Source organism: Myotis myotis, unplaced genomic scaffold, assembly GCF_014108235.1.
Source record: "Myotis myotis isolate mMyoMyo1 unplaced genomic scaffold, mMyoMyo1.p scaffold_m19_p_12, whole genome shotgun sequence".
NCBI lineage: Eukaryota > Metazoa > Chordata > Mammalia > Chiroptera > Vespertilionidae > Myotis > Myotis myotis.
Window position 1 is genome coordinate 28,342,812 of NW_023416316.1, and position 51,465 is coordinate 28,394,276.

Here is a 51,465-nt window from a genome sequence, read left to right on the forward strand (position 1 = left end):
AGGGCTGCTGGGGAAGGGTTGGATCCCAGGCCCAACGTGCGTAGCAGCCCAGCCTCTCAGCTCGCTAGTTCTCTGTTTTCCCTCGGTGCTCTGGGAATGGGGACCCCCACCCTTCTGTGCCCCATTCCTATAATGCTAATTTGCCTCTGCCCCTATCCTACCTCACTGAATCCATTCCTTTCTCTGTCTCTCTCTCTCCCATCCCTACCTCTGAATATGTCTTTTTCCGGTCCCTATGGTTGCGTTTCTCTCCTTATCTCTCTATCCCATCTCTATCTCTATGTCTCCATCTCCTATCTCAGCTGCCCTCTTTGTCTCTCTCTAGCCATCTCCATCCCTGTCTTTGCCTGTTTCTCCTCTTTGTCTCTCAGTCTTCCCTTTTTCTGCCTTTCTCCCTGCCTCTGTGTCCATCACCATCTCAGAGTCTCTGTGTCTCTGTCTCTTGCTGTATCTCCATCTCCATCTCTGTATCTCTGTAACTCTGTCAGTCCCTCCCTCCGTCTTTGCCTTCCTCTGTGGGTTCCTGCGCTGGTCCAGACCCCAGCCTGTGGCCACTGTGCCTCTCTGACCTGAACTGGGGGCTGTACTGGCTTCTGCTGCCCCCTCTCGGCCACCTGCCTGCCCTTCATTCCTGCTCCTGGACAGGCGTCTATCCGCACCCCCCCCCCCCCCACACACACACATCTGCCTCCCAGCAGCAGCCGGGAGGGAGGGAGAGGGAGGGAGGTGGTCGGGAGACACTAGGCAGGAATCCCTCCTGAGTAGCCTCCGGCCCTGAGAACACCCCAGAGCTGTTGAGCTCACTAACTCCCTGGGCTGGGACTCGGAGGAAGTTCTCTCTCACACGGAGAGATGGAATGTTTGGCTCCAGTCCCCAGCTCTGCGCCCTGCACCTGTGTCTCTCCGTTTTGAGGCCCACATGTTCACTGTGCCCACAGCCCAGAGCTACTGAACCTGACCCTCGGATGGTAGCACCTGTTTGGGGGTGCGGGGCTAAAGCTCTGGGGGCAGAAACGGGGGGGGGTGATCTTTACAAGCTTCCCGCTCCTGGAGGAGGGCAGAGGCGGGGAGGAAGCTGGGGAGGGGGGAGAGAGCCAGTCTGAGGAGAGAGGCCGGAGGGGACCCTCTCGGACAGGGTCACTGATGAGGAAGGCTAATGTGAAGGTGAGCGGGTCTGAGAGGGCCTGTGTGACACGACACTCTGAAGCGAGGCTGGTCTGGGACGTGCTGCTGAAGGGCTCTTGTTCGGGAGGGTCAGGCTGAGGGGCAGGCCAATCTGGGGAGGGTCTGAAGGCTCCAGTCTGAGGAGAGTCTAATCTGGAGAGGGTCTGAAGGCTCCAGTCTGAGGAGAGGCCAATCTGGAGAGGGTCTGAAGGCTCCAGTCTGAGGAGAGGCCAATCTGGAGAGGGTCTGAAGGCTCCAGTCTGAGGAGAGTCTAATCTGGAGAGGGTCTGAAGGCTCCAGTCTGAGGGGCAGGCCAATCTGGAGAGGGTCTGAAGGCTCCAGTCTGAGGAGAGGCCAATCTGGAGAGGGTCTGAAGGCTCCAGTCTGAGGAGAGTCTAATCTGGAGAGGGTCTGAAGGCTCCAGTCTGAGGAGAGGCCAATCTGGAGAGGGTCTGAAGGCTCCAGTCTGAGGAGAGTCTAATCTGGAGAGGGTCTGAAGGCTCCAGTCTGAGGGGCAGGCCAATCTGGAGAGGGTCTGAAGGCTCCAGTCTGAGGAGAGGCCAATCTGGAGAGGGTCTGAAGGCTCCAGTCTGAGGAGAGTCTAATCTGGAGAGGGTCTGAAGGCTCCAGTCTGAGGAGAGGCCAATCTGGAGAGGGTCTGAAGGCTCCAGTCTGAGGAGAGGCTAATCTGGAGAGGGTCTGAAGGCTCCAGTCTGAGGGGCAGGCCAATCTGGAGAGGGTCTGAAGGCTCCAGTCTGAGGAGAGTCTAATCTGGAGAGGGTCTGAAGGCTCCAGTCTGAGGAGAGTCTAATCTGGAGAGGGTCTGAAGGCTCCAGTCTGAGGAGAGGCCACTCTGAAGGCACGTGGGTCTGAGAATAGGATCACCAACTAGCCCTAGGTTGCCTGGACTTTCTCGGTTTTAGCACTGAATTCTCAAGTCTTGGAAAGCCCCTCAGTCTCAAGCAAACCGGGAGAGCTGGCCACCCTATTTGAGGAGGCCTGGCCTCACAGCGCCGTCTGATGGGGGAGGCCGGTCTACTCCATTCAAGGGGGCCTGGTCTGACAATGCCAGTCGGAGGGAAGAGGCTGTTAAAAGGTAGAAGTTCCTTTGGGCAGAATCAGGCCCAGAAGCGGGTGGATAGTTAGGGTCCTTTCAGAAGGGCAGTGGCCTGGGGAGTGGCCACCAGGGGGCAGGGCAAGCTCTCAGGAGAATCAGAGGCCACGGCCCCAGAGCAGGAGCCCGACAGTGTGCCACGTGCGCCTGCAATCCCGTGTGTCACTGTGCTGTCGCGTGCTAGTGTGTGGTGATGGTATACAACTGTGTAATTACGTTTTTTGCGTGACTGGGTGGCCAGGGGCACATCTGTGGTGTGTTAGTATGTAGCCTCTGATGGAGAGTATACCTAGTGTGGTCACGGCAGAGGCCTTACCTGTGGTTCTTTTTTGTTGTTAATCCTTACCCAAGAATATTTTTCCATTGATTTTTAGAGAGAGTGGAAGGGAAGGGGAGAGACAGAGAAAGAGACTTCGATGAGAGAGACACATCAACTGGTTGCCTCCTGCATGTGCCCCAATCAGGCCGGGTATCGAGCCTGCAACTGGGGTACATACCATTGACCGGAATCAAACCCAAGACCCTTCCATCTATGGGCCACTGAGCCAAACCAGCCAGTGCTTCTTTTTTAAAAAATTTTTTAAAAAATTGATTTCTGAGAGGGAGGGAGAGAGAGATAGAAACATCAATGATAAGAGAGAATCATTGATTGGCTGCCTCCTGCACACCCCACACCGGGGATGGAACCCACGACCTGCGCATGTGTCCTGACCAGGAATCGAACCGTGGCCTTCTGTTCATAGATCGACGCTCAACCACTGAGCATCTTGGGAAACCAGGACAGGGAGGCAGTGGGAGTGAGGCAGTCAGAGAAGGTTCCCTAGGAGAGGGGCTGAGATGGAGAGGAGACAGGATTCAGGCTTCCCTACCTGTGCTGGCCCCTGCACTCTCCCTGAGAGTCCAGACACAAGAGCTAAGTGCTTTGCTCACACAAAGGGCAGCCCCAGGCCAGTCTCCATGCCTAGGCCCGGCTTCCTTCCTCTCCAGCTTCTCTCCTCCCTTCAGCTGGCGCTCTGCCAGCTGAACTTCCTCCTCCCCGCCTTGTTCCTGTCTCTCCTACTTCCACACCTCGGTGCCCTGCCCTCCCTGTGAAGCGTTTGAGGTCCCTCTGATATTGCCTTCATGAAACACTCCCTGCGCATTCCCGCTTTGCCACGGACTGAACACCCGCCATGTGCTGGGGCCTAGTCCTGTGGGCCTCTCTCCCCGCAGGGACGTGAAAGGGCTGGGGGCTGGGAGCTGCTAAGCTCCTGCCCATTGGAGGGCCAGAGAGGAGAGGTGTGGGCCAGCCCAGGCCAGGGATCTTCGGGTTAGGACAGCAAAGTGAGCCAACACAGGATCACTCCACCCCAACCTACCCCCACTAACAAAATGAACAAGAGCCAAACAAAACAAAACAAAAATGTCCACCCAAACAAGAAAGTTCTTTCTATAAGCCTTAGAAATGTGATAGCCAACCCTGGTCAGGCGGCTCAGTTGGTTGGAGCATCGTCCCGTATACCAAAAAGTTGTGGGTTTAATTCCAGTCAGGGGACATACCTAGGTTTTGGGTTTGATCCCTGGAAAGGACCTCTCTCTCTCTCTCTCTCTCTCTCTCTCTCTCTCTCTCGCTCTCTCTCTCTCTCTCTCTCCCTCTCTAAACATATTCAGGTGAGGATTTAAAAAAAAAGCCCGGCTGGCATGGCTCAGTGGCTGAGCATCAACCTATGAACCAGGAGATCATGGTTCGATTCCCGGTCAGGGCATGTGCCTGGATTGTGGGCTTGATCCCCAGTGGGGAGCATGCAGGAAGCAGCCAATCAATGATTCTTTCTCATCATTGCTGTTTCTATCTCTCTCTCCATTTTCCTTCCTCTCTGAAATCAATAAAAAAATATATATATATATTTTAAAAGACACACTGCCCTAACCGGTTTGGCTCAGTGGATAGAACATTGACCCGGCGGACTGAAGGGTCCTGGGTTCTCTTCTGGTCCAGGGCATGTACCTTGGTTGTGGGCTCGATCCCCAGTAGGGGGCGTGCAGGAGGCAGCTGGTCAATGTTTCTCATGGATGTTTTTAACTCTCCCTTCCTCTCTGTAAAATCAATAAAAATATATTTTAAAAAATAAAAAAGACACACTGATTTCATTACCAAACTTTGAGGATAAAATAAGAATTTGTTTTTATGCCTAGGTTTAGGAACCTAGGCATAAAATGCAAGTCACATACAGGGGGAAATTCAGTCTGATCTCAAGATTTCTCCAAGGTAACATTCAACAAAGATAATGAAGAAGATCTATCTATCTGTCTTTCTATCTATCTATCTATCTATCTATCTATCAATCATCTATCTATCTATCTATCTATCTATCTATCTATCTATCTATCTATCTATTCATCCATCTATTTCTTTTGGTTTAAGGCAAGATCACTTTACCTCCACAAGCCTCAGATTCCTAATCTTCATTCTGGGGGTAACAAGATTTACTTTAGAGGATGATTTGAAGATGGGGAGATAATATACCATCCCTCCTTGTGGTAGGCTAAGTAATGGCCCCCAAATATGTCAGCGTACTAATTCCCAGAACTTGTGAATGTTAATTTACATGGCAAAGGGATTTTGCAGCTGGGATTAAGTTAAGGATCTTGACATAGGAAGATTAGTCTGGATTATCAGGTGATCCCAATGTAATCACAACCAATCTAATAGAAAAGAGGCTGGAGGAGATGATGAGATGATGGAAGCAGAAACTGGAAGATGGAAGGAGGGTCCACAAGCCAAGTGCTAGAAGCTGAAAAGGCAAGGAAATTGACTCTCTGCTCAGAGCCTCCAGAAGGAACCAGCCCCGCCCACACCTTGACTCTGGAACCCAATGAAACTGGGCTTCAGACTGTAAGAGAAGAAATCTGTGTTGTCTGAAGCCAATAAATGTATGGTAACTTGTTAAAACAGCAATGGGAAACTAATACTTACACCTTCCTAGGAGCTGTTCCCTTGGCCCAAGTTGACCTCCCCATGCACCTCTTTCATTCCAACTCCTACTTGTTCAACATTTGATTCAAGTTTCCCTGACACCACCTCCCTTCCAAGGCTGCCCAGGGGTGGGTCCCCCAACACAGCGCTCACCACCCTGTGTTAGAGTTGCTGATGGATAGGTCTCTTCCTCTCCATCTACCTAGCCCAGCAGAGGACCCAGCTTGTTGACTATTAAATGAACAGATGGGCCGAAACCGGTTTGGCTCAGTGGATAGAGTGTCGGCCTGCGGACTGAAAGGTCCCAGGTTCAATTCCGGTCAAGGGCATGTGCCTGGGTTGCGGGCACATCCCCGGTGGGGGATGTGCAGGAGGCGGCTGATCAATGTTTCTCTCTCATCGATGTTTCTGACTCTCTGTCTCTCTCCCTTCCTCTCTGTAAAAAATCAATAAAAATATATTTAAAATAAAATAAATGAACAGATGAGTAAATGAGGGCTGGGTAAGTAGTTGCTACAGTATAAAAAACTATTACTCTCTCCTTGCCATCAGGATCTCTCCCTTCTCTCTCTCTCTCTCTCTCTCTCTCTCTCTCTCTCTCTCTCTCTCTCTCTCTCTCTCTCCAGCCTGTCTTCCACATATACACACTCCCCTATCTCAGAAAACTGACCTGTGTTTTTATCTCTGACTTCTTTCTTCAGTCATTGGTCCAAAATATTCACTGTTGTGTAAGTCTGCCAGTAGGTTCCCGTGTGTGTGTGTGTGTGTGTGTGTGTGTGTGTGTGTGCTATGGAGACCTATGAACTCCTGTATGTGTATTTTCCTGGATATGTGACATGGGTGTAGTGAGTGTTAGACATGTGTATCTCTATGTGTGTCTTTTCATTTGCATGCCTGTGTCTGTGGGCAGACTTGTTGTTCCTGTATACATGTATCTTTGCTTGTGTGTATGTGGGTCCTTGCCTTGTGGCTTGTGTGTATGAAGGGTAGTTTGTGTCTATATATTCAGTGAAGGATACCTTTTGATTTCTGCCCCCAGAGATTTGACCGCCTGAGGCAGGAGTTGGTGTGCTGGGATAACTTCTTGCCTGTCTTCCCTTTCCTGTCTCAGTTAGAAGGCTGGGCCTTTTTGTCCCTCTTGGGATGAGGGTCTCAGGCCCAAGGCAGAATCAGCTACAGACATCTTTCTGATTCTGGCCCCTAGAAGCCTAAGCTTCTTGAGGGGATTATGCTACGGATAGGGGACATGTGGCAAAGCAACCAACAGAGTCCCCCCAAATGAAGAGGGGGTGTGTTTGCATGGACAGGTGGGATCCACAAGCATTCCCTAATGGTGTCCTAGGAGTGGGGGCAGGGTGGGCTTGGTAGGGAGGATCCTGGACATTGAACTCCCAATCCGGGCATCTGAGCAGGGATCACGTGAATCACAGCATAAAATATCCAGGACTTCTGCACATCTGGGGAAGATGGGGTGAGGAGGAGCCCACAGAAATGACCTTCCTGCTGGCTCCGGGAACTGGGGCGTGGGAGAGGAATTATACCTAGTTTTGTTTTACTATTTTAACCATTTTTAAGTGTACAATTCTATGGTATTAAGTATATTTATATTGTTGTGCAATATATATTTATCTAGCATATATATTTTTTATAAAACAGAGAAGCCTGAGCACACCCACCACTGGGCTCAGTGTCACTGGAAAAACACATACCAGTGGGTGAGGGGGGCGCTGTGGAGAGGCAGAAGACACCTGCCCGCTGGGGGAAGAGCAGGGAAAGGATGGGAGGGAAAGCAGGAAGGTGAGGGCTTTCCTGTGGCCGGTCCTACAGAGTGGCTGCAGAGGAGGTGGGGCCAGGCAGTCTGGGCTTTGCAAATCAAGGGCTTCTGCCCAGTGCCAGGGGGCCCTGGGGGCTGGGGACACCTGGTCAGATTTGTGTTTGGAAAGATGGTTCTGGGGGCTGTGCAGAGGAGGGTAAGGAGGGAAAAGAATGTGGAACGCTTGGTGGCTGAGAGCACGAGCAGGCCTGAATGAGGTGCTTTTAATGAGCAATGTGGGAGGCCTGAGAACTAGGGCCCGGGCAGTGAAAATAATGCTTTTTCAAGCACACAGTCACCAAGTCTTGATGAATGTGGGGTTGGGAGAGAAGAGAATTGTACAGCCCTGTTGACTGAGAGGTGGTAGGACTGTTTATTGATCTCGTTAGCACAGGAGGACGACAGGTTTTGCAGAAGTTTATAATGACCATGGCTCAGACATTCAGTCACTGGCCTACAATCACAGAGCAAATAAGGCGCAGATGATCTCAGAGGTAGATGTCTCAAGTGTACCTCTTGGGACGCCTCTTGGTGGAAGTCTTCTGGTCAGTAGTTAAAGGAATGGATGCTGAGGTCAGACAAACCTGGGCTCCTGTTGACTTTGGATAAGTTAATTAATCTAAGGTTTAGTTTCCTTAAGTGAAAAATTGGAAGACAGTACCTACCTCATAGAGTCATTGCAAGGATTAATGAAATGATATATATAAAGAAATTAGAGTGGTGCCTGCCATGTTGAAAACACTCCATAAATCTTAGCTCTTCCAATAACCATAGTAGCAGCAGCAGCAGCAGCAGCAGCAAATACCAGCCTGGGACTTGGGAGTGAGGTCTGGGTTGGTGTTAAAGCGTTGTCAGCACAAAAATGGGCACTGCAGCCACAATGCAGAGGAGATCACTTAAGGAGATGAGAGAAGAAGGTGGGTGCAGAGAGCACAGCCACCAAAGAAGCTGAGGAGGAACCAGAGAGGCAGAGACAGACAGCGTGCTTGAGTTAAGGGCAATGCAGCAAATTTGGGTTTTAATCCAGATTCTATTGTGGCCGCTCTGGGCACCTTAGAAAAACGCCTTGAGCCCAGCTTGTGTGGCTCAGTGGTTGAGCATCGACCCATGATCCAGGAGGTCACAGCTCAATTCCAGTCAGGGCACATGCCCAGATTGAGGGCTTGATCCTCATTAGGGGGCGTGCAGAAGGCAGCCAATCAATGATTCTCTCTCATTATTGATGTTCCTATCACTCTCTCCCTTTCCCATCCTCTGAAATGAATAAAAACCTTTTCTTTCTTTCTTTCTTTCTTTCTTTCTTTCTTTCTTTCTTTCTTTCTTTCTTTCTTTCTTTTTTTAAGAAAAACGCCTTGATTGCCTTGAGCCCAGATTCCTTCATCTGTTCCATGGACCTGTCTTACATGCAGATGAGAAATATCTATGGTGATGTAAAACTCTGACAGGCAGCTAATAAACAATAGTTGTTTTAGAAGGAGAAATAAATGTTCCCAGAGAGGGTGGAAAGCAAGGGAAGATAGAATTTCAAAAAGAGATCAGCAGCCTCAATGCTACCAAGACGTCAACAAAGATAAGGCTTAAGAAGTATTCATTGGATGTGACACGGAGGTGAAAGTGACCTTGGTTATCCAGCTTCAGGAATGGTGAGAGCAGAAGGCGGGGGCAATGGTTGAGGAGCGATGGGAGGTGAAGAAGTAGAAAAAGGAGGTGACAGTTTTGCAGGGATGATGAGGAGTGAGCACGTGGGCTGGGGCAGGGATAGGCACAGTTTTGAGATGGGGAAACTGACATGGCAAGTTTGCCTGTGCCAGAGTGTAGCTGCTTTGTGTCCACCCTGGCCCCATCTGCCGAAGATTGGCTCCAGCCCTGGGACTCTCTGTTCTCCACACAAGGCCTTTCTGTCTAGGGATAGACCACGGTGCAGTCCCAGAGCCCTGGGTCACCCAATGCCGAGGCTGGCACCTCCTCTCTCTGCCCTATTTTCTAGTGTGGCCTGGGAAAAGTTGAAACGTTTCACACCTTCTGCTGAGACCTTAGCTTCTGTCCCTCTCCTTGCCTGCCTATGTCTGCACAGCTCAGGAGAGATGGGCAGTCATAATAAAAGGAGCTATCAATTATATTCTTTCTCCTGGTTCCTTCCCGCCAGTACTTAAACATGGCTACATAAGAAACATATAAGAATTTTTAGAAATGAAAAAACTTCCTCTGACTCCACATTCTTCCAATCCTTCCATATTTATTCTCCTTCCTCCTAATAAAAAATATTTTTATTGATTTCAGAGAGGAAGGGAGAGGGAGAGAGACAGAAACATCAATGATGAGAGAGAATCATTGATCGGATGCCTCCTGCACACCCCTATTGGGAACCGAGTCCACAACCTGGCATGTGCCCTTGACCGGAATGGAGCCCGGGACCCTTCAGTCTGCAGGTCAACACTCTATCCACTGAGCCAAATCAGCTAGGGCGGTATATTACATCTACTTTTTACTTGCTCTTGAAACTACTAAAATCTGGCATCTACCACAATCCCACCTCCACTGCCCACTGGAACTACTACTTGCCAAGACAATCAAGAAGCTCCTTGTTCTTAAGTCCGGTGGTCCCTTTTATATGAAACCACTGGACCTCTCTTTGACATCTTGGATTGCTGACTCCTCCCTCCTTGAACCCCTGTCCTTTCTTGGCTTCCCTGAAACTATGTTCCCTCCCGGTTTTCCTTCTGCCTCTCTGACAGCTCCTTCCTTATTTACCTCGCAGATTTATCTTTTCCCCTGTGTCCATGAGGTTAGTATGGTAGACTACTATATGTCTGGTTTGAATTGCCCTCCCTTCTGGTGGGAACTACTTTTCATGCATATGATTATCATGGGAACCACCATCTTATGATCCTCCCCTCCCAACAGGGATCATTGGTGCAGGGAATGGCATCTGACCAAAGTCAGGCTGCTGAGAGCAAGTCCCTAGGAATTTTGGAACTGGAACTGAGAAGGATGAGCTGGAACTAGAACTGAAAGAGATGAGCCAACACCTTGTTGGGTATCTGGTTTAAGCTGTAAAGTTAAGGATCATCAGAAACTGGGTTAATTAGTGGAGGGACTGGAGAAGCTTAGGAAGCTTGTCTGGAGAGAAGAAAAGCAGAGAGAGGAGGCAGGGTGGGGACAACAAGCAGGGCTTCCTCATCAGGCCATCAACAGAGAGCAGCCAATAAACTCAGCTTCTGCCAGTCAGCAAGGCACCTATCAGGACTGAAACACATTTCCTTGTTCAAGTTAAATATTTACTCTGTTGTCACCATGCTTACAGACCACCCATTTGGATGTCCTACCCTGCCAGGCGAATGTGATGGTGTCTCCCACCGTAAAGCGAGCTGACTGGAACGTGAGTGAGGCAAGGGCACCATTCCAGGGCAGGTTGAAGAAGAGCTACCAGCCCTGTCACTCCAGCCAATGATTCCCTATGAAGCCAGAAGGCATCGTCAGAGGGATTGGAAGAGCCCCTAGACATAGCGCTTGAAAAGAAAAATCACTCCTCTGAGAGCTTGGGCAGCCCTGTATCTTCTTGGCAAATCTGGAAATTCAGAGAGCATGGCTCTACAAAATTCTAGTATTGATTACGGTCATAGAAATATACTGTATTCATGGATGTCCTTCACCTTTTAAATAGTTTTCCTATAAGGGGAAATTCTCATTTTAAAATACAGCCTCCTCAAGCCTGGCTGGTGTGGCTCAGTTGGTTGAAGTGTAGTCCCAGACACCGAAGGATCATGGGTTCCATTCCCGGTCAGGGCACAAACCCAGCTTGTGGGTTTGATCCCCGATTGGGGTGTGCACAGCAGACAAATGATTGATGTTTCCTTTCCTGTCTCTCTAAAATCAATAAAAACATATCCTTGGGTATAGATTTTTTTTTAAAAAAAATTAAGAAAAAATAATCCAGCCTCCTCAGTACAGAAGTCAGAACTAAAGTTCCCAGCATCCCTTGCAGCTCGTTTACAGGCATACTACTTCCCCCATGTGAAACTTGGATGCAGAAGTGAGGAATATGAGTGAAGTAAACATCGCCAAAGTTCTCTAGTAAGGTCTGTAACTGCTGTCACCTAGCTAATCCTGACTGATATAGGAAGGAAGCAGGTTGGGCATAGGGCTTTGATTTCTGCTCTTGCTGGTAGTACCACAAGTGTCCTGCTGTTGGGCGTGGTAGAGGTAACAGCGGTAGTTTCCCAGTGGTTGCAATATTGAGTTCCTACCACAGACGTGCCATAGAGCTTGTAAAGTTGGCAAATTGAACTCTTGGTGCTTATTTGGAATGTCAGTGGTGTGGTTTCCTCATCAGGTTGTGTGGTATGGTTTGGGTATTGTTCCTAGAAATTTAGCCTCAAGTCCATTTTCCCAGCCCTCCTAAAAATTCTGAGCTAAGTAATATCTTTTAACAAATCCCTTTTAAGCTTCAACTACCCAGAGTTGATTCTATTATTTGTGAAAAAGAACTCTGACGGGTAAAATTACTATATTTAAAAAAATCTCATGTTCCATCAATTATAAGAGTCAAGTTATTTTATGAACTACTAAGAAAAAAACAGGCTAAAAAACCATTATATGCCATTCATTGAAAGACATATTCTGATTTCAGAGTTGTTTAAACTAGGGAAAAAATGTGCTTTAGGGCCAATGAAATATGTTATTAGCAAAAGGAATTCTCCCCCAGATGAAACTGACAGCTGATTATGGTTTCTTTCTTTTCTTTTTTCTTTTTTTTTTTACTATGGTTTTAAAAGAACTGTATCATCTGGGAGGAAAAATAAAACCACACCCAATCCTCATAAATGCAGAGATCTATGTTTGCTCAACCCCAGAACAATCTCTAAAACACCATCAGGAAGTGTAGTACTAATCAGTACAGTGCTCCACAGAGAACTCCTCCACAATGGAGCTCTCAGAACACTGGAGAGGGGATCTCATCCTTGCGGGCAAGACCTTGGGGTAGCCAATCAGACCCTCCATCGCCAAAGAAGTATGTCAACAAACAGATGCCAGGAGAGTTCCTAGTCCCACCATTTTCATTGTTATTTGTGGCCAAAAGAATATACATGCTGCTTGGGATCAGTGACCACTGTACAGTGCTTTCTTTTTACTCCATTTTATTCTGTTTCTTCCATCTCTAAAAATTAGGAGGTTTGGGGTTTTTTGGGGGGTGTGGTTTAAAGGTAGTTCAAAGACAGTTTAAACAAAGGTAATAGGGTTATTAGAAGCCATGTTCTCCCCTTGTAGAGATTAATTTATAACTAGAGCACAAAGGGACATTACCCAGAGAACCTATATTTGAAGAACAGTGTCCTATGAGATAACTTCCAGAAGCAATAGCTGGATGTGTCACTGAGCTGCCCTCGTTAGGAGAGGAGGTGAATTTACTGGCATATGTATGTAGGATAGTTGGATCATGTATGTAGGTGAAGGCATTTTTGGAGAATATATATATATATATATAACAATATTTGTGTTGGGCAAAGGGTGAACACCTGGCATTCTGCTTTTTGAGGATCTCTCTTCTCCTGGGAACCCCACCACCATCCCAATGTTCCATGGGGTTATCTTGTGGGCCCTGTTAGGCAATTTGACCTTTATTCATTCCTTAACCACAGTTGTTTGGTCCCAAGTTGGCCTAATTAAGCTGAGCCAATCAGAGGAATTTGCAAACTGCAACCAAGAAAAAGTAGTGAGTGAGTGTCTGGTTGGATACCTCAACAATAAAATTTTAAGCTTTGGGATTGTTTGAAGTCAAGACTTTCAGAAGAGCATTGGAAACCAGTCTGCGGGTAGGGATGACAGGGGCTGGGGTGGGGGCAGGGGAGGGAAATGAAGGCGACAAAAAATAGTAGAGATGACAGGTGGAGAGAAAACCTCGTGCTCCTGAGGCATACCTGTCTTTAGGTTTCAGTATGTGATCATAAATGCATCATTTTTGCTTAAACCAGTTCTTAATTTTCCTGGGTGAGCTCATCCACTTTTCTGGTTTGACTACTACCCTTTGCTGTTAACTCACAAAATGTTAACTTCAGCCTGGATCTCTCTCCTGAATCTCAGACCTGTTTATCCAAATATCGAATGAACATCTAAACTTGGGTGTCCAATCGGTACCGCAAATGCATCATATCTAAAACCGAACTCATCTTCCCTCCTCCCCCAGCCCCTGCTGAAACTCACCCCTTCTCATGTGTTCCCTGTCTCAATAAATGGCATCACAGGACCTCTAGTCATCAACCTGGGAGTTATCCCACATTTTCCCATCCTCTTGCCCCCATATCCTATAGGTGTAGGTCTCTAAGTTCTGCCAATTGTTTTTTTTTGTTTGTTTGTTTGTTTGTTTTTAGTCCTGCCAATTGTAACTCCCAAATCTCCACAATGCTCTCCTGTTCTCTCCATTCCTACTCCCCTGCATCATTTCAGTCCCTGTCATTACTCATTGCCTTCACTCTCAAGCGCTTTCAATCCTTCCTTCCACAGAGCGGCTCAAATCATCCTTCTAATTTCTGTATATGATCACATTACTTCTCTGCTCAAAATTCTTCAGTGCTTCCCCACTGTTTTCAGTATAAAATCTGAACTCCTGCAGCTGGGTCGCAGTTTCACTCACATTACACTCAGATGTACAATGATATAAGTCCCCTGTTTCCTAGAACTGATTTGATCTTGCTCACAATGCCCCCACCCTGCTGGGTAACAGGGGCAGCAAAACTAAAATTAATCCACTCTAGTGAACTCAGTAGGGTAAAAAAAAAATTTTTTTTTAGACAGCCTCTAAGTAATTCAGGTTTGGATGACTCCATATTTCAGATCAGTTCACCCTTCCCATTCTCATTTTCAAGGTAGCATTTGGATTTATAGGAATCTCATGGCATTTGGGGAAGGGGTTCCTTAGCCATGTAGTCCTTGGGGTTGTGTCAGTTGGCATTTACTGAAATGTGGTTGGTCTGGTGAATATGAATTAGTGAATTACAACCCTGATAGGAGCTATTATTACAACCGTTTTACAGATGAGGAAGCTGAGTCTGAAAGAGGTTAACAGCCCTGGCCAGGTACCTGTTGGGTAGAGCATAGTCCCCATGCGCCAAGGTTGCAGGTTCCATTCCTGGTCAGGAAGCAACCAATGAATGCATTAATAAGCGGAATAACAATTCAATGTCTCTCTCTCTCTCTCCCTCCCTCCTTCCTCTTTCTAAAATTATTATTATTTTTAAAAGGTTAATAACTTGTCCAAAGTCACAAAGTTGGGCAAGCGGCAGAACCAGGAATCAGTGCCCCCGAGTCTGGCAGGCACTTGCATCTGAGCTGGATCTGAGAGCACTATCTTCATGGTAGCTCAGGGGTTTGCTCATCCAGGAAGAACATGCAGAATGGGGTGAGAAGAGGGTCCAGTTCACAACACTTAGGATTGTAGGCAGGGGAGGCAGGCATGCCTGGTAGCGCCTAAGCTGATCTCTCGCTCAGGACGGCTTCTAGGATGCAGTCATGCCTGCCCCAGCCGGCGCTGAGCCGCCGCTCAGGGTACTCCATCCCTCTCTGTGCCCGGCTCCCCCACGGCAGCGCAAAGCACAGACCTCAGCGGGTACTGGGTGGGAATTCAGTAAATGTGTCCAAGAACTTTGGTTGGACTTGAGCTGCTCACCTCTCCTGGGCACAGACCCTCTGGAGTGGGGAAGCGGACCCCACGCCCAGGTGGGAGTGGACGTGAGGGACCATAGGGAGCCGTGGGGAGGGGAGGCAGAGACCTCTACCGAACGTGGAGGGCGGTCTCCTCGGATCCGGGGCCGCAGAAGCTTTGGCCTTTTCCCGATGCTGGGCGTGGAAGGTGCAAGAAGCCCTGGCAAACCGGTGGGCCTCGCCGCCCCGCCCCCTGGGGAGAGGATGGGGGGGGGGCAGAATCGCCCTCGGCACCCCCTCCCTCCCGCCCCCGTCCCCGCCCCCCCACGCGCCCCCCGCCCGCACCAGGCCAGTCCCGCCCCAGCGCAGGGCCAATGGCACGTGGGCCTGGCGCCGCCAGCCAATTGAATGGCGGCAGCGGCTGGGGATGGCGGCGTCCCCCGCAGGCCGCCGGCCGCCAGCCTCCCGGGAGGCGGGGCTCTCGCGGCTTTCGCCGTCCGCCGAGCCGGGCCGAGCCCGTCCGAGCGCCGCGGAGCCCGGCCGGACCGCGTGCCCGAGTCGCCGCCGCCGTCGCCCCGCGAGCGAGCGGCCCCGCGGAGGAGGCGGCGCCCCGGGGGAGGAGGCGCCCGCTCGCCGCAGACCGCCCGCGGCAGAGGCCACCGGGTCGCGCCGCGGCGGGAGCGGCCGGCGGAGGCGGCGTGGCCGAGGGGGAGGGTCGGGGGAGGGAAACGTCGCCCCGACCCGCCTCCCCCACCGCCCGCCCGCGGGCTCTGAGCCCCGGTCGGCGCCCAGCATCTCGCTGCCCCGGACCCTGCGGCGGGCGCGCACCGGGCTCCGCTCAGGTAAGGGGGCCCCTCTCCCGCGGCCGCGGGGGCCCAGACCGGAGACCCAGGGACGGAGATCGAAAGACAGACCCTCGCAGAGCGCGGACGCACGACCCGGGGAGACAGACACAAAGACGCACAAGAGACGCACGGAACCACAGAGACGGACCCCGCAGAGAAAGGGAGAGAGACACGTCTGCAGGGGCAGAGGGACACACAGCCATACAGGAGACCCACACACACAGAGACAGGGAGAAAGACACACAGAGTCTGGTGCAGAGACACACAGAGAGACAGAGACAGCCGGGAGAGAACCGAGACATGCAACAGACACTCACAGATGAGCACACAGACACACACAGATAGAGGTGGGTCTGCAGAGGCCGAGACACTCAGACACGCACACCTGACCTCAGAGACAGCCCCACACAGAGGTCACACCTCGGTGCACAGCCCTGGATGCACAGACCCACGCACGCCTGCCAGGGCCTCCCTCCACCAAGTTCCCTCTGTGTGAGCCGGCGCCTCCGCAGGTCTCCTGGGCGGGCGGGCTGGCGGGCTGGCTGGGGTCCGGGGAGTGGGAAGGTGGCTAGGCCCCACTGAAGCTGGTCACCATCCCCATCCTCCCAGGCCTGGGCTACCTGGGCACACCCATTCACCCAGTGCTTTAGAGGGTCGGTCGCTGGGTGGGCAGGGCCGGAACATGCCCACCTGTTCTAAGGGGAATGATGCAGGCTGCCTGCTCCAGCTGCCCCGCTGCGGCTACACCCCCCCACTCCACGTGCCCAGAGCCAGGCCTGAGCATGGGGTATCGGCTCTGTGGAGTACTGGGGCCTACTGGGACCCAGTCCTCTGCCAGGGAGCTGGAGATGTGGGAGGGGGCTCTTTTGTCTCCTCTCTTAGGCATCACCCTGTCCCTTCTCACCACCCTTTCTTTTACTCTGCACCCCCCACAGGCTCGGGACTGTAGGTGGACATCTCTACTGCCCAGGAATCACTGAGAGTGTGGACAGGATAGCCTCCCCAGAAGACCGGCTCTACCAGAGTCCCACCTCGGCATGGGCCTTGCCATTGAGTCAACCCCGCTTCTGGCTCCGCTGTCTGTGCTGGTCTGAGGGTGCTGCCCATCATGGGGGCAGCCATATCCCAGGGCGCCCTCATCGCCATCGTCTGCAACGGCCTGGTAGGCTTCTTGCTACTGCTCCTCTGGGTCATTCTCTGCTGGGCCTGCCACTCCCGCTCTGCCGACATCGACTCGCTCTCTGAATCCAGTCCCAACTCCAGCCCTGGTCCCTGCCCTGAGAAGGCACCCCCGCCCCAGAAACCCAGCCATGAAGGCAGCTACCTACTGCAGCCCTGAAGGCCCCTGGCCTAGCCTGGAGTCTGGGACCTAAGTCCACCTCACCCAGAGCCTGGAATCAGGATCCCAGGATCCAGCCAGCCTGGGGTCCAGAACTCAGAGTCCAGCCTGTCCGGAGCTGGACCTAGCAACTCAGAGTCTAGCCAGCCTGGCTCTAAGAGGGGCTCTGGTGGCCGTGGGTAAACAGGCCCAGGGTGGGGGTTCATGAGTTGGTGCTAGGGCCTGGGCCATCTGGACTCTGCTCCATCTCAAGGGCCAGGGGCTGGGTCCACTCTCTCCTTAGGCCTAGCGCCTCTAGGCCCTCTCGGTTGGGAAAGCAAACTGGAATCCTTGGCAATAATGGGAGGGCGTCCAGGCTGGGCCCCTCCTCTGGTCCTCCCACTGTTTGCTGGATAATAAACGGAACCATGGTTCTACCCTGAGATTTTTCTCCTCTTCCTGAGGGCCCTGCAGCAGCAAAATTAAAGGTGGGGGTGGGTTTCCAGACAGGTTTATTTGTGCAAAGTAGGAGTCGATATTGGTGATTGAGGGCCAAGTCATGGGATGAGGTGCTGGAACCAGGGCTGAAGTGGGGACCTGATCCGGGGTGGGGTCACATATTAGGAGCCAAGGCTGGACTTGATACCAGGGTCAGGGGCTACAAGCACTGGGTTCAAGAAATAGGACAAGGACCTCAGGTTTTGGGTTTCACTTCCCTCACCAGGTTCAGCAATTTGTCCAATTTTGCGATCTCCACAGCTGGACCCTTCTGCACTTCCTGCCCTTTCTTTTCCTGGAGAGAAGGGAAGTACATGGGGAGGAACGGTGAGGGATGGGCCACCTCTGTCTGGGTCCTAGCAGTGCCTTGCCCCTCCCCTGCCCAGTTAGGTTCCAGATCCTGCCTTCCCCACCCCTACCTGATCCCCACCCCTACCTGATCCTTCCCCAACTCAAGATAGGTGACACAATGGCTGGCTGAGGCTTGCAAGAAGCATCCAGATCTGGCTCTGAGCCTCACATGGACATAGGGTCTCAATGTCGGGGGCAGTGGGGGAGGGTGTCCACCCACTGGCCCTCAGAGGAACAAGCCTTTAAGTCAGGGGGAGCTGAAAACCTGGGAAGAGGTAGAGCTTCTGACTCTTGGGACCACCCTTCCCATAGGAAGGTCCCTGACTGAGTTCTGACAAGGAGCTAAGCGGTGTGTGTTTTTGAGGGAGAGGGGTGTGAGAAAACCACAGGCGCCCTTCACCTAGTACCCTAAGCCAATGCTTTAGGTCAGGTTGGGAGTGGGGTGCTATTTGGAGCCAGGCCTGCTGTGTCAGACATACCCAGGGTGGGGGGAAGGGGTCAGGAGACCCAGGAGGGCAGTTGGGATATGCCATATTGAATCTAGATGTCCTTCAGCTGCAACTGTTCCCCAGAGAAGCAGACCCGGGCTTATGACCCCTCGCCCCTCCTACAGAGCACTCTAATGCTTTCGCTGGTAAGCTGAGCCCCGAGAAAAGAGTGGGACACTGGGGTGTGTGTCACTCACAGGCCTCGAGAGGTCCTTGGCAGACCAGCACCAGTCCTGTCCTCCTTTCTGTCCAGAAAGTGGGGTGTGGGCTAGGCTGGGGCTGCCATTTCCTGCCTTCCCTCTGCTCCAAGCCCCTGCCCTCAGCCACCTGTGCTCACTGGCACCTGCCCCGGCCTTGCCTGCTGAGAGCCCGCCTGGATCTGGCCTGGGCTGTGAGGTGGGAGAGAGTGCAAGGCCAGCAGCCCCCTTCCTGGCCCCATCCTGGCTGCTGACACCATTTGGAGCTCTGATTTCCTCCTGGTGTGACCCCTGCACCTGCTCCCAAACCTGTCTCCCCTCCCCTGGCGGGCCCCTGCCTTTGGTACGACCCAGCTTACCTCTGTACTCTCAAGGCAGAGGACAAAGATGTCTTTCTCTCTCCTTCCCACACTCCCAAATTAAGTTCATGTTCTCTTCTTGGCCTCATCCCATCCCCTGGGAGGTAGGGGACCTGGCTTTAGTTCCAGCTTTGTCATTAACCCCCTGTATGACTTGGGCAAGTCCCTTGCCTTTCTAAACTTCAATTTCCCACCTATATACACAGTAGTTAGGGCAAGGTGGTCCTTGGCCTTTGACACGCTTCCCATGGGAAGCTCCCTGGGCCAGGAGTTGGGCCTGTGTGGCCAGTCCTGCTTGGGAAGGCAGGGGGCTGCAGCCCCAGAGGAGAGTCAGGAACGACGACCAGGACACTTCTGTCTGCACCAATCACTTGGCTGCTGATAGGATGGCCATTTCACAGGACCCTCCAGCCCGCCCAAGTATCAGCTCTCAGGTGGCACACACTCAGGCCCTCCAGTCCCAAGGTGCCCATGTTCTCCGTCACCAGATACACAGAGCCCAGCTCCCCCAGGCATGGCGCCCTTGCTCTGAGAGGAGTTGGATCTGACTGGGAGATCCTGGCCTCTCTGGGTCAGAGTGGGCAGAGCAGGTCCCACCCAGATCTACCACCCTCATCGCATGAGGGCTGTCCCCCACCCCAAGAGATGACCATCATCTCTCTCACAGGCTGTCCAGCTCTGCCAGCTCAAGCCTGGGTCTCTCTCCTCACTAAATTAAGAGCAGATTTTATCTGTTCCACTAATTGTGCTGCCTCCTTCCCCCTCCTTGAGGCCAACTAGCTTGGGCTCAGCAGAGAACTTGGCCACACCCGACCACCCCACCCCCAGCCCCAGCCCACCACAGCCTCTGGGCCACAGCTGCAGGCGCTTAGCAGCCTTCTGAGTATTTATAGCCAAGTCCAGCCCCTCCCCCAGCTGGCTACAATTACAGGCCTGGCCAAACTTCCAGCCCTTGCCTCCCTGGCCTTGGAAGGGAAGAGAACAGGCCAGCACCAGAGAGATGGCGCAGTGGCCTCTGCCTTGGTAGGGGTGCAGAGGGGCCGGTGTCAGTTGTTAAAAATGACAGGCCCCTGCTCTTGCCTCAAACTGCAGTAAATGCCTCAAATTGCAACTACAAAGTATAGTCATCAGGGCAACTTGGCCCAGCCCTGGCTCACCTCTGATCCTGGCCCAGAAAACACGTTCCATTTCCTCTCTTAGCAACCAAGTGGGCAGGACTGAACTCTGAGCTCCCGATCTTTGGTTTTTAAGTTGGGCCCTTGAGCTCTGGATTCTAAGCCTGGGTTCTTCAGTCTGAATCTGGACTTTTGAGATCTACCGTTGACTTTGAGATCAGGGCTCTGGGCAGCGTGGCTTGTATTTGGGGCCCTTGGGCTCTGAGGAGGGTCTCCAGGTCATTAGACATCTCGGAAAAGAACCAGCGCTCAAAAGGAGGACTGTCTGGCTACTGACCTAGTTCTCCTCCTCATGGCTCATTTCCTTCTTCCCTGTGTGGTCCCACAGTTCCCAGCACAGGGACCGCTGGAGCTGAAGCCTGCGTAAGCCCAGCCAATGACTAAGCCCCAAGCACCCTGGTCTACACCAGATAAGCCAGTGGTGCCCATGTGCTTCCTCCAGGCTTCAGACCCATATGGTCACCTACTCACTGGATATGCACCTGGGGGCCCCGCAGGAAACTCAAGTTCAGCATGTCCATTCATTGTCTCCCCACAACCCTGTTTCTCTTATGCTCCTCATTTGGGCCGTGGCATCACCCTTACCCTGGGTCTCTCAAGCCACAAACCTGGGGGTCACCCCCTGGCTCCTCCCATTTCTCCCATCCCCCACTGCCCTGGAGACTATTTCCTTTGGTAGCCCACACTTCCCAAGCATACCTTTGGCATCTTGCGCAGGTTGGGTGAGAGTTTGAGGCAGGTGACGTGCCCACGGTCATCGCCCACAATGATGATGGGGTGGACAGGATTGAACTGAACGTGGGTGATCTTGTTCTTCTTTTTGGCCACCACGGGCTGATTGCAGATGGCCTCGTACTTGTTGATGGATAAGTCAAACACGTGGGTCTGTGGAGAGGTGGGTGTCAGCACACTTGGGGCTAATGGGGCTTCAGGAGCTAATGGGCCTGTGTGGCCAATCCTGCTTGGGGAGGGCAGGGGAGCCACCCCTGGCCTTTCTGGGGAAACAGGATAGAAGCCTAGCACACTGGAGCTAGAAGCTGTAGAGAGGGGATTTGTGTCTCTATTTATGTTTTTTCCTGTGGTTGAGGAAGTGGAAATAAAAAGTTTAGGAGAAAATGTAAGTCTATGCAGAATTAACAATAACAGCAGCTACCATTTATTGAACACTTACTATGTACTAGACTCTGGGTAAGCATGGTACATGGTTTGTATTATCTAATAATCCTCACAGCCACTCTGTAAGGCAGATTCTGATATCTCCATTTTATAAATGAGTGGATAGAGGCTCTTAAGGCTAACTTGCTAGTAAGTAGCAGAGTCAGGGTTCATACCAGTTAATATGTGTAGGTATTCAGATAGTGCTTGTCAGGTAAGTGCTCAACAAATGTTTGCTCTTGTGTTTTCCAGGCCCTATGTCCAAACCATTAGCACCTTTTGCCTGGACAGCTGTGGCAGTGTCCTGACTGGACTCCCTGCTTGCACTCTTGCCCTCCTACTACCATCCCCTCCTCCCTGCAGCTGCCAGGCTTACCTTTATAAACAATCTAAAACCCTCCAATAGTCTCCCTTGGCACCAACATAACATCCAGATTCCTTACTCGAGATTCTCCACGCTCATCTCATACTCTTTCCCCTTTGTTCCCGAGACCCCAGCCACACTTGCCTGCCTATTCCTTAAACCCCTCAAACTCCTTCTCGCCTCAGGGCATTTGCACTAGCTCTTCCCACGTGTGGAATACGCTGCTCCTCCCTTCCCGCATCTGCATGTGGCTGGCGCTTTCTTGTTATTCACCTCTCAGCTTGAATATCGCCTCTTGGGAGAAGCTTTCCCCGACCACTCTATTTAAGAGACCACCCGGTCCTTTCCTTTTGCATCACTCTCTTTCGAAAACGTAACGGCTTTATTGAGATATAATTCACCCATTTAAAGTACAGAATTCTTGGTTTTTAGTATATTCAGTTATGCAACCATCACCACAACCAATGTTAGAACATATTCATCACCCCAGAAGGAACCCTTGTGCCCATTAGCAGTCATTCCCCATTTTCTCCCATCACCATCCCAGCCCTAGGCTACCACAAATCTACTTCCTGTCTCTATAGATTTGCCTATTTAGACAAATATAAATAAAGTCATATAATGTGTGGTCTTTTGTGACTGGATTCTTACATTAAGCATATTTTTAAGGTTCACCCAATGTTGTAGCCTGTCTTGCTATTGCTGAATAATCATCCTTTTGGATATACATTTTGTTTATCCAGTCATCCGCTGATGGACATCTGGGTTCTTTCCACCTTTGACCATTAGGAATAATGCTGCTGTGAACATCTGCATGCACATCATCCTCTTTAATTTCTGCCTAGCACTTAGGGCCATGGGAGTTCAGTGTTGCTTTTTGTCTCTTTCCTTTTTTAGAATATATGCTCCCTGAGAGCAGGGACCTGATTCACCAGGCCCTGGCCTGGAGTGGGACGACAGGTTGACCCTTGGTAAACATCTGTTCAGCAAATAGATGACCAACAGACTTCAACAGGATGCCTTAATCACTATATTCTTTCCTTGGGCGGGTGCCTCTCAGTTTCAGTCCACAGGAAAATGGGTTTGCATCTCAGAATTTTCTTACACAATATTTTTTTGCTGAGCTCTTACCAGTTCTCATGTTGAACTCCCATCTCCCCTTCTCAGACTCAACTTGCACACTTTCAGGGATGGGGACTTACCACCTTTTAGACACTATTTTAATCACAGGTCAACTCTGACTCAAGTTTTTCCTTACGTCAAGCTGGTACTTGCCATCTGTAGCTCCCACCCAGGGGCCCCAGAGAAGATAACTGCTCCTCATGGCATCGCAGTCCCCAGAGTGCTCTCGCCTTCAGGATGAACAGACCCATTTCCTGCTCGAGGCCTCGGGGGATGAAGTTTCCCTTCTGACAGGGCCCTGGGTAGCCTGGCCCTTGAGAATACACAGACAGTCCTTCCATCCCGTCTTCCCCGACCTGGGCTGGGCACAGAGTGTGCTCCCGGGAGGAAAGGCTCAGGATACTTCATCCGATCTCCAGGCGCAGCTCAGCAAGGTCGGAAAGACGACACTCACCTTCCCATTGGTGCTGACTGCTGCAAACACAGTAGAAGAGTATGGTGCCCAGGCCACATCACCCACGGCTGAATTTAGGTCATAGATGAACATTGGGGTCCTGCAGTGGTGGAGGGGTGGAAAGTCCATGACACAGAAGGTTCCCAGTGCCGGAACCCATAGGCCCCAGCCTGCCCAGGGTGGAGCCTGAGGACGGGCAGGGCCAGGGGCAGGCCCCTCACTTGACGGTGTGGTCCCAGATCTTCACTGTCCAGTCGGAGCTGCAGGATATGAAGACCTTGCTGTGGTATGGGTTCCAGGACACAGCATCCACTGCCATGTTGTGGGCATCATAGGTATCCAGGAACTGGCTGGAGTAGGATTTAGAGCACTGGGGGTTGAGTAAGGAAGGGGTCAGGGGTCAGGTATGAAAGAGAGGTCAGCAGCCATACTTCCTTAGGGTCCCTGAAACTCCTCTCCTGTCTTTACCCCACATCACTGTCATAGAGAAGCTGGGGCTAAGCTCTAGCTGCTCTTCTCACCCACAACACATCCCAGAGAAAGAAGGGGCTTAGCGGCCTGGGGGTTGGGGGCGGGGGGGGGGGGAGGGGCTGGGGGAGAGCCTTCCTGGAGGGTGTGGGAAAGTGCTGTAGTCTGCCCAGCGGATTCCAGACCAGGTGGAAAAAAGGCCTTTTTCTCTGAGCCAAGGCAGAGTAGGTCTGGGGGTCCTGTGTCCAGGCCAAGGCCTGTGGACAGAGCCCTGGGTTCATCCGCAGCCCACAGACAGAATCCTTGCAACAGTGACAAACCTCCCACCTTGCCCAGGTAAGAGCAGGTGCAGAGACAGAAACAAATCCCAATTTTGTGATTTCCTATTCTGTTTCTTGCCCTGACCCTCCCTCCTGGACTTGGTGACTGACTAGTCATTCCCTCCTGAGCCGCCGCTGGGAGGGGTGGAGAGGGGGTGGGGACCTCTTTTGCATTCAGACCAACTCTGGCTGGGCCTCAGGGACTCCTGGGAGGCTGCCTGTAATTAACATTCTGGTCTCTAAGCCTAAGAAAAGCTTGCAGTAGAGCTATTTCTGGATGGATGGAGAGGTTCAAAGGATGTTCACCTACTAACACAGACCTTGTGGAAACTGGCCATGAAGTTTCATCCTGCCGACTGGGACGCACCCGATATTCAGAGATAAATTTTCTCGTTACTTGGCCTTCAAAGCTCAGCTCAAGTTCAGATCTACGCCAGGAAATCTTCCCAGAATGTTCCTACTCCCACTCCCACCTCTACCCCTCCAGGAAGGGAGGGCGGGCCCTGAGGGAAAGACGCTGAGCTGGGCTACAGTCACCCTCTAGGACCTAGAGTCTAGGTTCTTCCTCCCCTTTCCTGCAGCCAGTCCTTCCTGCCACCCAATCAGCTCAAGAAATACATTCTCGTCCCCCAAGAAGCCTCTAGAACTGATGAGCACTAAGATCTGTCAGAACAGGGTCTGTTGAGAATGCTAAGCTCCTGGAGTATTCAGGTTTAAGCCACCCTGTAAGGAGCTGGCACAGGGGCCAGAATGCCTCACCTTGTAGATTTTTCCCTCCTCTGTGCCCACTAGGAACATGTAGTCGATCTCTCTGTGGAAGTCAAAAGCGGTGCCACAGCCTTGGGAGAAGAGGAGCGACTTTAGCCGGGGCCTGGGCAGGAGGCTCCCAGCACCTCCCTCCCACAGCAGGCTCCCAGGACAGCCTGAACCAGCCCCTGTGAGGCTGTGGCCAGCACGGCAAACAGAAACCGGCCCTCTGGCCTGCTGCTGGTCCCAGGCAGTTGGGACTCTGCAAACGGCCAGGGTTTCTGCAGACAGGAATGGGGCCTGGGTAAACAAGGCAGGGATTGAGTTTAACAGGGTCAGGGTCAGGGTAAACAGGGACAGGGTCTGCAAACAAGGACGTTGTCTGTGCAAACAGGGATGTAGTCTGCATAAACAGGGTGGGGATTGAGTAAACAGAGACAGAATCTGGGAAAACAGGGGCCTGATCTGCATAAACAGGGTTGGATCTGCATAACAGCACCTGATCTGCATAAACAGGAACAGGGGCTGCAAGCAGGGATGGGACCTGCGTGAACAGGGACGGTCTGCAAACAGCCCAGGCCAGGCTTTCCCATTACCTCCAGTCCTACCTCCAGCACAAGTGGAGGAGGGAGTACTCAGTACTGGGGAGGGCCCCCATCACTGACCGGCATGGGCCTGAGTGCTGTGGCCAGGCCTGGATGTGAGTGAGCTGAGGCTCCTACCCACTGTGTATAGCTGTAGCCCCTCTGGACCTTCCAGGGTGCTGCCCTCCACCTTCAGCTTGATGACATCTGTGTGAACCAGCTCACTCTGCAGTCACAGAGCGGATGGGGAGGGCACATGGACAGGAATGGATCAGCAGGGTTGGGGGGTATCCCTTTTTCAATCAGCTCCCCCACCCCCACTTCCCATCCACCCCCGCGTTACCCCTCTGGGAAACAGGCACCTTCACGAGCGTCCAAGACACGATCCTGCCATCAGATGACACAGAGAAGAAGTTAAGGTTGTTGTCCATGTCGTCCTTCTGCCACTTGACCTGAAACATCCAGACTGTGAGCCCTGGGACTCCGAGTGAGTGTTGTGTTAGGCCTGTGAGCTGAGCAGGGCTCCCTCAAGAACCTGTCTGAGCTTCAGAAGCAAGTTCTGGAAGCCCATTTCCCAGCGCCCCATGATTGGCCCAGCGCCCCACAATTGGCCCACCCTCCCTCCTACCCATCCCTGCCTCTCTTATCCCTCTTGCCCTGACTATCCTGGGGCAACAGTGCCAAGTGGGGGCACTGGCTTGTCGGTGGAGGTGCCGGGCTCCTCCCTGGGTTGGTTCAACCTCCTCCCGCAGACAGGGCCGGAAAGGACAGGGCCCACCACCAGTTTCTTCATTTACGAAACAGGAACCGTAACCGCACAGGTTTGTTGTGAGGAAACGTGAGATAATAAATGTGAAGCCCTTAGGTCAGAACATGGCATATATTAAGTGTTCGACAAATGTTAGCTGATGTCCTCATTATCATTATCATCCTAGGAATTGGGGTGCAAATGTTCTGCAGCTGGCTTTCCCTGTGTGCCCCCTCCCCGATCTCCTCTTCCAGGCTCAGCCTTTCTCTAGGCAGTCTTTCCCCTCTTCTCGCCTTCACTTCACCACTCGCTCCTGCTCCCGGAATCTTTCTCTCAGAGCTCAATTTGAGCTGCATTTCTCCATCTGCAAATTGGGGTTAATAATCCTGCCCCACCCATCTTCTCAGGGCCAGCAGCAAACATATGGGAAAGTGTTTTGGAGACAGAGCTGTTGTCTTATGAAGATGACACGCTTGAGGCTCAAGTTTCTGTTGCCAGATGTGGAGGCTGGGCTAAGCCATGTCCCAGAGGGCTGGGGAGGGGCCGGGTGCCTGGAGCTTTCCATCCTCCTGCTCCCTCCAGACCTCCCATGCGGGGACCATGGTCCCTTCCCTTGTCTCAAGCAGAGGCCCAGTGAGGGAGGGCAGGAACCCAGTGCCATGCTTGTAACCACAGCTGTCACCATGACTGCGGAGGGGCACTGACAGGGGAGAAGGAAGGGACTGCGCCTCCACAGCCACTACCCAGGCCTGCCTGATCGGAGCTGCAGAAGGGCAGCCCTCTTTTGCGCTTTCACTGGGCGGGGTTGGGGGGGGGGGGGGCTAGAACACCGCAGAGCCTGTGAGACACAAGTCAGAGATAGCCCTGACACTGAGACCACTTCCCCTCTGTGTAAAGGTAGTCCCTTTAAAGAGGGGAGGGGATGGGGGTGTCAAAGGCCAGGCTGTAATAGGCGCTAGGGAGCTGCAAAAGGAAGTGTTTAATGAGCAGCCGCCAGCATGCATGGAAATTGTATTTCACACCCCACTTAGCAGCCTGATGCCCAATGAGGGGTGGTGTGTGCATTTGCCAGTGAGTGTGTATGTGTGTAAGTGTGTGCAAGTCACACACATACTCCTGGGGTAGAGGTGGGAGGGTAGGAATAAAGTGTGTGTGTGTGTGGGGGGGGGTACAGGTAGTAAGTGGGGTTAAGGGAGTGGATGAGTCCAGCCAGCGTGGCTCAGTGGTTGAGCATCGACCTATGAACCAGGAGGTCACAGTTCTATTCCCGGTCAGGGAACATGCCTGTATTTCGGGCTCGATCCAGGGGTGGGACGGGGGGGTGGGGGGGAGGGAGTGCTGGAGGCAGCCAATCAATGATTCTCTCTCATCATTGATGTTTCTATCTCTCTCTCCCTCTCCCTTCCTCTCTGAAATCAACAAAAATATATTTAAAACAGAAAGAGAGAGAATGAATGAATGCCCAGCAAGCAGGTGGTAGGGAGGAGATGGAGGCTGCTTACCAGCTTCTTTCTCTTCTGCCTTATCTGATTAGGGCAGGCCTGCTTGACCCCAATTTGTGCTCATTTATCCTTCTTACCAACTTCCCCGGTGTTGTACAGATCACACACACACACACCCTGAGCAAAGTGTGGCTAGTCGAGGCCTCACAGTGGGGCATGAGCAGGGGTGGGCTACTCAGGCGGGCTCCCTGGGGATGTAGTCTGTGTCATGAGACAGGAACCCAGTCCTCTGTGAATGGACAGTTTTCTTCCTGGCTCTAAAACCTTCCATGGCTCCCTGCTGCCAACAGAACAAAGTCCATCTGCCCCAGCCTGGCATTTGAGATCCAAAATAACCTCCTTAGTATCCCTGAGACACAGTCCCTTTGAGAAAGACCTAAGCTTTGATGTCTCTTCTATTTCACTCACCAGCCTGGCTCTCCTTCAAGCTCCAGGCTATATGGCCAACTGGCTGTAGGACCCCTCCTCTGGCACCTTGTATTAACCTCTGGCCAAACCTGTTCCTCTTCTGCATTTCCCACTTCTACAGATGCCCCACTGGGATCCCCAAACCAAGTCCTGGGCACCACAAATCAGAGCTCCAGGCAGCATCACCAATTCTTCCCTTTCTCATATGAAATCAGTTGTTTCCTTCTATTGCTTTTACTGCTTCAACAGCTCTGGACTCTATCTTCTCACTTCTCTCTGCATTGCCTTTGTCCTAGCTCAGGCTTCAGGATTTCTCATGCTACAGCCAGAGGAAAGCTCCCAGACACAAACATAACTGCATTACTCCTCTGCCCAAAACCCTCTGATGGCTGGGCAGTGACTTTCAAACTATGCTGGGGAAATCTCAGGAGTCTGGGGAAAGCACCTCAGGGGACAGGTAGTGATAACAAGGAGCCCTCAAACAAGTAGGACCCTGATCCTACCAGCAGCTCCACTCCCATCTTTTTAACATGTTGGGCTTCCATACAAACACTTCATTTGCAACCACCAACCTACAAATTCCAAGCTTCTGACCTGCTAGAGAAGCACACTCGTGAATGGGTATCTGTGCTTGTCCCAGGTCCTGCTCCCCGTCCCTCTCTCTTGCATGTGTGTCAAATGATGTGCTGTCCGGCAGGCCACTCTGCTTGATGCCCTGTGTCATTGCACCTGTGACCCCTTTGTATCCTTCTTCATCTCACTACTACTTTCTCATCCCTCACAATTCAGCTCTGGTGTTGCTTCCTCTAGAAAGACCTCCCTGGCTCTCTCTGCCCTGCTCCCCATCCCGGACAATTTGAGTGTCCCTCCTCAGGGCCCCCATGAGCCCTCTGTACCCACAGCATACACCCTGTCCTGCTCAGCCTGTGGCTGTGGTTATCTGCCCACTAGGAACTCCAGAGAACAAGCCCTTAAGCATCCCCAGCTCCCAGAGGAGCAAGCAGAGAGGAGTTACCAAATGGATGAATGAGGAAGAGGGGGGGTGGGAAATGAGGAAAAGAAGGAAGCAGGAAGTGAGTAAACTAGTGAGAGACAGGCAGGCCCCTCCCATGTCCCAAGCCATGATTCCAGCCAAGAACTCTGAGTCTTCAGTTTTGCAAAGGCAGCAGCCCTGTTTTCCTGACAGGATGGTGGGAGAGCTGAAGGCCACCCTCTCCAGATGGGTTCCAGTCTCCCTGGCATCTGCCCAGTGAGAGGGAGAATGTGGCTTCTGCATGCCCCATTTCTTTCCCCAACCTGCTATTTGATTTAGAGAACATAGCAGAGTGGGAGCAGGGTGGTTGGCCTTGGCCCCTGGCCTTCTCCTGGGCTTGAAGAGGGCGGTCAGGCCAACCAGAGATGCTCCATGCTTAGCCCTGGACTATCTGAGAGCATAAAAACCCTGCAGACATCTCTGGATGGAGACAATTGTTTCCCTCCCTCTGCCCCTGCTCTGGGTGAAGGATGAAGCTGAAAGAGCACCATGTCCCGTGCCTGGACAGTCCTCCCTCCACTCAGGCCTGAGAGCTGAGAGCCAGTACCTGGAGCAGGTAGGTGTCCACATGACTCAGGGAGCTCAGGGCCAGAAGAGGTAGGGGCGCAGAGCCTGACTGCAGACTGTGTCAGGGCAGGGGGCAGAAGAACATGAGAAGACAGAGTCCCAGCACTGTCTGATGAGCCCAGAGGCCTTGGGCAACTTGAGGCAAAAATCTATCCCTAGATTCTCCCAGACCTGCCCATGAGGTCAGGGTACACAGCCTCAGAAGGAAGGGGACCTTTGGAAAACAGTAGGAAGGGCCTATAAAGCCAGAGCCATGAGAGCGAAACCATGAAATGAAATCCACTCCCAGAGTAATAAGATGGGAGACAGGGTGAAATCTAGACCCCATGTCTGGGTAACAGTTCCATTCTATGTCTGTCTGGAGAAGTGGGGAGCTACAGAGAAGACTCAGGGTCAGACCTTGCCTACTAGGCCTTATGGTCCCACTCAGAGGGTGGGAATGGGCAGCACCCACCCCTGTCTGGGAGTTCCCCCAAATCTAGCCCAGATGGCAGGGGAGAGCCTTGTGGGGAGTGGAAGAACCCCACAGACAGGGAACTGGAGCCCTTGACCCAGCAGAGGCCTGTCAGGCCCTGGAGGCTTCTAGCCACAGGCTCTGGTCACTAATCCCCATACCTAAGAGAACCTTAGCAGACAGATGGGCCCTTTTCTCTTTAAATCCTCACCCGAGGATATTTTTTCCATTGATTTCTAGAGAGTGAAAGGGAGGGAAGAGAGTGAGATTGATAAACATCAGGTGAGACAGACATATCGATTGGTTGCCTCCCACACTTGCCCCTACCAGGAACCTGCAACCATGACCGGGAATCGCACCCATGACCAGGAACCTGCACCCATGACCGGGAGCCCATGACCCTTTCGTCCATGGGCTCTTACTGCAGACCCTCTTACCTTGTGACTCTCACTTCTGCCCTTCTCTGCCCCTTCTCACACCCTTGGCCTCTGTTATCCCCACCCCCTTGTCTGTGGCCCCCTCCTCCCCAAAGTCCCTTCTTCAGTGGCTCCCAGGCCCACACACTACTCATCCGTACCCATGTCTCCCCTCCTGGTCTGAGGCTGACCTGCCACACGGGGTCCGTGTGCTTGCCAGACTTGGCCGAGCTGCGGAAGATGGGCTGGGAGTGGGGCTTCTTGAGGTTGTAAATGGCCACGTTGCCGTCATAGTGGCCCACCACCACCAGGTAGGGGTGGTCCATGTGCATGTCGAGACACATGATGCCGCTGTCACTGCTGAAGGCGTACTCCGGGAAGCTGGGGTTCTTCATGCTGTAGAGCAGCAGCATGCCCCGGCTCTGCTTCATGAAGTCATCTGTCCCGGGGAAGATGGGCCTCTGTGGTTGGAGCATCCAGCTGCCCTGCCAGGAAGCCCCTGTGCCCCTTCCACCAGATGGACAAGCCTTGCCCTGCTCTGCCTCTCCAGAGAGTGGGCTTCCTCTCTGGCTCCATCTTCTCTGTCTGTGAAATGGCATCATAAGACTTGGTCTACCCTTTCTAAGGGTTCCTGGGAGGATCTAACGACCAGTAAAGGTGACCAGGTTTATCTGAGTGACTGACCGTCATTCTCTTTATTGTCCCTTTGGGGTACAGGAAAGGATGCAGCTCAAAAAATTACTACGTGAAGAATGTGTGTGGGTTTGGGAAGGAGCAGTATCTTCAGAGAGGGTTCAGATGCCTTAGGCAAGGGGCAGGCTGCTGTCCTTAGGTGCCTGCATGATGCCCCTCAGCCAAGGACAGGGGTTCAGTTTGGACTGACATGGAATTGCCTATAGAAGTCTCAAACTAGCCACCTCTGGGCATTTCCCCATCCCTCCTGGCCCTCAAATCCCCAGTTGCAGCCTGAGTCCTAGCTCTGGGCATGCCCCCAGAATCAGAAGTCCCAGACCAGCCAATTTGGCTCCCACAGGCCACTGTGCCATCCTTCTGGCCTGGGCACAGCTTTTGGTGGTCAACCATGGACCCCTCTGCAGAGCTCCTCCTCCCTGGTGGCCCCATGTCAAGGGAGAGCTTCCCATTCTTTCTTTCATTCTCTGCACACTTGGTGCCCATCCTGACAGTGCCGTCGCTGAACAGAATCCAGTCCCAAGCCCTCAAGTCCAGCTCTCCTGCCACCAGCCCAGGACCCTTCCCAAGCTCAGAGGAGCCAGAGCTGGGCAGGGGGGAGGCTAGAGCCACCCTCCATCTTGGGTGCCCTGTGCTAAGGCAGCCTTTGGTTGAGAAGAGGGCCCTCCCCCAAAGGACGGAGTAAACATGGCCTGACAGGGCCGAGCAGGCTTGCTCTCTCCAGGGGCAGGGCTGCCTCCTGCTAACCCTGCTCTGCTGGATAATCTCTGAGGCCTCTCTGACTTGGTCGTCAATGATCCACAAGGTTTGGGAGAGGAGAGCCAACCACCTTCTAGCGCCTCATCTGGCAGTTCTCAGAAAGCCATAGCCTCAGGGGAGGGATAGCTTCATTCCACCGTAGACCTCTCACTGCCCTCAGTTCCCTCTGCTCGGGCCCAGTGAGGAGCAGGGATGGATGACTTCCGGAACTGGCAATCACCAGTGGGAGCCTCAGCCCCCCCAGCTCTATCTTTGCCCAGCAAGTTACCGTTCTACATTGTTGGGGGGTCGCTCTAGAGAGTTCTGGCTGTCAGGAGAAGCCTGGGCTCCTGCTCAGGATTCAGGGAGAGCTGGACAGGCAGAGGGCATGTTGGAGCACCAGGCTAAAGCCAGGTCAGTGAGCACAGGGAAGTAGATGACAAGTTGTAAAGACAAGGATACTGAGCCAGCCTCGGACAGCAAGCCCCCTCTCCTCTCTTACGTGGCATCCCAAATGAGTCCAGTTCAGGGATGACTCTAAAGCAGCGGTTGTTTAATGACTCCCTTTAAAGTCATACAAGGGGCCCATGGAGGGGGGCTGTGGTAGGCTGCATAATGTCCCCCAAAGATATCCATGTCCTAATCCCCAGAACCCATAAATAAGTTACTTTGTGCAGTAAGAGGTTTTACAGACGTGATTAAGTTAAAGACCTTGAGATGGGAGATTACCCTGGGTTATCTGGGTGGACCCAGCGTAATCACAGGGGCTCTTATAAGGGAAAGAGGGAGGCAGGAGAGTCAGAGAAGGAGATGTAACAACAGAAGCAAATGTCAGAATGATGCAATTGCTAGCTGGAAGGGAGCCACAAGCCATGGAATGTGGGCAGCCTCGAGAAGCAGGAAAAGGCAAGGAAACGGATGTTCCCCTAGAGCCTTCAATAATGAAGCCCTGCCAATCCCTGATTCTTGTTCAGTGAAATCCATTTTAGACCTCTGACCTCCAGAATTGTAAGATAATAAGTCCGTGTTGTTTTAAGCCATTAGGTTTGTGGTCATTTGTTATAGCAGCAATAGGACACTAATTTTGTAGGCATTTGGGGAAGGCTGACCCAAACCCCACTTTTAAGAATCAGAAGAAGACGCCTGCGTAGATGGCACCTTTTCCTGGGGTGGCTTGGAAGCTGTCCCTCCAGAAGTCAGGAAAGTGGATGCAATGATCCTCAGCACTTCCGATGACAGTAATGAAATCCTCCCTCGGTTTCCTACACCCCAGCCCTGCCACCTTGGACTTCAGGAACAGAAATGCCCCTTGGATTTCGTAGCCCCCAAAGGCAGGGTACCACCCCAAGGCTGCCCCCAAGAAAAGGCATCGGTGCTAGAGGGTTCCAAACCCCCAGCATGGCCCAGAGGCCACGGTGCCAGGCTGAGCTCAGCCTCCCAGGCAGCTGGGCTTCTCCAAGCACTCTCATCCAATTAGAATTCATATTTAAACAGTGTGGGAAGTAAGAGCAAAGCCTTGGAGACAGAATACATCAAGCGGGACATTTAATTTGATTTAGGGAAAATGAGGCAAACATTTGAGAACCTAAATAACTAACCAGTAATTAAACTAACAACAGCAATGCCCTTGCACTACAACCCAGCAAGCATAGTGGCCTTTATGGACTGTATTTACAAAGAGACCTGACAGCATAATTAGTCCTGTAAATTTTACGCAGCCTGCAGCCGAGGAATGATGGATTTTGTGTGTGGAGGATGAACAGGGAGAAATGAGGTGGATGAATTTCCATTTTCAGTAAATGAAATTAACATTGCTTAATTAGTGAAGCTGACAAATAAATGATCGGGCAAGATTTAAATCCCTACAAGTGTATCTTTGGCCTGGGCAGGCACAGGGACAAGCCGGGTGCGATGTGACTGAGTGGGAATGGGTTTAGTGCTGGGACTCAGGGCCTGGCTTTAGCTCCTTTTGATGGTGCGGCCCCCAGAGGGAGGCTGGGCTAAGGGACAGCTGGGAAGTCAGGACCACGCAGAGTTCCTAAGATCTGTTCCATCGTCCCTGCCTGACAGACCATAAGGAGTCCCCATTCCCGTGCCATGAACTGGCTAATGAGCTGGAAAGGACCCCATCAGTGCAGCAGGCTGACATAATTGCAACCCAGCTTTGCCCCTCTTCCTGGACTAGCTTCCTTTGCCCTCCAGTGTTCCTCCATCTGCTTTCACTTGCTGATGCCTCTTTCTCCCCTCTGCTTGGAACATGGAGCCTGGCCCTAGGAGGCACCCAGTCTCTGCCCTGTACGCAGCCTGGCATGACCTTCACCTGGCACCCAGCAGCGCCAGAGCGGAGGCAGGTGCGGATGCTTCTGTGCTGCTGCAGGCAACCCCTTTCCCCACCAGCTTACTCCTGGCCTGGCTCCAGGCAACCTGCCCTGTCCCCCAAATAGGGGCTTGGCCTCCGTCCTTTCTTGGGTACATGGCTACCCCTGCCAAAGTCTTATCTGGCTGGGTCAGAGAATAAACGTCTAGGAATTCCAGGCAAAAGGAGGCCTGGACTGAGCTCCTCAGGGTCAAAGCAATTGACACACCCTAATGTTCACTCCAGTGTCTGTTCACATGAGGCAAAGTCTGATGGCAGAAGGCCGGCATCGGGGAGCCTCCAAAGTCAGTGTGGTGGATGCTGGGGAGCCAGTTGCTCCTCACAATGACCCTGTCCAGGAACTGGGGTGCCTTTGGCCTGCCTCAGCTTTGCCCTCTTTCTTCCAGGGAAGCACCTGGGCCCTCAAGAGCATGGGACTCCCAGAGGCAACCTGAGGAGTGAATGCGGGGCCTCCTGATGCCAGCCCAGCGTGGCTCTGCTCAGGCCTCTGCAGAGTGGTCCTAAGATATGCGGGCTCTGGAGAAGAGATGCCTGTCTGACAGCTGGTCAACAACGGTGCCAGCAGCACCAACAGCAGACGCCAGGCTGCCACCAGGCCCTGCTCTCTAAACGAGAGGCAGGGGCCGTCTGGTCCCCCTCTGCCCCCACGGCCTTCTTTCTCCTGAGGGTCCTAAAGAAACACTGAGGGAAAGACCAAGAGACAAATCAACGATGATGGTCCTGTGCCTGTGGGTGGTCCCACAGCTTACAGGGCACATCTGCCCCCCTTTTACAAGTGTGCCTCACAGTAGCCCTGGGTGGGAGGGCCGGCAGGTGTCAGGCTCTCCCTGTCACCAGTGAGAAAACCAAGGCTCAGAGAGGCTTCTGGTTCCAGGTCAGTCCACTGGAAAGTGATCCTCCCGCAGCTGAGTGGCACCTCCCGGGCCTGTGGATGTGGCTGAAAGGACCAACAAAGGACAGAGAGGCCCTCCCTGGTGAGTGCCTGTCCAACGGAGGCTGCTGGGCCTGTCGGACTTTAGGTCATCCATTCCTGGGGGCTGGGTTACGCTTCTCCTTCAGAGGCTGCCTCCATGGACCCTCTCCACAGGACTCTGAGCAGCCGACCCTGCTTCTGGCCCTGGGTGGGAGGAGGATGGGGCTAGAGCCCAAGCAGCTTCTCCTCCCACCTGCTGGGGAGCCCCCCACCCCCCCACCTCAGGCCTGGGCAGAGAGCCTGGGCTGAAAGCAGCCTCATACCCATTCACGTCCACACCCACTCCTGGGAGGGCCTGCCCAGCCCCCCAGCCCTGTTCCAGGCCCAGTAGCTGCAGCAGAGAGGGAGGAATGTGCTAGTTCCCTGCCAGAGGGGGAGGGTGCTTCCAGCTTGGCAGCAGCCCACCCGCAGGAGCAGGGACACAAAGCGGGCATTTAGGGCATCCTCAAAGGCAGCTCCAACCACGAGACTGGGAGCTGCTCCAAGAGCTCCTCCCCGAGAGGAATGACAAACACCAGCTCCTCCTTGCCCTGCCCCCCTCACCCCCCAACTCCCCACCCTGGTCAAAGAATGGGCAGACAGGCGGTCTGAGGGGCAGAGACCAGGAACTTGTACGCCTGCCAGCCAACAGCAGCTTGGAGAATGGAAAGGTTTTCCTGTTCACAGAAGCTGATCCTCCCAGCTAGAGGACAAGCTGTGAGCCTGGGAAGCTGCCGCTAACACGAAGTGTGGGGCCCTCTCCTGTTGGGAAGGGGGAACGTCCAGTCCAGCAAGGAGGTAGGGGCTTCCGCAGCAACCCAGGAGCAAATTACCAAACAATTACCACACAGTGCAGTCTCCTGCCGAGGGGGGAGGGGGGAGGGAGGGGCAGGAGCACCTTGGAACACAGTCATCTCCTAAACATTGCCCCACCCCTGCCTGCTCCAGGGTCCGGTCAGGAACACTCGGCTCCCCCAGCTCCCCTATCCTAGCCTTCCTGTCCATCCCATCCTTCCCCAGGTTCGGTCCAGTATGCTTCTCAAGCCCGCTTCTCCATCCCCACCCCGTGGTCATGGTTCAGATCCTGTACCAGTCTCTTAACTGGTCTCCCAAGTCCAGTGTCACACCTGCAATTCCGCCTACACCGGTCGTGTCCCTGCCCTTCTCCGATTCCTTCAGGGGCTTCCCCTTGGGAGAAGGTCAGAAGCCTGTCCTCAGGACAAGAGCCAAGCCTCTGGGAATGGCTTACCAAACCCTTTCCCCCAAGCTGACCCTGGCCCCCTCAACAGCTTCATTTCCTGCCATATCTCTTGTGCCTCCAGACCTTTGCACATGCTGGTCCCTCTGCCAAAAGTGATCTCCCCTTCTTTCTTCACCATAACAACTCCTTCAAGGCTCATTTGGCATAATTCTTCACCCGGCAGCACAAAGTGCTGGTGTGGACTGTCGGCCTTGAGACAACTGACTATGAGCCCAAGGGCAGTGACTGTATCCTAATCATCTCTGCATCTCTCACACTTGGCAAAGAACTCTGCACTGATTAGGCACTTAGTGTTTGCTGGTTAAGTGAGCAAATAAATAAATAGCCAGATTACTTACAGGAGCCGTGTCCCACTGCAAACAGATCCTTGTACTTTGGATTCCTGCAAAAGAAATATGAACCCATTGACCCAGGAAATGGACATGACTCTCACATGGACACAAGATTTCCCATGAACACCGGTACCTATCTACACTGCAGACATCTACTGTTGAGCTTAGAGACCTGGGCTTATCCTACAATCCATAAGAATCCCAATCCCATTTTTTCTCATAATGCTGCATGTCACCCTCAAGATGGCTAAGACAGCCGTGACCTGTTTAGGGCCTGGCAGCAGGAGGCACTCAGGGGCTCTAGGTTTGCTGCAATGCCTACACTTACCAGGAGAGGGCGGTGACGGCCAGGCGCTTGGCTTTGTCAGTTTGGAACTTCCAGAGAGGCAGCAGCGTACCCTCCTGGTCCCGGTATTCATCAGCAGCATCCTCATAGTACTTAAAATCTTAAACATACACAAGTTGTCAGCCCTGGGACTGCCACTTTATGGCAAATCCAGGCCCACCACCTTCTATCTGTACCTCCTTGGACAAGCAATTAACCTCTGTTTTGACTGGGAATGGTAATAGTACCTATCTCAAAGGACTCGCCTGAGAATTAACAGAGTTAATATATGTAAAATGCTTAGAAAAATACCCTGTTGTTGGAGGTAAATTAGAATAAAGTGGCCAGGTCTACACAGGTAAAATCCCAGGTTTGCCCATCTTAATAGCCACGGCCAAGGCCCACTGTAGTGAAACTGCCCGATCCCTCAGGGGCTCTCTGCACTGAATTTCATCTCCTGCCCTAACTTATCCTGCCTTGCATTTCCTCTAACTGATGCAGAAGTCCCATCCATCCTTCTACTTGTCTAAACCAGAAGCCTGGGTAACCCTTGACTGACCTCTTTAATCGCTCACATTTTCTTTCTGATTATCTTTTAATCCATTCACTTCTCTCCAAACCCTTAGCCACTGTCCACATTCAGGCCCCAATAGCCATCACCTGGATCATCACACCGTTTTCCTACCTGGTCTCCCCGCCTCCAGTAACTCCTCCTCCAGCCCGCGTTCTGCAGAGCTACCAGGGTGAGAACGAATGAATCACTTCACCATACACCTCCCTCAGCCCACTGAGAACTCCTCCATGGCTCCCCTGGCACAGGGACTCCTAGTCAAACCAAGGCTCCAGCCACTACTTCCATGTCATTTCTGGCCTGCTATTCACATATCCTCTACATATCAAATCGTGTCTAGAATGTCCTACACCTCTGTCTTCCTGGCAAATTCCTACTCACTCCAGACCCAGATCAAACTGCTCCTCTGCTGTGAGGCCTTCATGTTCTTGTTGAGAAGGTTCATTTCTGCCTCCGTTCTAGCCCTGTGCTTCTCTACTGAAACGTCTGTCACACTGTGCTGCCTCTGTTATCCTTTGCCTGCCTCCCCAGCAGACAGCTTCTAGAGAGCAGGAAGCACGCGATAATCAACTCTGGACCCACAGTGCCTCACACAGGGCCAGCCACAGAGCAAACAACCAAGGTCTGTTCAAAGAATGCAATGAAATAAATCAACAGGAGCGATTGATACTCATTCTTCTCTCCAACCAAGGGTGACCTATGAGAAAATGAATCCTTTCACTCAGCTCATGGCCCAGGCATGACACCAACCTCTTTCACAATGTCCACACCTTGAGACTGTGGGACTACATTCAAACCTCAAAAAATGTCTTAGAACAAAAAAAAGATTGGAGTGGCCAGAAGCATGAGCCTTATCACATCAGAGATCTCTGAGCTTAGACTATCTTTGAAAATGCCTCCTTTCAGAGAGGCTAATTGGTAACACTTCTTTGTTTTCACTTCTCCTTCATGATTACACTTTCCCAGAGGGAAAAGAGTATGCAATTAAAAAAATCAAAGTTCACTGCATTGTGATGTTACTGTGTTCTCATAAATGAAAAGGTTCACCAAGACCAATTTCTCCATGGATATCAGTCATGTTTGCTGCCCTTTGGTGGGCTAGTTGCAGAGACTGGGTTTCAGGAAGCCAAGCTGTGTGAGTGACAAACTCATTCAGAGCTGCTGTGTACTTTGACAGCTTTGAAAAGCACTCAAGGTCATTTTCCGGCCTGAATGATAACAAGGGGGCTTGTTTAGGCTTCTGGTCTTGGCAGCCCTGGTTTCTATGTCCCATGGGTGAGCAATGAGCATCAAGTCACCAAGAGGAGCCCTAGGCTGTCAGCAAAGGAGACCAGCCAGCAGCAAGAAGCTGCCAACTCTGGGGACGCAGCTGCTCCAAATAAATGCACAACCTCTTAGGGAAATACAAGCCACTTGGGAATGTGCTGTGCATGCCCTGGGAAGGACTCCGTTTTCCTGGCTCTGTCAAAGACACGAGAATTTCCCAGGCCCCCAGGATTTAGGCATTTCTGAATCAATCTCTTTCTTCACCTCATCACTAATTAATCACCAGCATAGACCTATTGAATGTTTATTTGAAATGTCTCTTCCAGCTCAGTGGCTCTGTAGTCTCGTGCTGAAGTGCTTAGGCTATGGATCCAAGGGGCCAGTGTTTAAGGCCTGACTGCACGACTCATACTTCACACTAGCTGTGGTTTTGAACAAGTGCCAGTAATACAGCCTGAATTTCTCATTTATAACACGGAGGTAATATAATGGTATTAACCTGAGAGTCTGACCGTCAGGATTAAATAAAATAATACATGTAAATAGCACAGCATCATGTGTGGCACATAAGCCATTCCCAGGGAATGCTGGTGCTTGCTTTTTATTATTATAACTGCTCCGTTTTCTCCATCCCCTTGATGCAGTCTGGGCAAGGTGTGGCAAGGCCCACTCCACCCCACACCTGAACCTCACCTTAACCTCTGCCTCTCTATCCTGCCCAATCACTTTCTCCCCCAGCCCTGCTCTCACCGGGCTGCATCCCTGCCTGGATAATATCTTTGAACTTTAAAGCTCAGGTTTCCTGTGTGACATTCAAGGCCCTCCATTAACTGGCTCCAACCACATCTCCAGCCTGAACTCTCATCACTTTCCAACAAAGCCCCTGTTTGGGTCACTGAGCCTGCTGCCCATTGTCCCCAGAGTCCATTGCAATTCATTTTCACTACCAAGTCACTGTTCGTGCTGTCCCCTGCCTAGAACCTCCACCTTTCTGCTGATCTGCTACTCAAACTCTGCTGATCCCTGGGCATCTAGCTCAGCCCTCCCAGAAGCCTGCCTTGACTGCTGCCATTCATCCCTTACTTCCCTTCCTCCATTCTCGAGGATCCCCAGAGAAGTTTCTGTCTGCATCCTAGCATTTATATTGTCCCCAAGCCGGACAGAGTAGAGAACAGAGCACAGAATTAGGAATTTCAAGACCTACTTTTGGGACCTCTCTGCCATTCACTAGTCAGGTGGCCTTGGCTTAAAGTCCCTCGTGTATGAAGTAGGGTTAATAATCTTGGCCCTGCCTGCCTCCCAGGAATTCTTGGAAGATGAGATTGATTCACTAATGTGCAGGTATTTTTTGCTGCACCATTGTCAGATCTCATAACTACACACATTTTTTTTTCTTATGCCATTTTCATGATTGACCTGTGTAAGTCTTGTCTTCCTAGTCATATCCAGAGAAAAGAGGGATTATTTGTTCTCCTCTTGCAATGATGGGACCTACCATAAGACACTCAAATACTGACCTTGTATGAGGGATTTTTAATGCAGGCTATAACAGTAGTTGCCAGAACTTCAAATCTTACCCTGGGCAACATCATCATATGTGTTCTGGTTGACCATCCGCTCTACGATTTTAGCAGCTTGCATCACTTTGGTGATATCATCACTCTGTGGAGAGGCAGAGGCGACAGGTTCTCTCATAAGCCAGCACACGAAAGGTCATGCCCTGAGCCATGGCCCAGACTAGCAGTTGGGTCAGCAATGCCTTTCTGACACCACTTACCCCAGTTGGCTCTGTAAAGGTATCTCTTCATGCCGTAAGGCCCAGCTCACCCCATCACACCCTTCTGGAATTGCCTAGCTCACAAGTAGCACAAGGAGTCTACACTGCCACACCTGGCTCCCGGGCGGAGCCTGCTCTGTGCTCTTTCATTCTGAGCTCATTCTGGGGAAGGAATATATTTGAGCACAAGACATGGCCTTGAAGAAAGCCCAAGAAGGGTACTGAAGCAGATAGTGGACAAGGGCAGGTGGGGGACTTCTTTGGTGGGAGAGAGATTTCACCAGCTCAGGCAACGACAAAGACTCCCATTAAAGGCCTCAGAGATTTAGTCAGAGTTGAGGAAGACACAGAGGTCAAGAAAGGGAAGAGAGACATGCTTGTACATAGGGAGTATCAGGCAGAACTGACTCCCAACCCAGGGCCTTGTCCACTGCCCACACCAGGAAAGCAGGAAGTTTCATGTCAGAAAAAAATTACTCATTCTGAACCAAAGGACAAGATCATCATTCTGTGGAATTCCATAAATCCACAAGGTGAACCACCTAGCAGGTTATTAGAGGATCAAAGACTTTGGGGCTGGCAAGAAAAAACCCAAGAGTTTAGGGCAAGTGGCAGGAGTGAGCCAGCGGAGGGGGCAGCCCTCCAGAGTGGCCCAGGAGGGTCAGCCCCCTCTCGAGGAAGAGATTTCCCAGGAGTGGCAGTATCAGGAAGTGGTTATTAAGAGAATGGGTTCTGGAGCCACTCAGACCTATATTCCCATCCCACTCCATGAATTAAAAAAACAACCAGCTAATAAGTGGTAAAGCCAGGATATACACTCAAGTCTGTGGAATCCAGGGCCCATACTCTCAGCCCCACACAGAGAGCCAGTTCCTCTGCAAACTGACTACCTTCCAGTTAAGGTTTCTGTAACCATGGTCCCAGCACAGCGCCCATAGCCAAACCCCTGATGGATCTTCAAGTAAACTCCGACCCAGGCCGACAGGCCCTCTGAAGCCCCTAACCTCCAAGGGAATGGTGCAGGGGAAGTCAAGGGTCTGGACAGGGAAACCTGAAGGACAGGGACTTCATCTTTCACCTCCAGTATCCAGCCAGCATGGTCATGATCACCAAGCACTTGGTCTATGGTTGAATGAAACGGAATTGGGCCAGTTTATATTGAGCCAAGGCAAGGAATCCTCAAACTTCTCCTAAAATGTGGTTTTTTATCAGGATCAGAGACTTGAGGTGGAAGTGGGCATACATCAGACAAAGGAAGCAGAACTTCCGTTAACCAATCTGGCTTTTCTATTCTGGGGTGGAGCAGAGCCACTTTTTCTCAGTGTTTTCTGGGAGCTCTCCAGGGTGCTGAAAGGAGATCAACCAGATCCTAGTTTCCTGTGAACCTTGTTCTCACCTTATTGAAGGCCAAACTCATCCTGATTTCCATGCTGGTCCCTGTAGTGGTGAAATTCCTTGCAGTGACCTCTTACTGTAACTCCCAGGATGATGGCTAAACCTATGCTGGCTACATCCACAGTGAGCCCCCTAACCATGACCTCTGTAACAACTCCTACATGGCTCTTCATGGTAAATCCATCCCAGAGTGGCCACACCTATTGGCCTGGATTTGCTGGTACTTTCAGGACCTCTGACTGGCATCTTGTCCTGAAGACTCACCTAATAATTGAGTGCAAATATACCCAAGGACCAAAAGTCAAAGAGCAAATCACTGTCCCAAACCCCATGAGCCCCTGACCATGGAGAAGATCCCCTATTCTCACATCCCACCTTACCCTGGGAAAATTCCCCAGCTCTTCCAGGGTGTACCTCAGGTTTTCAATAGCATTCCTATCTTCTGTTGTCCCTCAGCCCGACAATACTGAATCTCCCCTAGCCTCCAGATCTATATAAAATTTGGGGGAGGTGTGGAATGCCAGAGGCAGTTGTAGCTCTCCTCACATCTTCTCACAAAGAAAGAACTATTCATACTTCAACATTAGTCCCACCTCTTTGCCTGTCTGTGAAGTCCTCCCAGATAGCCAGGCTTATGTCTACCGAGGGGCCAAGGTCCAACTCAATCATTCTCTAACAGAGCCATGGTAACCCTCACGAAACCTGGGACTCCAGAGATGTCATCTTCCTCATGGCCATCGCCCCCATTTTTTTAGCCACTGGTGTCTTTGTCTTCTCCTTCTCTTTGGTCTTTTCCTGCTTCTCAAGTTCCTCCATGTAGGCATCATAGATCTCCCACTAGGCAAGGGCAAAATGAGAAAGATCAATGCAGGGCAAAAACTTCAGCCAGTCAGGTCCTCTTCAGCCTTTAGGTCTGAGAAGTTGATTACACCAACCCCTGTCACATGCCTCCACGTGGTGGGTCCCTGTGCTTGGCCCACTGTGATTATATATTCAACATCTGTCTCCCCGTCCAGCCTAGGACAGGAATGAAGGAGTTCTCAGGACATCTCTGGGCGAGGCTTTCCATCTTGCAGCCCAGGGACTTGGTAGTCAGCTGGAGATCAGTATTGTTCCAGCCTACAATCCCCACCAGGCAAAACAAATGGGCAAATATCAGGCTAGCTCACATTTTTCTTGTTGATTTATACAACTATGAACTAGGAAAATTTTTTTAAAATTCCCCCATGGAGATGGGATAAACTTATTGGCTCAGGCTGGTTGTCCACAGCACTGACCATACCTTCTCAGCATAAAAAATATAAAAAGTTAGGGAACCCCTGCTAACTGTATCTGATAGGAAGAGAAGCCCAAGGATAGTAGCAGAGGAAGCAGCAAGGGCCTGAGGCTGGGCAAAGGGCCTAGATCACACTGCGCTCTCCAGAGTTGGGCCATCACTGCCACCTGGAGGCCAGATAGGCACACCTTACATTTAATAATTCACCTGTGGGCCAGTGCTCTGCCCTGCAATGTACTTCAGTGATATCTCAGTCTGAGCCCTCCAACAACCCTGTCAGCCTGCTTGTGGTCCTCATTTGACAAGAAAGAAGCAGGCATTGAGGATGGCATGGTTTGGTCAGGATGTTACAGTATGAGAGCAAAGTTGGGGCCCGAACTCAGGTCTCTCGGCACCATGTCCTGCCCACATCAGCATGCCTATCCAGTAGGACTTGGGGGAGGTGCGGGGGAGGGTCAGCAGGAACACTGAAGTTTGTTGGAAGGGCAGGTTAGACTGTTAATGCTCAGTCAGCCATGGGGTGCCATGGGTTACAGAGCCCATGGGAACACATATTTTCCCCTGGTCTTAAAGGAACTTTCCGGAAGCCATGTCTCTTTCCCCCTTGGTCAGCCTTGTCCTGGGGGGCATGTGACTGATCCAGACTCACTGGGTAGGGATCTACTGTCTGATCTAGAGATTGCTGGGTGGGAGCCTAGTGTCTCATGTACATGGTGTTCAGAGACTGAAAAAGGAGCAGGGAGGTGGATGGATGAGGAGGGCAGACTGTCAGGAATCTCTGACCACACCAGGCTCCTTTGTTGCCAAGCCAGACAAGTATGCATGGGCAACAGGGTGGGGGGCGGGGGGGGGGTGGAGATAGGGGAAGGTGATGATTTTTAGACTGGTTCAGGGTCTCACCTGATTGGCTGTGGCTGAAAAGTTTGCCCTGGGAGGAGGTTCCATCTGGCATTCTCGGTCCTAGAGAACAATGACAACAGGAAACCTACAAGAAGCACCTAGCTCCTTCTCACTTATTTAAATGAGACCCAAGTGTCCGTGGGCGAAGCATTTCTGCTGGGGCTGAGGGCAGGGTGGGACACAGGATAGGGGAAGTAAAGAGTACCAGATGGTGCAGTGAAAGCCTACATTTCCCACCCAAGCCTCCTTCAGAAGCCTACACTAGAAAGCAGGGGTAGTGAAGCCTGATTGTGCCAGTTTCAACCAATAAGAACTCCAAGTGGGTATGGACAGACCTGCAAGAAATCAGGCCCATGGCAGCTCCAGACCAGAACAAAGAGGTCTGCCTCTGGCATGCCATTGGGCTAATTAATAACCCTCACCCTGAGAAGGCTTCTCCTTAACACTGGGGTCTCTGGCTCCACCGGAAAATATACTCCCTCCCATTGTGTACCACCTTGATTTCCAAATGTCAGCATAGGGACTACAGAGGGCGATTAAGAGCTGCCAAAACCCACCCTGTAGACCTCTGCCCTCCACTCACAGAGTCATTTCTGTAGAACACAGCCTTGCACATGTGAGTCTCTCGCCTGAAATCCTGAGAGGCTCTTTCAGCCTGGTGCTCAGGGTCCTCCATGCTTCTGAGCCAGGGAACTTGTCTAGCCCCTTTCAGCTAGTCTATCACAAAGACTGTCTGTCACCTTTGGTCAAACTGGCACCTAGCCTCACCTCCTGGCACATTCTGGCCTCCTGTCTCTTCCCCAGATTCTGATCTCTTCAAGGCCAATTCAAGTTTCACTATCTTAGTGGAGGGCTTCAGTCTCCTTGTTACTCCCTCTGAACTCCTGCCTGGATGACTTACAGACACCTAAACACATGCTCCCAGCTCTTCTTGGAGAGAGTAACCATGGTGCCTACCCCGTCACCCTGCCAGGCTGAAGTTGAGGCTGGGGCCAGGCACAGTGCAGAGTTGTGAGATAAAGGGGCCGGGGTGGGGGCCGTACCCGGAGAGGGTTGTTGACGGTCTGTGAGGCTCTCTCACTGAAGTTGAACTGGTTGGTGAGCTTACTCTCCTTGGGCTGCTTAGGAGTCATCAATTCTTCTTCAATCACTTTTTCAGATGCCTGGTGGGGGTGGGGGGAGGGAGAGACCCACAGGATCAGGACTTGGCCATGAGAAAAAGGTGGCAGGGAATTGGGAGTGGGGAGAAGTCATATCCTGGAATAGGAAGGTAGTGGGACAGGGTGATGATGCCAGAGGCACGGGTACATGCAGCCTCTGACTTCTCACTTTCAGCCCCCACCCGCAATAAGTCAGCCCTGAAGCCTCCATCTACGGCTGGAGCGGGATGGGGTAGGTAGGTTGGAGAGCAATACCATAGTGTACCTCGGCTGCAGGTATATCTATTTGACTCTCAACTTCAGCGTCTCCTTCCTTGATCTCTTCTTCTTCCTCAAGGTTTTCTGTGTCTGAAAACACCAACCTGGCAGACTCCTGAGAACCTTGGTAGGATAGTGCTAATGAGCTCAAAGTTCAGGCCCACTTCCCCATCCCCTGGCAGGGCAGGCCTTCTGGGTTCCTGCCTTTCAGACCCCACCTGCCCCAGGGTTCTTCTCGGCCTGAGCCTCATGGGTTAGCTTCCAGACCTATCCAGGGCAGCCAGCTGTTGGATTTTACGTAAGTAGACACTCTGAAGATTTCTGATGTAGCAATGTACTCCCTAGAGTAACCAGAGAAAGGGGACCAGGCTGCAGCCTCAGGCTGCCCAGAGGCCTACCTGTTACTAACTCATCCTGGTAGTGCTGCCGCCGTCCTTCATCTGAGTCTTTGGGGATCAGGTTCCCGATGTGGCTGTAATGAACTGCTAGTTGGTTCACAAAACCAATAAGCTTATAAGTGCCTTCCTAAGAAGAGATGGGGCTGAGTCAGACCAGGGTCCTCAAAAGGGCTGGAGTCAGAAAGTAGTCTGCCTTCATTCTCTAAGGCCTAAAACAGTTTGTCTGTTAACAGAAATGTAACTCACCAAATCCTCAGTTGGCCTGAAGTTTTCACTGCATTCCAGTTTAAAAAAGAGGAGGAAAATGGAATAAGGTTTGCTTATTTATTTTTTTTTTTAGTTCTCATTAAAGATATATTTTTAACTACCTCTCTTTCCAACTTTGAGCACTTCTGGACTTACCTATCACTGGCTCCTACATCTATGCCAAGAGATCTGGCTCACCTGCTTCACCACACACCTCAGGTCACTCAGCCATCAAACACACCTGGCCTGGCCTTCTTTCCACTGTATTTAATGGCTGCCTGGGCTGGAAAGGTCCTCTGAGATGCCAAATCCCTAATTCTCCTTTTCCATAAAAGAGGACCACAAAAATTATAGAAAAAGTTGGGGTTGGGCACTTGTTCAGGTCACACAGCAAATCAGAAGCAGAGCTAAGCTTAAAGCTCAGGCAACCTGGTTCATTCCTTTTTCAACAAATAATTTTTGGATAGATACAATGTACCAGTAGTTTCTAGGTTCCAGGGATAAAAAACTTAGTAAAAACAGATGTAACCCCTGCTTTCATAGAGCCTTTAGTCTCATTCCTCTAGATCAGCGATTTTCAACCTTTTTCACCTATGGCACACATAAACTAATTACTAAAATTCTGCTACACACCAAAATTGGTTGCACAATTTGAGAATATCCTAAAATTCATTGAATTGTACACTTTAAATGGGTGATTGTATGTATATGAATTATATCTCAATAAAACTGGGATTTTTTTTAGAGAAAGAAACTACTAATAGTAGCGGTTTCTAGGGAAAGGGACAGGATTTGGGGAAAGTTTAGTTTTCATTGTACTTTTGAATCTTTTGAAATTCATACCATGGGTTTCTATTATATATTCAAAATAATTATATTTAAAGAAGGAGTGTAATGTTGCTTTAGAGTCAGACAAATTAGTTCAAATCTTGCTTTGAATTCTGCTCATATGACTTTTGTAATTTGTTTTACCTAGATTAACCTCAGTTTCCATAAAATAAAGATAAAAAATAGTTCCTGCCCTGGCCGGTGTTTCACAGTGGTTAGAGCGTTGGCCTGCACACCAAAGGGTCTCAGGTTCAATTCTCGGTCAAGGGCATGTACCTGGGTTGCAGGTTCCATTACCAGTCCATATAGGAGAGCGCATATAGGAAGAAATCAAGAAATCAATTGATGTATCTTTCACATCAATGTTTCTCTCTCTCTCTCTCTCTCTCTCTCTCTCTCTCTCTCTCTCTCTCTCTCTCCCCTCCTTTCCTTCCTCCCTTCCATTCTCTGGTGAGGATTAACAATGACAAAAAGTTCTTATATTAAAGAAACCTGAGGATTACTTGAGATATATGTAAAAGGTCTAATATAGGACCTGTCACTAGCACACAGTAAGTATGGAACAAATGGATCTTAAGATAATAAAAAACATACACACACTTCCACCTTAGCTCAGATTGTGCTTGCAAGTTTTCTTCGGACAGTACTCACAGGAGCTGACTTTGCTATGGCTGAAAACAGTGTTGTCCCCCTTAAAGATGTGCCACATAAGTGTCTGCTAAGTGAGAATGTGCCCATACCACATGCACCGAGGGAAGGCCCTGATGGAGTCAGCAGCCTGCCTGGATGAGATGTGAGGAGACACTGAGAACACAGCCTACTGGGGCTTTCTCCCGAGCAGGAATGCGGGGGGGTGGGGGGGGGAAGGCCAGCTCCTTGTCCAGAGGGGAGCTTGTACTCCACCCAGGTGTCCGGCTGGAGGACGACTCAATTTCCAAAGACCCACTCGTTGATTTGGTGGAAAATGCATTGTACACGTTAGAAACATATTTTTCTAACCAAATGATTGACTTCAGGCTCCTTGAAAAGAGGGGCTCTACAAGGCGCTGAAGACAATGCAGTTAGTGAGGCTGCAAGGGAGATTCAGAAAGAAATTGCAAACTTCTCTGGAAAACTCCACATAAAATCTCAGAGCTCCGGTTTAAAGCCAATCTCTCTGATAGCTGAGAGGCTTCTGCAATGCAGCAAGTCACTGCCAACTGAGGGGCACCTAGAGGTGCCTGGCCCGGAAGGGATGACTTACTTTAAAGCTGAACCTGACGATGTTGTGGGGTGCATGTGGGTTGTTGGCTGTCAGGATTCGGGTAATCTCCTCCTTTAGCTCCTAAAGAAAAACACCAAGAGGGTCATACATGGAGGGCCCCCACCCCTCTCTGAGGCTTGGGAGGACGACCCCCTCTCCCGCCCCCCGGCCAGGTGCCAGCAGACATCTCACACCCAGGTTCTGTGCAGGCTCATAATCAGTATTATGGAAGAACGCACTCTGGGGAGGTGGAAGGAACAGGAGTAGGATGCTACTAACTCACCGCATCAGTCAAATCCAGCTGGTCAGGGGGTCTGATCGTGGCTTTGGACTGGGCCCAGTCATCTGCCCCTTCTCCCACATCAGTTCCTGAATCTTCATCCTGGACAAAAGCCTCATGAGGATCAGGAATGCCCGATCTGCTTGGAAAAGCGAGCATGCTGCAGGAAGCCCCTCACTCAGAAACCCCGGGAGCAAAGCTCTGCCCTGATACAGAGAATACAAAATATACAACAGACCACGAAAGAGCACAAAGCAAATGCTCAGGCCAGAGTTCTCATTGCCTTAAAGGTCATGGCCACCTCAGCCCGAGGAGTCAGGGCTTAGCGGGAACACTGTGGTGGGCCCTTGGCCCCAGAGGTGGACCAGAAGAACTGGCTCCTCCCTACTGTCTCCCACACAGCCCAGAAGTTGATGGCCGGGATCAGCTGCCAAAGACAGGGCTCTATGCAGTGTGAAAGGAAACCCAGCTATTTTTTTTCTTTTAATATATTTTATTGATTTTTTACAGAGAGGAAGGGAGAGGGATAGAGAGTTAGAAACATCGATGAGAGAGAAACATCCATCAGCTGCCTCCTGCACACTCCCCACTGGGGATGTGCCCGCAACCAAGGTACATGCCCTTGACTGGAATCGAACCCGGGACCCTTGAGTCCGCAGGCTGACGCTCTATCTACTGAGCCAAACTGGTTAGGGCCCCACCTGTTCTTTAAGCTACTTCAACTTTAATTCCTATTTTACCTTCCAATTTGCCACCTTAAGGTTACTCTTACAGCAATACTTTCAGTACTTGGTAACTTTAAGCCTCATCAGATCCGTGGTGCAAAAAATAAAAAAATAAAGCAAGGACTAGAAGTTTTTCCTTTCCCTGATAGACAGTTGAACACCTTGCCAAGGTTTTCCACGATATAATAAAAATATTCACTGTCACAAGCAATTAAAGATGTACAAAATAAGATAATGCAGTTTTTAACTATAAAACTGGTGAAAACTAAAAATGAACACCAACTGAAAAAAAGAAAAAAGAAAAGAAAACCAAACAAACAAAACTAATATCCAGTGTTGGTGAGGCTGTGGGAATATGAGCACCCATAAATTATCACGATCATAAAAGAGCAATTTGGAACTATTTATCAGAAGCCCAATAAGTGTTTATACTCTTTAAGTCAGATTTCTATGCATAGAAATGTGTATTCAATAAATAACCAAATATATGCCCAAAGACTTAAATGCATGAATGTTTGTTGAAGGATTGATTGTAATAGTGAAAAGGGGGAACATCACATGGATGAACTGATTATGGTATGGCCTTAAGGAATATATAATGAAATACTATGCCGTAATTTTAAATGATGCTATACTAGTAAAAGTATATGTATTGGCAATGAACGGCACTCTAATATATCATGTAAAAAGAAGATTATAAAATAACATATACAGTTTGAAATTCTATTTAAAAATAAAAACATGTAATTTTATATATGCATGGAAATATCTGGGAGAATATAATATCATATATTAACTAAGAGGTTCCCAGGGTGGTAGGTTTAAGAGTGATGTTAATGTTTTTTTTGCTCATTTGAATATATATTTTCTAAAAAATATATAGCGTTATTTGCTTCTTGTTGAGAGATTGTGGTGGTTTCAGCACTTACTCTCTTCCTGGATCCTCTGCCCGTAATGACGCTCTGAAAGAAAGGAAACAGAAAGTAAGTCAATAAGTGAATCTCCCAGGGGGTATCAGAGACAGTATCACAGGGAGGCTTCTGCCCAGGGACCTTGCAGAGGGGGCACTGAGCTTTTCCAAATCTCAAAAATAGTCCTCTCAGGGCAACATGTGCTTCTTAGCCCAGCTAAGGAAGCCTTGTATCTCAGGCAACCCCATTCCACTATCAGTGGGACTGCCCCATGGAGAGCAGCCAGGTAACTTAGCACTGGGCACATCTTATTTGTAACTACAGTTCAACAAGCCCTTTTTAAAGCCTATTTTAAGTGCTCAGCTCTGTTCTAAGCATTAAGGGGACTTTTAAGGGAAGACGAGATTCCTAAACGCTTGTTTGGGATGATTGTAAGTTCTTTATGAGCATGGGCTTCGTTTTGTGCACTGCTGGTTCATAATATAGGAGGTGTTCAAAAATACTTGTTAAGTAAATGAATGAATGCCATCAGACCCATTCGTAATCATGACCCTGGAAAAAAATGTTTTTCCTCTCTGGGGCTAAGTTTCCTTATCAGTAAAGTGCGTGGGCTGGGATGTGATGACCTTCCGGTTCTAGCGTGCTCAATGTTTATGTTCCCAAGAGCAGCACAGTCAATTCAACTTGCTAAACATTTTGGTTCGCATCTATTTATGTGTCAGGCACTAAGCTAAGCAGCGGGACAAAGACGAAGAGAGATGATGTGCCTATCCCAGTTTGCTCAGGGTCCGTGGAGGGCAGAGTATGATCAGTGCTCATCATTTACTCACTCACTCACTCACTCACTCACTCACTCATTCAGCATATGTTCCTTTGGAAGCCTGCTCTGTGCCAGTAACAGAGATACGTATGCACAGCGTGCTGGAGGAATGCATGGAGGCACCTACCCAGCTTAGGTGCACAAGAAAGGCTTCTAGAGGTGGAAGTTTCTTAGCTGGGTATCAAAGAACAAGCAGGGATGTCCAAGTGGAGAAAATGTTTTTCAGAAGAATACAGCATGTAAAAAGTCAAGAGGACGACAGAGATAGTAAAAACAAACAGCACCCTGCAGTAGCGATACAGAACAACAGGTGTTTCAGATGATCCAACAAGAGGGAGATCAGTGAAGGCTGGAAATGTGAGGGAGAGGCTCTTGGGAAAAGCCAGCCTGGAACACTGGACAAGGGGGCAAGGTAGCAGAGAAGCCAAAGGCACATGTTGGTGGCAGCAGGGAAAGAGACCTTTGCTCCCAGCTCTCG

General features: G+C 51.1%; 2 protein-coding genes across 2 annotated transcripts; one reads left to right on the top strand and one right to left on the bottom strand.

Moving 5' to 3' along the window:
* The first annotated feature begins 15,138 nt into the window (after nucleotides 1–15,138).
* On the top strand, nucleotides 15,139–17,291 carry ENHO (energy homeostasis associated). Its single transcript, XM_036330533.1, has 2 exons — nucleotides 15,139–15,527; nucleotides 16,466–17,291. Exon 2 carries the CDS (start codon nucleotides 16,639–16,641, stop codon nucleotides 16,867–16,869), a length of 231 nt encoding a protein of 76 aa, XP_036186426.1. The 5' UTR covers nucleotides 15,139–15,527; nucleotides 16,466–16,638; the 3' UTR covers nucleotides 16,870–17,291.
* Nucleotides 17,292–17,348: 57 nt separating this feature from the next.
* Nucleotides 17,349–48,690, bottom strand: DNAI1 (dynein axonemal intermediate chain 1). The gene is made up of 18 exons (XM_036331490.1): nucleotides 48,535–48,690; nucleotides 48,252–48,332; nucleotides 45,935–46,061; nucleotides 45,544–45,659; nucleotides 45,162–45,281; nucleotides 44,119–44,178; nucleotides 42,645–42,779; nucleotides 40,348–40,432; nucleotides 36,937–37,054; nucleotides 36,615–36,658; nucleotides 30,450–30,697; nucleotides 25,493–25,582; nucleotides 25,269–25,356; nucleotides 24,559–24,638; nucleotides 23,233–23,381; nucleotides 23,012–23,111; nucleotides 20,616–20,801; nucleotides 17,349–17,641 (listed from the first exon to the last, which is right to left on the bottom strand). Exons 1-18 carry the CDS (start codon nucleotides 48,688–48,690, stop codon nucleotides 17,543–17,545), a joined length of 2,082 nt encoding a protein of 693 aa, XP_036187383.1. The 3' UTR covers nucleotides 17,349–17,542.
* Between the last annotated feature and the right edge of the window lie 2,775 nt (nucleotides 48,691–51,465).

Coding starts and splice junctions, on each gene's coding strand:
- ENHO (XM_036330533.1), top strand. CDS start 16,639: ATGGGGGCAGCCATATCCCAGGGCGCCCTCATCGCCATCGTCTGCAAC.
- DNAI1 (XM_036331490.1), bottom strand. CDS start 48,690: ATGCTCGCTTTTCCAAGCAGATCGGGCATTCCTGATCCTCATGAGGCT. Junction 42,780..44,118: donor TTTCAGCCACAGCCAATCAG/GTGAGACCCTGA, acceptor GCCCTTGCCTAG/TGGGAGATCTATGATGCCTA. Junction 20,802..23,011: donor CAGTCAGCACCAATGGGAAG/GTGAGTGTCGTC, acceptor ACCTCTCCACAG/ACCCACGTGTTTGACTTATC.